A 60,948-nucleotide genomic window follows, 5' to 3' on the forward strand; every position below is an offset into this window, starting at 1 on the left:
TGCCTTATCCCCTTTTATCGTAAATGTGCACGTCCTTCCTTTCAGTTTACTAGGTCTTCATGGTAAGGAATGTTGTTTTCATCCTGGCTCATTAAAAGTTAAAAAAAATCTTATTTTTCCTTGGATATAGAAGTAATTAATAATATATATTTGAACCATAATTGAAGACCAAAATACTTACTTTAAAATGATGTGCAATTAATGGCTTGTTTGGTTTACCGAAAAATATGTCTTATCATTTTCATGGATGAAATGAGGGTATCAATTAGAAGACCAATAATCTTTTCAGCTACGCCAAACATAGTTATGAAATGCCTGTCGGCTACCATCATCAGCAACAACTTTCAATATGTACCTAAATATTTGTTATAGTAACATAAGGCAATTGATCCACATGTGTTGGTGTAAAATAAAAATGCATTCATCGAACTTTCTTACCTAGAAAAGTATTTTACATCGTCATTTTCATAATTTGAACATTCTGCGGCAGATTGTTGAGTGGTGACTTTTCTTTAAAACTTCGCACATGCATTATACCATGGCTAACTTCCATTATCAATGTCAATCATCGTCGTTGTAATGGAGTAGTAAAATTCTACATACAAATTTAACTATTTAGAATATTAGTTGGACAATAATATATGTGTAAATAAGATAAAAACATAATTATGCAATAAATATGAAATTTCATGAAGTGTAATATTGACGGTAATGCATTAATATTGTGCATTTTATACCTGAAAATCAGAGAAGTCATCATCCATCAGACCATATATTTTTATCTTCTCGTAATTGACATTCCTTAGGTCTTTGACCAAACCACCACTATTTTCGAATATCCTATAATTCAATTGATTTTATTATTTGAATAATGTAAAACAATTCCTCCAATTGGTTCTATTTCCTGTCGCTATTTCGTAGCAATTAAATTAACTGAAAGGAAAAATGTAAATCGTAAATGTGCGGACCCGAATTTTGTCTCTTCGGGGCCCGCATACGTGCGATTGATCGCACAGCTTGGAAGTGTCCACCTTGCCGTGAGGAAGCATGACAAACATGAATGAGAAGAATTCGCCACTATCTGTTTACGACTTAGAAGTCGAGGATCGATGAGTTGCCCAGACCTAGGGATAATGGATACACCTAGTTGCTAAGGCATATGACTTTGCGGAACTAGGAGTTCCGAGTTCGGAGGTTCTGTTACGTGCGAGCCTATATTCCACAAGCCCTATTGGTACTCCGGTTTGTCTAAAGTTTGCCCTTTTTTAATTTACTTACCGCTTGATTAGGCTTTGCTCATCTCGCTTATTTTGACATCGTAAATTTGTGGAAATAATCGATTCGGCTTAAGGGACCGAAAAATGAACGGATCCTCAAGTTAGGGGATCGGTTCACCGTCCTTGCATCTCGGCTAACTATGCCATGATGGTTGATTCACCGCGTGGGCCGGGCCCGCGACTCGTGTGGCCAGCTCATCTAGGGGACCCGTAAACTGACTCGACCGGTTTCGACTCTCAGACTCTACGCTTGCCGATTGGGTTTGTTGAAGTGATTAATTCACTTATCCTTAATGTTTGGCAAAGAGGAAGAAGAATCAATTGAAGCGAAAGTTGACGATCCACATTTAGGGTTGGTGCTGGTCTTTCTATTACCGATATCTTCAGACTCTAGAGAGCACATCACTTTTCTATTCCTCTTGGTCGAAGGGTTGAGGACAATACCTCCAACATTCATTGTGGGGTTATCAGCACCTTGTGATGCAACTGAGCCTGTCAGCACCTCGTTTCGGTTCACTGGCTCCAGAAGGTGGCTCCGGAAGGGGTAAAATCGTCATTCTATCGCCCATATGAGGGAAGTATTTCCGATTAATTGATCGAGCATTCGCGACTTCTGGAAATAGGACATTTTCTTAATTTAACGTCACGTGCGTGAACGTCAAATTTCAAAATTCAGGACGAAAACTTCGGAAAATATTTTATTGCACGATATTGACCCATAAATTTTTCTGGACGCAATGCCAGTCACGGATCATTTTTTGGACATTCAATTGCAAAGACGAGAATTTTAATCTCCACGCGCGTTAAATTTGAATTTTCGAATTTCTAAAAAAAAAAGTCAGAAAAGTCAGAGTCGGTTAGAACCGATCAGAGCAGTTCTGACCGACTAATTTAAAAATTAATTTTAAAAAAAAAGGTGGCAACGGTCAGTTGACCGTTGCCTCTCCATCCTCCCCCTATTTTGTCCTCTTTTTCCTTCTTCTTCTCCCTTCCTTTTGCCCCCGACTCTTCCTCCTTCTTCTCTTCTCTCCTTCTTCTTTCCAAAAAAAAAACGAAAACCCTAATGAAAAGAAAAAGAAAACGAAACCCTAGCCGCCACATTCTTCACCTCTTTTTCCTTCTTCTTCTTCTTTTCTTTCAATCGGATATAAAAGGAAACTCGTATCTCGTTTTGGAAGGAAACTCGCAGCTCATTATGGAAAAAAAAAGGCAGCACATTCGGCAAGAAAACCCTAAGCTCGCCCGGATGAATAAATAAGAGGAAAAGAAAAAAAAAAGGGGCTCTCAGCTGGCGGGGATCCGAAACTCCGAAAATAAAAAAGAGAAAAGAAAACCCTCAGTTCCCCGGTGCTATTCCCCCACAGCTCGACTCCTCACGCCTGCGGTTTCCCCGGAATTCCCTCAGCTCAGACATCGAAGTCCTCTGCCTCCTCCTGCTCGAACTCGGGATATAACTCCACGGGACTCGATCTCTTCGATTCCTTGTCGCGCGAGCCTTCCGCTAGGACCACCACTCTTCTCCTCCCTATTTTCATTTTTTTAAACCGGATCTGCCGTGCTTCCCGATTGCAGGGGCGACGCTCGTGAACGGCCAGGATCGTTCGCGCGCTTAGCAGCACCGTTCGTGCGCCCAGCAGCCCAGCCAGTGTCGGTCCAGCAATTCGGCCCGCGGCAAGCAGCCCAACTAGTCCAACAGCCCACGCTTTAGTTCGGCCCAATCCGTCTCCATCAGCCCAGTGCAGTAGAGGTCCAATTCGGCCCAATTCAGCCCAATCTGCCCCCCATCGGCCCAGTCCAGTCCATCGGCCCAGTTCGGCCCACTCCCCAGCAGCCCAACTCGTCTGGCAAAATTCTGCCCCTATTCTTCTCAAAAAAGGTAAATTCCCGACTTAGTGGCATGTTTAGGACTCCATTTTTTAATATTAATTTTGCTTGGATGGATATGACATGAAATGAGTGTTCTTGGGCTGCGTGGGTGATCAGATTTGTCCCGAACTCAATTTTACAAACTTTCCATTTTGTCTCATTTCAATCCTGAGGATGCATTTTATTTTTTTAGATCTGGCCCGAATTTAAAAATCATTTCAGTCGAGTCCCGACCATTTTTACCATTTTCCAATCAGTCCTAGAATGTTCTAGAATTTTTCAATCATCCCAAAGAACTTTTCAAGTTGTTTCAGTTTAGTTCTGAGACTATTTTTCGCCCTTTTCAGATCTGCCCCTAATTTTAAAATTCTTTTCAGTTACGTCCCAGCCATTTTTACCATTTTCCAATCAGACCTTGAATCTTTCAGAATTTCTAAACCAGTTCCGGGAATTTTTTACATTGTTTTAGTTCAATCCTTTGGGAATTTTTCACTTTTCAGATTGGTCCGAACTTTCAAATTCGTTTCAAAAAGTCTTGGGACATTTTCAGTAATTTTCATACAGTCCTGAATTTCCAAAATTTACAAATCGATCCCTGAAACTTTATTCGAATTTTTAAATCAGTCCTTGTTCTTTTAAAATTATTCAAGTCAGTTCCTGGACATTTTTTAAAGATACCCAATCCTTTCCTACTTGGATTCTCGACTGATAACGTATATGCCCTGCTCAAATATTTTTTGTTTCAGTAATTATATATATATAACATGACAATGTGTGTTCTTTTATGTTTTCCCGCTTCCATGATTCGGTGTCGTTTTATCGATTCAGTTAATATTATGTTTGTGTATATTTGTATGTGTTTATCGTGATCATGGCAGTATCGATTGTGTAAAAATATGTATGTTTATCGTACTTGACGTGATAATGTGCTCTTGATCCGTATTTTAAATGTTTTATTTTCTCGTTTTAATCGAAACATTTACATGAATCGGTTTAATTATGCAAACTCGGCCTAGAATCTAATTTTTTTTTAATTCCAAGACGTCGGAAATTAGAGTTTATTGGGTAGTCCACTAATGGCTATTCCGACGACTCGAAATTCGTAAATTAAAGCATTCGGCGAATTTATAATTAACCTAAAATTCTATATACGGGGTAATCGGGACGTTAAATTTGGCTAAATTAAATCACTTGGTTCCTTTAAATGAATTGCATGAATCGATTAACAATGTGTAATCACATCGACAATTCAAGAACTGTTAGTCATGCCCTTTAAAAAAAATTTCACAATTTCAAAAGCACCGAGATACGTGCAACGTAACATTGATTTTCCATATACACACATATTTCCCGATTCAAGGGCATGACTACCGGTTCTTGTCCTGCCGTCATCCTAGCATAGGTTTGTGCATAGAATGGGTCAAAACACGGAAAAACAAATTAATCATAAACTTGGCTTAATCAAGCATGGGCAAATAGTCAAGTAAAGGGTTAGGTTTTGGGTTTTCAAGGAAAAACACTCTTGTCATAACCTGTAAAAGCCACATCATCACGATACGGAATAATTTAAAAATAACCCACACATCATGTCTGTCGGGTCCGTTAAAATAACGCCGAATACTACATGTACTCCCCATCACCCCATTCGTTTGTTTTAGGGTAGGATTTGCATGCCAAGATACCCCGGTTAATAATAGGATAACCCATGTAAATTTGGCAAAAATAAAATCTCATTCTTTGTTTATCTGTGCTTATTTGTTATATTCTTGTACTTGTTTGTTATGCGGATCGGGTCTGAACTCTTAGGATACGATTTACACAGGTCCAACGCCCATAACCGTCGATCACGGGGTCCAATGCCCCATACACCGAGTGCGCACCTTAATTTAATTTTCAGTCTTTTCCAAAACCATACAGTGAGCATGAGTGAAATAATGGTCGAACGCAAACCGATCGGGATTCAGTTATTGTAATTTGTCTTTTATTTATTTGAGAGAACAATGTAAGGATTTATATTTTATATTTATTCATGTAATAATCCCGGTCGGAAAGTGGACGGTTCGAGTGTTTCTTCGAATTTACGGTATCAAAACGGGCGAGTCAAGTGCAACCCTAAATCATGCAGTAAATAAATAAAATGGCAAGCCTAGCAAGCTAGAATACCGAAAGGACGTGTGGGATATAGGCCCACACGTAATAGAACCCTCGAATTCGAAATTTCCGATTCCATACAGACCATTACCTTAATATATTAGGTGTATCCAATACCCCTAGACCCGGGCAACTCACCAGCTCTCGACCTTCGGGTCGTAAACAGGTAGTGGCGACTCCTTCACACGTGCGTCCATCGCGCGTCCCCGGGAAGGTGGACACTCCCAAGCCGCGTTGCACAGGCTCGCGCCTGCGTGCCCCGACGAGACGAAATTCGGGTGCGCACAGAGCCCGACACTTTTCTCTTCCCCTTGGTCAAACTACCATAAAAAGTCATATCCTCTTTCATAACAGTATTGGACTCCACAGAGTAAGCAACTTTTCTCTTCTTCTTCTTCGAACTATTGGGGATAGTCCTTTCCCCATTCTTGCGAGGATTGATTTTACTATTATGGGGCATTTTTTGACACGGAATAAGGAAAGTATGGATGACAATTGAAACATTTGATTAGTTTTATATTGTGTGAAGGGATGTCACTGAACCATTATGAGTTTTCATTTTTGAACGGTTGAGAATATTGGGATCGTCTTTTTATTTTTTCTTTCGGGAACTATTGAGGTCTCCAATAGTTTGGTGATTGTGGACGGTCACAAGCGAGGATAATCATCCAAAATTATTCTTTTTTTCTAAATTTTTTTTAATTTTTTTGCATCCTGTCTACTCATTATTGTTTATATCTTAAATTAAGCAAAAATCTCATAACTGATTTTATTTTATTATTCTCTAATTTATTGTCCTATTTTTAAGGAATTGAATTTAAAAATATATAAATTGGAAAATTTATCCTATAAATCCGGCAACAACTGCCACATTACTCTCTTTGTCTCTCTCCCCCTCAATTTGCAACCGAGAAAAAGATAAAAATCCAACCTAAAGACGTAAGTGTCCAGCCGAGAAAAATCACCCGTAAGTGATGATCTATTTTGAAATTCCGCTATTGTTCATCTTATTATAATAAAATTTGCTTGTATGATTATTTGAAGATTGAAGGCCATAGCAGGTGCCAAACTATAATAGTGTATAGGCTACAACGATCCTTTTTAAAGGTTTAATTAAACATTGTAAAGCAATTAATAATTAATAAAAGGAAGCAAATACCGGTCATTTTAATGCTAGTTGTGCGGACCCGAATTTCGTCTCGTCGGGGCCCACATGCTTGCACGCCGATCGCATGGCTTGGGAGTGTATACCTTCCCGGGAGGCGTGTGAATGACACATGTGAGGAGGAGTCGCCACTACCCATTTACGACCCCGAAGGTCGAGGACCAGCGAATTGCCCAAGTCTAGGGATAATGGACACACCTAGTTAGCTAAGGCATATGGTCGGCGAAACTGAGGGTTCCAAGTTCGGGGGTTCTATTACGTGTGAGCCTATATTCCGCACGCTCGATCGGTACTTTGGTTTGTCTAGAGTTTGAACTTTTTTTTAATTTATTTCAAGGATTAGGTTTCGCTCATCTCGCACAGTTTGACACCGTAAATTCATGGAAGCAATTGGTTTGAGTTAAGAGACTGAAAGAGGAGCGGGTCTTCAGGTTAAGGGATTGGTACATTGTCCTCGCGTCTCGGCTAACCGAGCCGAGATGGCCGGTTCACCATGTGGATCAGGCCCGTGACTTGTGTGGTCCCATTGGTCTTAAGGACCCGTAAATCGACTCAACGATTCCGACCCTCAGACCTCACGCTTGCCGACTGGGATCGTTACATAAATGATTATACAAATAAATACCTGTCATTGTACTCTCACTAATAATTACAAATACAACAAATGGATTTCGGTCGACTCACGTTCGACCAATATTCTACTCTTGCTCACGGTGAGGTTGGAAAGACTGAAACTGAAGTTAATGCGACACAAACTCATGAGAGCCAAAGGTCGGGCGATTGAACCGACGGGTCCTTGGAGGACTGAATGGTCCTCGAAATAGCTGTGGGAACGGTCGAGCTCCCGGGTAGTTGTCTAACTTTGTTTTGTGCATCCTGACCCAAGTCATCCTCGCTTGGATACTACAAGGGTCGAAACAGTGACTGGAGACTAGACTCCATGCGACGCTCAAGTTGCGCGCGCTCAGTGTGTGTGGGGGCGTTGGACCTTATGATCGATGATTGGGGGGGCGTTGGACCACGTGTGAATCATGTCCTATAGAGTCAGGCTCGACCCGCAAGAAAACATAGAAAAACATATGGAAACGGATGAAAACGGATAAAAACAAATAAAAACAAATAAAATTAGACGAAATAGACAAGTTGTGCGTTAATTGTCGTGTTTAAGTGATTATCAAATTATGAGCCGGGGTTGCTTAACAATCACGTTTCCTATGTTTTGATTGTATCGAGTTTGAAGTTAATCTGATTTTTATTTTATTTTTATTTTTTTGTGTTTTAACTCGTTCTAAGCACCCAACTTAGAAAAGTGGGGGGTGCGAAGCACTATAGGGGTGCTAAGGTCTCTACTCATGTCCAATGAAGAACCAGACGACCTTTCACAAGACGTCTCAGCTCGCGTCTCTAGTCTATTTTCCTAAGCGCCCGAATTTACGTCAGAACGACAGAAACATTTTGGTCGGGTAAAGAGGGTTATGCAAATGAAACATGCGCCTGCACGGCCTGCCCATCTTTACCCGTGGTTCGAAGTGTTAGCGGATCATGAATCGATAATCGTGCCATTGATCCGAAAAAATGTGTGTGTGTGTGTGTATAAAAGGTCGAGACCACGCAACACGGATCGTAGAAAGTCTGTAGCTGGTGTCAACCAATCCCTTGGACCTGTCGGGGTCATGTAGACCTTGAAAGAATAAAAAAACTGGTCGTTCTGCCCGGAAGTGGTGTATAAAAACTTGAGCATTCCAACGCAAGCTGCCTCAAATCGGGCCCAAACTCGAGTCAAGATATGCGAGTACTCCCTAAATATCCATGCTATGCGTGCTACATGTCTCGGTATTTTTGTTGGAAATTGCAGATTTTGAAAAGGGCGTGACCATCAGTTCATGAATTGTAGACACAATTACAGATTATTGGCCGATTTGTGTGATTCATGAGCAAAGTCAAGTGGAATTTATTAGCCAAGTTGAACATCCCGATTGCTATGCACGTGAAATCAATTAAATCGAGTGAGTTTGCTGAATGCCGTGGTGAGCATGATCAGGTGGGAATAATGGAGAAACTAAAAGAGAGAGAGACAATGAGGAAGAGAGGACTGAGGTGTGATGGAGATGCTAGACGTTGATTGCTAGATCTAGACTTGCAGAGAGGAAGAAGAAGAAGAAGAGAGTGTTCTAGGAGCCCCGAGAGGTGCAGGTGAGCGGAAGAGGGTGATCGAGTCCTGGTGAAGGGAATGAGGCAATGTGGCTTTGTTGCTTGAGTAGGAGTCGAGAAAGAGGGACTGAGAGAGTTGAAGATGAAGATAGGAGGAAGGTGGTCCCGAAGAAATGATTAGAAGGGAGCTGATGGTGATGAAGGAGCAGTGAGGAGAACGAGGTCGCTGGGGCAACATAAGACAACTCATAGTGATAGGAAAGTCATAAAGATGTGATAGAGATGGTGAGAAGGAAGAAGAAGAGGTTGGTTAGTTCAGAGTAGCCAGAAGAAGCAGAAGGTGGTGAGTGTTGCAGGAAGGAGAAGAAGAAGTTGATGATGGAGATGGTCTGAAGATGACGATGATGGGGAATGTAGAGTTGCAGGATATGGAGAAGGTGTAGAAAAAGAGCAGAAGGAGCAGGGATGGGCTGCAAAAGGAAGCAGCCATTTGCAGAGCAGGAGGCCATCCTGTTACAGAGAAGATAAAGAAAGAAAAATAAAAGAAAAGAAAGAAAATGAAGCCAACAAATCTGTCATGGGGTCAGCCAAGTGGGCCATTTGGCCGACCCCTCTGCCTGCTATTCCTTCTTGTTTTTTTTTTAATTACTCGTTTGGGCGCCCTTCGAGCGAAATTCAATTTCTCAAGATCCATCGATATTTTCAGAATGAATACTTTGAATTCGAGAAATTCAAAAACTAATCGACTTTATGAGAATTTCTATTTGCATCGATGGTGATCGAATCTCGATAAAAATCGACATCGAACCTCCGACACGCGTAGATCATAATTGCTCTATTATTTTCGAAATTCAATCTCTTCAATCGGATAACCAAAAAATATTTCGGAACCTCCATTTTGTTAAAAAAAATTCGAAGATCGACATTATCCAAAAAAATATTTTTCATTCCCGAGTATCGTCTCCAATTTTGAAAAAAATCGAAATCAATGCATATAAAGCATGAAATTCTCGTCTTTTCAACCGGATATCCGAAAAATAATCCGAGACCATTGTCGTGTTCAGAGAAATTTGAGGATCGACATTATGTAGAAAAATATTTTTTAGTACTGAATAGCATCCCAAATTTTGAAGATCAAAATTAACGTACGTGAGACCTGAAATTCTCGACTTTTTCATTCGGACATCTGAATAATGATTCGGGACCACGGTTGTGCTCAAAAAAAAATTCAAGGACTAATATTATGCAGAAAAGTATTTTTGGCCCCAAATTTTGTTTCAGATTTTGAAAATCCAACTCGATGTACGCGTAAAGCCCGAAAAGATCCCGTAGAAAATTTTTTTCTTGAAATATAAAATTAGAGTTAAAAAAATGCCCCAAGTTTAAAAGCAGTGAATGTATCGAGCGATACTCAATCATGACTTCCTCGATAAATAAAAAATATGATCAGTTCAAAAACTCCTCATACTTTTATGTTATAAAATATATATATTTATATAACGAAACACTTCTGTGGTTTCCCCTTATTTGGATTAGAAGGCAAATATGTATACACACTCATAATACCATATCTATGACGAGGTTTATTTGCAATGAGAAGGCATGCCATGTTTGTTTATATCTTTATACTATATATACTTATATTAAAAGAACTTATTTATTCTATCAGCATCACGTTGCACCAAAATAATTAAGCGTAGTCCTCTCTCATGACAAGGACATTGTGCTAAATTGAACTGGACATTTTTGAAACTCAAGTAAAGCATACATAGAATAGATATAGATGAAAAGGCAGAGCATGCTTCTTTTTTTGGGCATGACAAGGCACGTGTTTTATATGCCATGAGACAAAGGCAATTATATTGATTCCATTATCCTTTCAATGATGTGATTTAATACAAAGTGTCACCCCATTCAGAAAGGAGGATCATTAGAGTAATATCGCTATTAATCCAGGACGAAACGATTTTGAATTCGATTCTTGTATGTAAGAGTCCATATATTGCTATATTTCTCCTCTACTATAGATGCCCTTCTAAGGCCCCGGACCCTCGTTTGCAATCGAAAAAGAAAATCTCCCATGTTCATATCTTTTGCATGTATTATAATATATTTTATAGCACCAAAGATAAAGAAAATAAAAAAAATAAAATTAAGGGGCGTGTTGATCAGAATCGTTGTCTCACATCAGAAAAATATAAAGAAAATATTGATTAAATAAAATGATTGGATCTATCATTCTATTAATTCAAGATTTTTATATAGATATTCGATGGGAAATTTTACAGGGTCCTTATGATGATGGAAGGTATAAACTTCACTGAATCTAATTGGGCCAAAGTGTGGGCCTCTTTTATATTTTCCCTTGCCATTAATGCACTAACATGTGGATTTATAAGTTTTTAATGCTTTGATTGAGATCTTGCAGATCGCCTGATTATTATGATCTCTCAGTCCAATAAGCGGTAATGGACGCACGTGTATGATGCATATTTCATGGCATTATTTATTAGTTTAAAATTAAACATGATAAGAGCTTATCAAATTAACAAAAAAAAATGATAAGAAAGAACTATGGATACGGAAAAAAATATATTTGTATCACTTACATTATGTTCCGTTCGAACAACGTAAGTGCATATAATTGACAAGTATAAGCTAAGTCAATTGTTAATATCGACTTTTCTAGGTTCAATAGGGTGAATATGATATGGATAAGCTGTAAGGGCCGATTTAAAGTTATATAAGTAAATACCAATTTCTTGATACATAAATGTAATGTTGCAAAAACAAATTACTTTGTATCCGAATATATCGTGCAATAATGGAAAATGAAGTTATGTTTGGTGCCGACAATAGCTGAAGATGCCTGAAATGAATTTATTTAATAGATCTTGTCGCAGTGTAGACATAAGTCCTTTATTTATTTATTTTTTCTTTAACCATAAGCTAGCTGAGCATAAACGACGCACAAGTCCTTATTCGAACCTCTAGCTATATTTTATCTTTTGTGAGAGTACGATGCTATGCAGTACTCCAATTCTTTTTTGTTTTACTTTGGTTCATGTTTTGAAAGACAAACTCTACAGAGTATAGACAGTCACCTGCATAGTGACTTGATCGTCGAAGCTCCGTAAACTGAGAGCAGCATGTCCCTATGTTCTTTTTCGTCTTTTTTCCCTAAATTAGAAGGGTCAATTCAGTATATTAACGACCAGCCAAAGATGTTCCTTGTTTGGGATACTTCACAGTTGTCCCTATGTTGTAGGACTCCCACAAGCTCCACAACAGCTCTGTTCGGAGAGGGAGAAGGCACAACCCCGTAGAGAAGCGGGAGACTGCTCCATCAAGCACCACTACGCACCACCGAAAACAAACATACATCCCCGTAGGGGAGCGGGAGACTGCTCCATCAAGCACCACTACGCACCACCGGAAATGAACATATATATGAGCAGTGCATGATGACATGACCCGAAAACAGTACAGTTTGATACTAATTAAGGTGCCGGGCAATGAACGAAATGAACGTATCAATTGTCTCGAACATACATATGGGTGGTGCATTCCTATATTGCTAAGCATACGACATAGTTTGATACATGGAGATTCCATGTAAAATTTGAACCTATCAGCTCTTGCGCAAGGCAAAGAGCACAAGATGGTCCTGCGCTAAGGACTTCAAGTCCAGGCCCAACATATCGAGTTACGACAACGACATTGTTGACTGGCTGAAGAGGAGAAAAACTTTGCCGACGTAACTTTGACGAGTAAGTTGGTGACCCCTACACCTTTTGCAATGATGAGGCCCGTGATAAGTGCCTCGTACTCCGCCTCATTGTTGGTGGTAGGGAAGGTCAAGACTAGAGCGTACTTCAGCGGATTCCCTTCCGGTGGGATTAAGACACATGATGCCCGCACAGTGGAGGATCCATCAATCATTAAGATCGATGGCTTGTCTGTAGGTTGCCTTGCCTATAAAGGCTCCGCATCCCCACCGTTGACTTCACTAATAAAATTTGCCAAGGCCTGAGCCTTGATTGCTGTCCTCGCCTCTCGGTTTATCCATCTACCTCCGCCTAAGCTTCCGAGCGAGGATTGAGTTCCATCTACGGCTCAGCTTCCAGGCCTTGAAGTATGTTTCTCTCGGCTTTGCAAGGCCGTGATCCATACCATTTGAGTCTTTCGGGATTCGCAATGGCCGGACCTATTAAATTGGCTTTAGGGCCAATTTCATGGTTTTGGACTTAAACTACACGCACGTGTTGGGAGAATCAAAATGGCCTTACCCTTGTGGCCATGACAACGTTTTATCAACTAATAGCTACACGTATGTCTCTATGCATATTGTCAAGGAAACCCAGCTACCGGTTAGACTTGTGGATGTCCTAAATGTGGCACTCAATGTTCCTTTTCTGGTGAGGACCGTTGGTAATTCCACTACTCATATAGCTCTTGGGACAATGTTCTGGCATGCTTGGTGACCGACTTCCTGCCACGTGTAAGCCAGAGAGGAGTTGCGTTGTTTTAGGAGGAACACAATGTTAAAAATGCTTGTGAATTGTGACGACTTTTTTCTATTTCCGATTTCATTCATCAGTTAAAATCTCTGTCAATTGCAGGTACCTAAACTGGAAAGGACAAGACGAAAGCTCCCCCGTGAACAAAGATAGGCTCATAATTAAGCAAGATGTTCCGACAAGGAGAGTCTATTATCATCGTACTTAGGAACCAAAAGTAACTTGCGAGCGATCTCCCTTATCTTTTCATTTGATGAGTAGATGTTTAGATACTAAGACTTGTTGCTCGAGGATCTGTAGTATGCTTTTACGTTGTTGTTTGTGAGTGAACCCTGTACCTTCTTATATTATTAGTGCAATGCACGGATATAAAATTTTAGAACTATAACTTCTCCATCATGTAAATTTTTCATTCTTTTATGATGATGATGATGATGCCACTTATTGTAAAAGGATGACATGAAACTATTACAGAAGAATATGTAGATTAAATGAAGGTGAAAATTTGAATTGTTATTCGTTAAAAGAATCATTACAATATATACTAATGCTAAAATTCATTATTAGTTAAATATAAAATGATTTAACATTTTTCATTATATGAAATGCTTCTTTATATACATACATACATATATATATATATATATGAATTGATAAGCATAATTTTAAGAACTAAATGAGCATACATAATACATATGGTGCTACAAAAATATTAAAAATGAAATAATTATGAACAAATTCCATATTTTTCAACTATAAAAATTTGCAAAAATAATTTTATTTTTTAAAGAGTGACAAACTATAATAAATTTTTTAAAATTGTATTTATATTCTCCTTGAAATTTATGTTGGTCATGTAAGCGTTATTTCTAGGACAAAGATTAATAATTTATTAATTGTACTTTGCTGCATTGTATGTATTCATCAGATGTAAATTGATATTATAAAAAGTTTTCATATTAACATATCATAGAACTTATTTTGAACTTTATATATTGCCTAAGAATTACTTTATAAATTGAAAGTACAAAAAAAAATTGCACTACCTTTCTATTCATGAATTTATTGTTTAAAGGTACAAAAAAGTTAAATTTTCGCATAATAAATTTTATATATTGCGAAAATAAAATATATTTTCTTTTGGAATTCCACATGGTGACATGTGGCGAGCTAAAGAGAGTCCTTTGGCGCTATGCTTTAACTTAATATGTAGATGCTCGGATCATACTATCCAGTAAAGATTTGGTAGTGACTTATGTCTCTATGACTTCAATATTAATATCTTTGGTCTAGTTATGATTGTGTTTTGGATAGTTACTTTTAGATGGCATTACAAATTACCCTGTCATGATGCAGTAATTAACCTCTTGGATCTACTGTTCTGCATAGACCAGGACATAGTCTTAGCTCCAATTAAAGTTATATCTTTTTTTTTTCCTGGGAAATTGTTTGAAGATTTAAAAGCATGGCTGGCTACTTATTACTATGAAGGTCAAAGTGGGAGAGATTAGGATCTTTTATCGGTTGTTAGGCTTATGAGGAGAGAGGGGGAGAGAGAGAGAGAGAGAAGGTTGCAAACAGTGCTTCATCTTTGGGTTGCATTTTGGCATATTTCATTAATTATATTTGCCATATTTCATCTGCAGTGATGGTAGTTTTGTTGTAGCTACAAATGGAAATCCTCCGATCACACCAGCCGTGATGACTCCAGGAGGACCGTTGGACCTGTTGTCGGTGTTATTCCGGAATAGCATCATTTTTGTTGGGCAGCCCATCAACTCGCAGGTGGTTCAGCTGGTTATATCACAGCTTGTAAATCTCACAGGTCACAACCATAGAGGAGTATCCTCGAAACAGAGAATTGAAGCGCCATAGTCACCCCGGACAATTGTTTCAAGCTTCAACGATGCGATGTAGGTGTTGTACTAAGAAAAAGAGGAAAAAGTTGTAAATTAGGCTATAAATTTGAGCCAAAAAGCATGTAATTAGGTGATGCCAGTTTAATCCCGAACTTCTTTCCATTTGTCCCTCATTATTCAGTTGTGATGAGAAAGGCTTAAAACAGCCTATATATATATATTATCTCACTTACTTTCTTGTTAATATTTGGACTCCAAGGAGAGCTGTATTCCTATATTTACAATGAAGATTTTCGCAAATTCAGATCCCAAAAACCATTTTGTATTCTTTTGGCGAAGAATCACTTTCTTCACATAAGAAAGATATAAAGACTATCCATATGGTCTAATTTTGAATAGGAAATTAAGAGTAAAACTGTAAGATACAAAATATGTCTTTCAGATCTACCTAATATATATATATATATATATATGTCTTTCGCAGCCAGAAGAGTTCAGGTGGCAACGCGTTTCTTTCAATCTTGTCTTTTGCTTCAATAATGGAAAGCAAGATGACACCCCATTCTTATCTTCTGCATAATAAAATATATTTTTTATTACACGAGAAATATCGCGATTGAAATGCAAAATGCACGGTTCATTTGTGAAAAAAAACTGGTCGGGTTCTCTTGTGGCCCTTCCTTTCTTTGGATCATGGTGACAATAAAAGAAAAATCTCGATAGTCTAATTATATCATTTTGAATGAATTTTATTGGCCAAATTCAAAGTGTCTGTCCCCCTCCCAATTAATTGAAGGGAACTTTAATTATTAATTAAAGAACAAAAAGTTAATTATTACTTTGATACTCGAAAGAATAATTTGCCATTGCCTTGAGTCCCACGAAGATATTTGTAATTAAAATAATTCTTCAATATTCATTCTTATCAGACAAATTAGTCCTTCATTAAAATGACAGTAAAAAGTTGCTCTCCTCACTTTTATTTTGGCTATAATAAGAATGAAAGTGAAGTTCATATTATTTATTTTTTAAAATTTAAACCAATATATTATAAATTTAAGAAAATTATTCAAACTTTTCTTGTAACTTAAAATCTAATTAATCATGTCCACACGCCCAACTCCGACTAAAATTAGAAGTTGTCCCGGTGGCAAGCCATTAGACACTCCAACTAGCGGTAGGTTACCGGTAGATATACTTACACAACGTTAGCCCCAGTTTGAGAGTTTCAAAATGCCCCTCGTCTAAGTTCATATGGGGTTGATAATCGCGAGAGGTTTGGGGTGATGGTGCAAAACCTTACATCACCACATAGTGTTGGAAGTTGAGAATTAATTATATGCATATATATATATATATATATGTATGTAAATTACGAGAATATAATTTAACGACAAATAGAACCGCTAGTGGACGGACTTTAGTCACTTATAGAGCTGGAGTTCGAAGCTCACCAAAAATACTTCGCTACCACAGCAAGCCAAGCTGATGCCTGAAAATGAGTATTAATTTTAGAGAACACCTCATAACTTGAAAAAATAGAAATAAATATTGATGTTAGAGAAAGTGCTTATGTAATTGATGGACCTTAATTAGCTTTTGGTTTCTCCCAGTTAATAAGACAGACATTTGTGGAGCAACCGATGCAAACTAATTTCTCAGCACAAAAAAGAAAAAATAAAAATAAGTTAGTTGAGAGGATCATAACCTTGGGAAGTTGAGAATGGTAACGTTGTCATGCGTCTGTCTGTTCGTCCGTTGATGTTATGTTTGTGGATCATATGGGTAATAAAGCCACATACGGTATAAGTGATTCAATAAGGAGTATTTTTCTATTTGTATTTCGACTTTCAATTTGTCTTATTATCAACGATGATGACTCATTTTGTATGATCATGAAAAATTGACTTGTACTTGGTGCCAAATGCAAGTAGATCAAGCACAACATGCAGAACCAATATCGTGTAGCTGGAATTTCCTGAATTTCGACAAGAATCACACGACACGTTATTCAATACCCATGGAAATATAAGATTCTATAGCCCGAGGGGAAAGCAATGTCGAATGACTCTTCCTGACACTTAATATTACAGAGTTTTCGGATATGTTTTGATGGAATAGAGAATTGTATTGAACAATCTGTACATTAACGTTGAAAGAATAGCAAGATATACAAGTCCTCTGTAAAGTATAAGAGGAAACAAAAAAACAATTCTAGACAAATATCAAAGGATGCCTAATCTAGGTGATCACAGTAACAAAATATATTACAAAGCATATCTTGAGATACTATCGACTTATTTAAAAGAGATAGCATATCTTGAAGTATCTCATAATACTTACCCTCAAGTTGGAGCATGAGATTGTCGAATGCCCAACTTGCTAAGGAGAAATGTAAAGCGATCTCGACCCAACGCCTTCGTGAATATATCTGCAAGTTGCAGTTTAGTAGAAACATGTCAATGGCAATGAGTCGAGACTGGATGTGCTCACGAATAAAGTGATAGTCTATCTCTATATGCTTAGTCCTTTCGTGAAACACCGGATTAGCTGCAATGTGTAAAGCAGCTTGGTTGTCACAAAATAGTCGCGTCGGATGATCAATCTTGACTCCAAGTGAACTTAGTAAACTCCGCAGCCAAAGTATTTCACTCACAGTGACAGCCATAGCTCTATACTCAGTCTCTGTAGACAAACGGGATACTGTAGTCTGCTTCTTGGTCTTCCATGAAACCAGTGATCCTCCAAGAGTGATTAAGTATCCTATAACCGATCTTCTAGTCATAGGACAACTAGCCCAATTCGAATCACAGTAAGCTATAAGATCCAGAGAATCGGGCTGTATAAAAATTCCCTGTCCAGAAGACTGCTTCAGATAACGTACAACTCTCATGGCGGCATCCCAATGAGATTGACGTGGATCCTGCATAAATTGTGCCAACACATGAACTGAATAGCTCAAATCAAGCCTGGTAATACTCAAATAAATTAATCGACCAATGAGACGTCTGTATCTGCTAGCATCCTCAAATCGCAGGCTTGAGGTAATAGAAAGTCCATGATTCTGTTCCATATGAATATAAGAGGGTCGAGACCCTAGTATACCACACTCGGTGAGAATATCAAGGACATACTTCCTTCAACATAAAAAGAGCCCTGAATTAGTATGAGTCACCTCAATTCTCAAAAAATATTTCAATGGACCAAGGTCTTTAATTCGGAAGCACTGATCCACATGGACAAGAACCCCTATAAATATATCTCCTCTCGAATAAACGAATAAAGAATGATCAGCACCTAATTGTTGGAATCCATATCCTCGCAAGGCATCAGCAAACTTGGAGTACCAGTTGCGAGAAGCCCGTCGAAGACCATAAAGGGACTTTTGAAGACGACAAACCACCCCCTCTTTACGTGAAGAGAAACCCAGTAGCAGTTTCATATATACTTCCTCATCCAGTTTTCCATGTAGGAAAGCATTATGCACATCCATCTGATGCATTTCCCATCCTCTTGCCACTGTTACAGTTAGTAGACATCTCACAGTGACTAATTTCGCTACGGGAGTAAAAGTTTCGTGAAAATCAATACCTTCTATCTAAGTGAATCCCTTGGCAACTAATCATGCCTTATAAGTTATAACGTTCAACACTCCCATCCGCTCGTCTTTTTATTTTAAACACCCATTTACAGTATATGGGTCGCTTACCAAGAGGCAAAGTCTCCAATGTCCAAGTCTGGTTCATCTCCATGGCTTGTATTTCTTTCGCCATTGCCAGTCTCCATCTAGAATCACGAATTGCCTCTTGATATGTCTTAGGCTCAACATCCGAATCGATAGTAGCCATATATGATAAATCAAAATTGAGAGAATCATTGTGAGCTAGATAAGTTTCAATAGGATACGGCGTACCTGATGATTCCGGTGGAACGAGTGAGCTAGGGGGTTAATGAGTGGCAACATAAGTAACAAATTCTTTATTTTTATGATCAACAAAATCCCTGAGATGCCTTGGAGCTAAAATTTCTCTACCCCATCGTCGTGAAACCACTGCTCCCCCGTCTCTGTCAACCTGTTCAATCAATACACCCTGCTGAGGCTCAATCTGTCTGGCCTGCTGAATTTCTGTCTGTCGAGCCTGATTGATTTCCATTCGGCCTGGGCTGGACGGACTCATGGTGCCCAAATTCTCCCGGAGCCCATTGGAATTGTTTGGATGCAAACTGGGCCGAGCATCTCAGGCCCTAACATCCTCCGTTCTACTGGGCTCTCTTGATCGCGGACTGAGTAATTTGTCTAGGGCCCTTCCTGCGACTGATCTAATGGGTCTACTTCGTTGTGGACTTTCTTCTATTTCATCCCCCAATCCTCCCGGACTGTTTGCTCGTAAGTTGGGCATTGTTCCAAATTGATAGAATAGAGAATTGTATTGAACAATCTGTACATTAACGTTGAAAGAATAGCAAGATATACAAGTCCTCTGTAAAGTATAAGAGGAAACAAAAAAACAATTCTAGACAAATATCAAAGGATGCCTAATCAAGGTGATCACAGTAACAAAATATATTATAAAGCATATATTGAGATACTATCGACTTATTTGGAAAAGATAGCATATTTTGAAGTATCTCATAATATATTTTATAATATGCATGGAATATAAAAGTATCATTCAGTGTAATCTTTGCGTGTGGACAGGGCAGCAACCCTCATCCTTACGAGCTGAATGGCACGATTAAAAATAGTCGGAATTGTATTTTTCTTCTTATGGAGGACTCATTTATTCCTGATTTTGCATCCGCATTAGTATACCCATGTACTGGGTCCGTATATACTAGGTTATCAAGACGATGATGTACAACCTTCTATGCCCATTAAAAAGCAGGACCAATCCAACTCAAATTTCCATACCATCATCGCAGCCTTTCGATGACGCATCCCGGCAAGAATATGTTTCTCCATATTGACATACGAAAAATATTTGATCCGCTGTCTCTCCACTTCGCAGCAAGCATTAGCTGTGAACAAAGGCATATGTAGTTCAACCTCGCGACGTCCGTCTCTTTCCCTGCAGTTTACTGTTTTGAAGGTTGTCTGCATTTCTCAGCCTTCCAATTCACCCAAAGAAAAGGCAAATTCTATCTGCAATATTTTTCTGTTAATGGTTTAGAGGAAATGTGCTACTTGGTTTGCTTACTTAAATCCAAAAACTGAGAGCTTCCTCCGCGCCATTTATTCTGACTTTCATCTTAACTGCAATTTCTCTTAATCATGAAAACGATTCTTAATCATCCGGCTCGAAGATTAGGACATTACTATAGCATATATTTTGGTGAGATCAACACAGCAATCAACAGAGTGAGTGAACATAAAGGATCAAAGAGAATGGGTAATCCCAATAGCTAAACTGAAGAATATGTTATCATAATTATAAAAATAAAAATTGAAAAAAGTTATAATTGAATTCAAAATGACTTTACTACACTATTAACTTTGAGCCTATCCATCAAAGGAAAAAGAAACTTTGAGCCTTTTACATTGATTGGCACGTGGATATCATTGTTGTGCAAGAATTGTTTCATTATTATTCAAGAACAACAAACCATAACACTTAACAATTCATAACGTTACATAAGGTTATTTTAAATGTGAGTAATAGGAAGAGTAATTTATGTTATGTTTGGTAATGAAGTTATCAGCACTCCATTTTGGTCCAACGGTTCAAGAAGGGGCAAAATCATCATTTTGTCACCCCGTATGAAGGAAGTATTTTCAACTAATTACTCGAGTATTCACGACCTTTGAAAATATGACATTTTCTTAATTTAACATCAATTTTATATTTTTTTTAGAAAAATACTTTACAGGATGTCTTTAGAATATACGTGTATCGACGTCAATTTTTAAAATCCGAAACGAAAATTCGAGACCAGAAAATATTTCATCACACAATATTATTGCATAAATTTTTCTGAATACAATACCAATCCCGGATCGTTTTTCTAACATTCAATTGAAAATACGATAATTTTACGGTTTACGCGCGTAAATTTCAATTTTTTTTAAAAAAAAAGAAAGAGGCCATAACTTTCTTACCGTTGCCTTTTTTTCTTTTCTTTCATTTTTTTACCGTTGTTTTACTTTTCCCTTCTTGCCTTTTTTTCCTTATGTCTCCTCCTCCTTTCTTTTCTCTTTTTCTCTTTTTCTCTTTCTTCTTTCTTCTTCTTCCTCAGAAGCTTTTCCTTTTTTTTTTCCTTTCTTTTTTCCCTTTGCATTTCAGACTGCAACGTTCTTTCTTCTTTCGTGCAAGTGGCCAGACCATGCCAGCTACTATCCCGACTCTTTTTTCTTGGTCCCCTCTATTCTTCTTCGTCATTTTCCTCCCTGCAATAGCTGTCCCTCACGCCAGCTCATTCCTTTCCTCACACACGACCCCCCTCTCTCCCTTTGGCTCAAACAAACAAAATAAAAATAAAAAATAAAAAATAATATAAAAAGAAGAAGAAGAAGAAGAAGAAGAAGAAGCAAACGGAAAAACGGAAAAAAGAACGAGAGAAAAACAAGAAGACCGGATTCTCCCTCGGCTCATTAGTTGACCTTCATCTCATTCCTACCCGTTTCCCTTCCGGTCAAGCCTCGAGCTTCATGCAGCCGCTCTCGTGCCCGTTTCCAAGTTGAGCAGCTGAATCCCTTCCTCCCGAGCTAAGCCCCAGCTCCTCGCTCCTTTCTTGTTCTCTCTTTCATATCTTTCTTTTCCTAACATGTTTGCTCGTGTTTTTTTTTCTTCTTGTTGCTGGTGTGCTCATCCGGAGTTGCTGCCCACGTCTTCATTGATGTGGTTGTTGTGGAGCTACAACTTCTTGAAGCCCTCTACCCTTCCTTTTCTTCTTTTTTTTCCCGATCCGGATACCCTACGGCATCCTCACCTTAGAAAAACCCTTGCTGCCTCCTCTCCTCTCCTTCCCAGCTGGCTCACACTCCTGAAAAAAAAAAAAAAAAAAAAAAGAAGAAGAAGAAGAAAACCCTCAGCTCCCCCTTTCCTTTCGGGCTCAGCTGAAGAAACCCTAACAAAAAAACCCTAAAAAAAAGATCAGGACTCTCTCTCTCAGCTAGACCCTCTCTCTCTCTCTCTAACTCCCCGGCTCAAACCCACCCCCTTTCCTGCTCCTCCCTCGAACCCTCAGCTCGCCTCTTTCCCCTCGAACCCTCAACTCGCCTCTCTCCTGTCAAGCCCTCAGCTCGCGGATGCACCCGGCTCGGAGAATAAAAATCTCGTAGCTTACCCCAAAACTCATCTCAGGATTCCGCTACATCCGAACCCCGAAAGCTCAAAAAAAAAAAAACCTTAGCTTGTTCCGGTCATCTCCTCAACCCGACTCTTACAGTTCGCACATTTCCACATCCAACCGCTGCCGCCCCGGTTTCTCGGGGCCTTTCGTGCCCGTTTAGAGCTTCCCCGGGCCCTGGTCGTGTGTCATTGCCGCCCCCCGACCCCCATTTGGAGTCCCAGAGCCAAGTTGGCGTCGGTGACCTGCTGTGGTGGCCTCAGATAGTCCATTCCAGCAACTATCCATGAAGTTCTTGAAGTCTTTGGGGCACCTATCGTTACCGGTTTAAGAAAGGTATAATATCCCGACTTAGTGGCATGTCTACGGCTCCATTTTCAAACATTAATGCTTGCTTGGATGATGATCACGCGGAATGAACGTTCGTGGATCGTGTTGATGAGCGGAATAATTTTTAAACTCAATTTTGTAAACTTTTCTAGCTGTCTCAGTTCAGTCCCTGCTGCTATTTTCATCCTTTTCGATAGGCCCTAAACTTTCAAATCTGTTCCAATCAAGCCCTGAGCTATTTTTTTGACATTCTTTGTTCAGTCACTGAATTTTCGGATGATTCAAATCAGTCCAGGAAATTTTTTAATTTGTTTTAGATTAGTATCTACGACATTTTTCGCTTTCTTCAAATCAGCTCCAAAGTTCCAGGCCCATTTCAGTCAAGCCCTGAGTCATTTTTAACATTTTCTGTTCAGTCACAGAATTTTCGGATGATTCAAATCAGTCTAGGGAACTTTTTAATTTGTTTCAGTTAAGTCCCTGTGCCATTTTTCGCTTTCTTCAAATAAGCCCTAAACTTCTAGACCCGTTTCAGTCAAGCCCTATGCCATTTTTAACATTCTCTGTTCAGTCACAGAATTTCCAGATGTTTCAAATCAGTCCGGGGAACTTTTTAATTTGTTTCAGTTTAGTCCCTATTACATTTTTTTCACTTTTCCAGATTAGCCCCCGGATTTTCAGACATGTTTCAGTCAAGCCCTGAGCCATTTTAATAGTTTCTGCTCAGTCATATAATTTTCAAAAGATTCAAATCAGTCCTTATGACTTTAACTGAATTTCTAAATCAGTCCCTATTCTTTTGAATTTGTTCAATTCAGCCCTTGGACACTTTTTAAAGGATATCCAATCCTTTCTACTTGGATTCCCAACAGACTTCGTGCATGTTCTCATTTAATATGTTTTTGTCTCATTTATTATCCGTATATAACATGACAATACGTCTTTTTCTTATGTTTATTCGCTTTCATGAGTCGGTACCGTTTTATCGATTCCGTTAATATTATGCTTGTGTATGCTTGTATGCGTTTCTCGTGATCATGGCGGCACCGGTTACGTAAAGGATGTATGTTTATCGTGTTTGATGTGATCATGTGTTCTTGATCCGTATTTAGACGCTTTCTGTATCGCTCTAATCGAAACCTCACACGAATCGGTTTGATCATGTAAATTTGGCCTAAATCAATTTTAAATTTCAAGACGGTTGGAAATTAGAGTTTTATCGGGTGATCCATCGATGACCGTTCCAGTGGCTCGAAACCTGTAAACTAAGGCAATCAGTAAATTTTTAATTAACTTAAAATTCCACACACGGGATAATCGGAACGTTGAACTTGGCTAAAATAAACAACTCGACTCTTGTAAATGAATTACACGAACCGATCAATAATCTGTAATCACGACGACAATTCAAGAATTGTTGGTCATACACTTTTAAAAATTCACAATTTCAAAAGCACCGAGATACGTGCCACGTGTAGCATGGATATCTAGGGAGTACTCGTATATCTTGACTTAAGTCTAGGCCCAATTTAAGGCGGCTCAAGTCGGGGTATACGAGTCCTCCTTGGACCACTTCCGGGCGACACCGTCTACCGACTATTGATAGTTCGTGTTACGTAGTCTTGATTTTCCATGCACACACATATTTTTCGGTTCAAGGGCATGACTACTGGTTCTTGTCCCGCCTATACCCTAGTGTAGATTTGGGCACCTAGGGAATTGGATTAGAGGCATGAGCGGGGATGGCTCGTGAAAGGTTATTCGGTCCCACATGGGTCATGTGCAGAGATCTTGGCACCTTAGCGGTGTTTCGTGCTCTCATTTCCCTAAGTTTGTATTTAGAACGGGTTATTAATACGAAAAATAGATTAATTTCAAAATCGACTTAACCAAACATAGGCAAATAGTCAAGAAAAGAGCTAGGTTTCGGGTCTTAGGTGAAAACAATATTGTCTAAATCTATAAAAGCCACACTGTCACGATACAGAACAATTTAAAAACAACCCACACAGTTGAGACTTGATTACAGACATTGTGTTTGTTAGGTCCACAAAAATAACGCCGAATGTTATATGCGATCTCTATCATCGCGTTTGTCTATTTTAGGGTAGGATTTGCATGCCAAGATATCCCGGTTAATAATCGGTTAACTTGCGTAAATTCGACAATAACAAAACCCCCTTATTTGTTTATCTGTGCTTGTTACATTTTTGCACTTATTTTGTTATGAGGGTCGAGCCCAATCCTTTAAGATACGATTCACATGGGGTCCAACGCCCCTAACCGTTGATCACGAGGTCTAATGCCCCCATACACCGAGTGTGCATCTTAATTTAATTTTCAGTCTTTTCCAAACTACATGGTGAGCGCCAGTAGAATAATGACCGAACGTGAACCGACCAGGATTCAGTCGTTGTAATTTGTATTTTTATTCATTTGAGATAACAGTGTAAGGATTTATTACATACATTTATTCATGTAAGAATCCCGGTCGGATAATGAATGGTCCGAGTGCTGAATTGGTCGAGTCGATTTACCTACCTAGGGACGAGTAAACCTAATGCTTCGCGGTTTCGGTTCGCGAGGAACATCAACCATCATGGTTCGATGTACTGTTGCGTGAGGATAGTGAACCGATTTCTCGATGTACGGGCATCCTCCTTTCTCGGGCCCTTAATCAGAATCGACCGTTTTCTTCGAATTTACAGTGTCAAAGCGGGCGAGTCAAATGCAACCCTAAATCATGCGGTAAATAAATAAAATGGCAAGCCTAGCAATTAAGAGTACCGAAAGGGCATGTGAGATATTGGCTCACACGTAATAGAACCCTCGAATTCGAAATTTTCGGTTCCGTATAGACCATTGCCTTAGCATACTAGGTGTATCCCATACCCGTAGATCCGAGCAACTCAACGGCCTTCGACTTTAAGGTCGTAAACAGGTAGTGGCGATTCCTTCTCACTTGCATCTGTCGCGTGTCCCCGGGAAGGTAGATACTCTCAAGCCGCATTGCACAGGAACGCGCATACGTACCTCGACGAGACGAAATTCAGGTGTGCATAGCTTGACGACTCCACTAGAGATACTTAGAGGGTTCAGGCTCGTTCATGCTTGCTTGTTTATTTACCGCTTTCTGTAGTTTCATACTTATCTACTTCACGCACTTCTATTTATGCACTCGCATTGCATATCATTCTAGCTCTAAGAACCTATGGGTCGTGTCCCACGACCGATGATAAAAACACAGCTTAGATAAGGGTTCCGAATAGGGGTACGACACGCAGTTCGACTGTCGCTTAGGCCTTGAAAGACCCCGTCCGATTTCAAGGAATTCATGCCTTTGAGTCGGGAGCCCCATCCCTAAATAGTACGGTCCATGTAGTACCGAAACCATGTATCGTGCTCAACCTCTATGCTATCCTCCAATCCGGCTTCGACGAACAGTCCATCGAGTCGGCCTCCATGCCACTTGAGTCTTTTCTGTTTTAAGAGCGATCTACCTTGTAATTTGTATTAAGCCGTGGGCATTTACTTTCTACGCACACATGCATCGTATGTTTTACAAAATTAGAGTGTCATTCATATTGACGAGTCCTGAGTCGGTCTTACTTTCGTCTTGGTAAGAGACGCCTCACTCGGCATCTTGCTCATGCCTCGATAGAGTTCGCCAACCCACGAGGACCTCACCGACTCGCCAAAGGATGTAGGTCGCACGTCTTCCAGGACACCCTTCCCTTCGAGCGCAGCCACCATGATCGACCTCACCAATACTAGGATTGATCGCCGAGAGGTTGCTAAGAGATGAGGAATTTGTCAGCCAACTACAACTTCAGAGGAAGCTTGCTCAGACCCGCGCCAAACTACAGAGATGCGATCAGGAGCTTGCTTGAGCGAATGCCACCCTGGAGAGGTCTAGGAAGAGGGCTCGTGGAGGCCCACACATGCACTCTATGATAGATGTTTCCGCAAGGTCCTCGCTTAGAACCGGTGCTTTCCAAGGCTGAGCTCGATCAAACTCCGAGTGTGGTGGAATATCAACTTAGGACTTCATTTCGCAAAATTTGCATTGTACTTTGAATTTCTTGAGTCAATGTGAATGACAACATTAGCTCTTGGGAATTCATGCATCACATGCATCCTATCTATTTATTGTTTCGCACGAAAGCTAAAGCCTCGAATTAGGTTAGTCGAGACAACCATTACAGATAGACCACTTGCGATCTTCAACCTTCCTCCACGGTAAGGCGAGCCATGGCCCGGGGCCGACCCACCTTCTCCGGCGAAGCTAACTCCCCACTAATCCCGCGCAATCGAGCACGTCATCGCATGACCGAGCATACGTCCTTTCGCACTACCAAGTGCTTCCATCAGCATGACTGAGCGCGCCCTTTCACGTGTTGCGAGCCCGCCCCAACCGTGCCCGTGCATAAACCCTCGACGCAACATGTGCATGTCCCTTTGTGCGCTCACACTACGCCTGCCAGGCCAATTCGCTCCCCTACGCACTTACCTTCAAATTACGATCAGTTCTTATTTCTTCATTACTTTTCCTCTTTCCATTGCAAGAAATAACCAACAAGAAAGCAACTCGAACCTTGAACAACCACACTCAAAACAATGAATACTCTCTGTCCAGCTCCTTAGAATTTCGACACCGAGTCCTAACCCTCCCTCCACAAAGATCACAACTAATTGCCCCAATAGACAAAGCATGGCCCAGCCTACCAGCCGCGAAAGTCATTTGCAGGGTCGCACCTCCTACCAAAGAATGGTCACAACCCGCCCTCCACTATGTCCACCAACCAGCCACCGGGACAACGTGCACAATCTTCCTTAAACTCACTTTTACTTTCATTTAAATGCAATTCCCAAACGGGCTCCCGACTATAACGAACCCTTCAAAGGACACTAAGACAGTCCTGAAGATGCCATATCGGTTCTGTCGAACCTATTCAACCTGCCTGTCCTCATAGGACCCAGCTCCTCGAGCCTTCCCTAGGATGGCTGCGCATGCCTACCCGCACCTAGGGAAAGTACTCATATACGGTCCCAAGTCACGGTCTAACCACTCCAGGGTGGTAATAACTGGATTCCTGGAAAATCACTGTCCCTCACGCGCGGCACCCCATGGGTCACACGTTGAACAAGGGGGTTTCCCATGGGTCCACTCTACATTTCTTACCTATACTCCACCACACAATCACCTAATACATCATTTTCTTTGTCGTCTTTGACAGGGACATGCCGGTCATAAGCGAAGAACGATGCACGGGTTCATACCTCCCCGATAACTCTTATCGTTTCTTTCCCACTAAACTTCGATTTGAGAAGGGCTCGACGAGAATGTACCCCCCACAAAGCTGAAGACGGAGACGATCAAGCAAACCATTAGATATTGACGCAAACGTCTCCATCGAGATTGAACGACACCTCAGGGCAAATCGGGCCTTCACCACCACATGACACATTCGACTTCAAGAGCGCCTAGCTTCCAAGGGGCACCCTCCACGGGAGCAAGAAGACACGGTCGGGAATGGCGATCGCGCAAGGCGTCCGCCACGAACCACGTTAACAATGAAAACTGGGGCATCCCCATCCAACATTTATTCCAGAGTCACCTCGGTCACCCCTTCCTTGGGGCATAACTTTGTACTTTTCTTTTACATAAACAATAGGGGAAAAACATACGTAAAGTTTGCAAGAGATAAGGGACGCTTGATTCGACTTCCGAATGCACAAGACATGTTCTAAAACTCGGACCCTACTGACGAGACCGAGGCAAGACACATCAAGTCTTACGAGGCGACATGAATCAAAGCACTTGCAGCAACGTAAAAGTAGGAAAAAGCAAATCCAAGGGGCACGAGCAGACCCCGGTTTCGAGGAAAAAAAGAGGGGCGAGCAAAGCCCATCAAAAAAAAAAGGAGCCAAAGAAATCAAGAAACCGAACGCAAAGAGGCAACAATCGCGACTCCTCAATGGAGACACAATGCAAAATAAAGCAAACTCGGAAGTTGAATTCTCTAGGCTCTTCTTCCTTACAAACCTGAGACACAAAAGAATTGAGTCCGCTAGGTTGAAAACCCCTATGGGGGTGGCCTAGGCAAAAGTTAGGGCAAATGAGAGACACGATCGAAAATCCCGAAGTGGGCAGTCATGGCAAAAGAAGAGCTCATCCCCTATAGGCTGAGAGGTGCAGCCGAATCCTGAGGCGGACGACCGTAGCAAAAGGAGAGAAAAATGAGAAAGAAATAAACCGAATTATCACCCTAAAGCCCTCGCACACCGCGTGGACTAAGGATCCCTAGGGAAAGTGACCAAGTTGTTTACTCTAATAGATCCCCGATCGGCTCTCCAACACAACTTAACCGTCCAAGGCGAACTCTTCCTCAAGTACAATGGGCAACCGAACACGCCGTCCGAACAGTTTTGTGCAACCCGCATAACAAAATGACGAAAATGGGGATACACCTCATTGCAGGCGTGAAATCGTGCATCTTTTTAGCTTCGGGCAACATGCTCTCCATGCTTCCCCTTTTCTGTAGGTCTATTCATAATTCCAAACGGGTCACAGCCACCCTACAATCGGCTACCACAAAGCCAAAATCCCAGACATTCCTTTCCGAGAGTCTAGTCGTAACACTATGGAAATGACTAGATCAAGGTCTTACCAAATTTGCACAAAAATACCCCATACATGTTACAAATGCGGCCGCCCTATGGCACCCTGACGAGAAGGGTCCCAAGCCGACGGGTTCGTCGAACAATCAATTGTGTCGCTGGGGCATCATTGAAAATGTCTCGATATGCCCATGCATGGCCAACAAAAGCCCTAGAGGCCTCGTATTAAGGCTTTCAAAAACAAGAAACCCGTTCGTATTGCCAAAACAAAACATGCGTCGCAATTACTTCTTTTTACCTGTGCTTACACATTGTTAGTAACTCACCACTGATTTACTGAAGTTATCTGGACCACAGGTATTACAAGCAATAAGAACTACAGCGGACTCTGATTCCTAATCCCTCGGGATTCCTAAGCTCCAACTAGAGCTCGAGTCCCTCATCGCAAGACCGGGGCATTTCCAGCGAACCACAATCGCCCCTACGGCAGAGCCAACATCCGGCAGAGCAACGAGCAACCACCCTAGCGGTGAGGCCGACTTCCGGCAGATCAAATACACCACTGCCCCAGGGGAAAAACAAGTCTCTAGTAAAGCACAACCATCCCAGCAGCAAAGCCGGCATCTGGCAAAGCAAAGCCGGCCTCCGGCAAAGGATAACTGCCCCAGCAGCAAGGCCGGTCTCCAGCAAAGCACGACGCCTCAGCGGCGAGCCCAGTTTCTAGTAGTCCAACAGGCAATCGCTCCAATAATAAGACCGACTTCTGATAGATCAAGCACAACTGCCCCAGCAGCAAGGCCGACCTCCGACAAAAGCACAATTGCCCCAGCGGCGAGGCCGGTTTCCGACAGTCCGACAGGCAACAGCCCCAGCAATAAGTCCGACCTCCGACAGATCAACACACGATCGCCCGAGCAGCGAGGCCGGCTTCTGTCAGATCAAACACATCGCCGCCCCAAGGCAAGGCACTAAAGAAGCAACTTCATCCCGGCAACAACGCCGGCCTCCGACAGATCAGCACCTTTGGGATAACATCAGCCCTGCACATTCAGCGCACACTACCATTCACATGACTAACGGAAAGTTCTACCCATCTCTACGGGTGAGTCACGTACGGTTCCCACTCTCCTCCGAGACAAGATGCTACTTGGTCTCGAGAGTCAGTCAAACCCACAACACCGCCTCCCTACGGCAACACTCAAAAGCAACAACATCCCTAATGAACAATAACCATCCAGCGACGAGGCCGGTCTTTGACAGACCAAGACACGATTGCCCCAGCGGCAGGACCAACCTTCAGCATAACGACCAGCAGCCATCCCTCAGGGGAGTCAAGCCCCTATCATCACCCGTACTCCCTAAGCCATCCTTTTGAACAAACACTTTCACTCACCCGCTTTCACTGCATTAAGGGTTTTACACCCGCATCGCTGCATTTAGGGTTTCACACCCGCTTTTATTGCATTCAGGATTTCACCCCGCATCGCTGTATTCAGGGTTTCACACATGCTTTTATTGCATTCAGGGTTTCACACCCCGCTTTCGCGGCATTCGAGGTTTTACACCCGCTTTTACTGTAGTAAGGGTTTCACACCTGCTTTTACACCCGTTGTTCTGCGTTAAGGGTTTCACACCGGCAGCACTGCGTTCAGGGTTTCACATCCGCATCGCTGCATCTAGGGTTTCATGCCCGCTTTCACTGCATTAAGGGTTTCACACTCACATCATTGCATTAAGGGTTTCACACCCGCTTTCACTACATTAAGGGTTTCATACTCGAGGTTTCACACCCACATCACTGCATTCAAGGTTTCATAATTGCTTTTACTATATTTAGGGTTTCACACTCACCTTTACTACTTTGGGTTTGGACACCAACTATTTACCACTTTGGATTTGGACACCAACCATTTACTGTTTTGGGTTTGGACACCCACCATTTACTGTTTTAGGTTTGGACACCCGTCTTTTACTGCTTTGGGTTTGGACACCCACCTTTACTGCTTTGGGGACTTCGCGTCCACATTTACTGCTTTCCGGACTTTACGTCCATGTCTACTGCTTTCCGGACTTCGCGTCCATATTTACGGCTTTCCGGACTTCGCGTCTCCATTTACTGTTTTTTGGACTTCACATCCTCATTTACTGCTTTATGGGCGTCATCCCCACATTTGCTGCTTTGAGTTACAAATTCACACTTTCTCATTTTCATGTTATGACTCCTTTGTCTTTTTTCCTCCCACAGACCGATCCGTTGCACTTGCAGAGTTTACTCTCATACATCCAAAACAAGAGAGCAAGCGGCTACTGGGAGAATGTCTAGGTGGTCGTCGGGACTAAACGGGGTGCTTCTCATGATTTTTGGTTGCATCCTCTATCCGAGCGCACAACTAAAGAGGGGTAAACTGTCAGCACCCCATTTTGGTCCTACGGCTTTAAAAGAGGGCAAAATCGTCATTTTGTCACCCTTATGAGGGAAGTATTTTCAGCTAGTTACTCGAGCATTCACGACCTTTGAAAATATGGCATTCTTCTATTTTAACATCATTTTTTTTAGAAACATACTTTATGGGACATCTTTGGATTTCACGTGTATCAATGTAAATTTTCAAAATCCGGGACGAAAATTCAAGATCGGAAAATGTTTTATCGCAGAACATTGTTCCATAAATTGTTCTGAACACAATGCTGGTCCCGAATTATTTTTTGGACATTCAATTGAAAAGATGAGAATTTTACGATTTACGCGCGTCAATTTCAAATCTTATAAAAAAAAAAGAGGCCAGAGCTTTCTGATCATCGCCTTTTTTTCTTTTCTTTCTTTCTTTTGACTATTGTTTTACTTTTCCCCTCTTGCCTTTTTTCCTTCTATCTCCTCCTCCTTTCTTTCCTCTTTTTCTCTTTTCTTCTTCTACCCCAGTATGCTCCCCCTGTCCGAAACGGAAGCTTTTCTTTTTCATTCTTTCTTTTTCCCCTTTGCATTTCAGACTGCAACGTTCTTTCTTCTTTCATGCAAGTGGCCAGACCATGCCTGCTACTATCCCGACTCTCTTTTCTTGGTCCCCTCAATTCTTCTTTGTCATTTTCCTCCCTGCAATAGATGTCCCTCACGCCAGCTCATTCCTTTCCTCACACACGACCCTCCTCTCTCCCTTTGGCTCAAACAAACAAAAGAAGAAGAAGAAGAAGAAGAAGAAGAAGCAAACAAAAAAATAAAAGAAAGAACGAGAGAAAAACAAGAAGAACCGGACTCTCCCTCGGCTTATTAATTGACCTTCAGCTCACTCCTGCCCGTTTCCCTTCCGGTCGAGCCTCGAGCTTCATGCAGCCGCTCTTGTACCCGTTTCCAAGCTGAGCAGCTGAATCACTTCCTCCTGAGCTAAGCACCAGCTCCTCGCTCCTTTCTTGTTCTCTCTTTCGTTTATTTCTTTTCCTAACATATTTGCTCGTGTTTTTTTTTCTTCTTGTTATTGGTGTGCTCATCCGGAGTTGCTGCCCACATCTTCATTGATGTGGTTGTTGTGGAGCTGCAACTTCTTGGATGCCCTCTACCCTTCCTTTTCCTGTCCCCGATCCGAAAACCCTAGGGCACCCTCACCTCAGAAAAACCCTAGCTGCCTCTTCTCATCTCCTCTCCTTCTCAGCTGGCTCACACTCCCAAAAAAACAAAAAAACGAAAAAAAAACCCTCAGCTCCCTCTTTCCTTTGGGGCTCAGCTGAAGAAACCCTAACAAGAAAACCCAAAAAAAAAATATAGATTTAGACTCTCTCTCTCGGCTGGACCCTCTCTCTCTTTCTCTCTCTGACTCCCCCAGCTCGAATCCCCTTTCCTTCTCCTCTCTCGAACCCTTAACTTGCCTCTCCCCCCCTCAAGCCCTCGGCTCGCAAACGCCTCCAGCTCGGAGGACAAAAACCTCGTAGCTCACCCCAGAACTTCTCTCAGCATTCCCTTCCATCTGAAACCCGAAAGCTCAACAAAAAAAAAACCGCATTTTGTTACGGTCATCTCCTCAACCCGACTCTTCCAATTCGCACGTTTGCACATCCAACCATTGCTGCCCCGGTTTCTCGGGGCCTTTCATCCCCGTTTAGAGCTTCCCCGGGCCCTGGTCGCGTGTCATTGCTGCCCCCAACCGCTATTTAGAGTCCCAGAGCCGAGTTGGCGTCGGTGACCTGCTGTGGTAGCCTTAGACAGTCCATTCCAGCCATTGTCCAGGAGGTTCTTGAAGTCTTTCAAGCACCTATCGTTACCGGTTCGAGAAAGGTATAATATCCCGACTTAGTGTCATGTTTAGGGCTCCATTTTAGAACATTAATGCTTGCTTGGATGATGATAATGCAGAATGAAAGTTCGTGGATCGTGTTGACGAGTGAAATAATTTTTAAACTCGGTTTTGTAAACTTTTCTAACTGTCTCAGTTCAATCCCTGCCACTATTTTCATCCTTTTCGATCAGCCCTAAACTTTCAAATCTATTCTAATCAAGCCCTGAGCTATTTTTTTTAACATTCTCTGTTCAGTCACAGAATTTTTTGATGATTCAAATCAGTACAGGAAACTTTTAATTTGTTTCAGTTTAGTCCTTGTGACATTTTACACTTTCTTCAAATCAGCTCCAAACTTCCAAGCCCGTTTCAGTCAAACCTTAAGCCAATTTTAACATTTTCTGTTCAGTCACAGAATTTTCGAATGATTCAAATCAGTCCATGGAACTTTTTAATTTATTTCAGTTTAGTCCCTGTAACATTTTTAGCTTTTTTCAAATCATCCCTAAACTTCCAGAGCCATTTCAGTCAAGCCCTGAGCCATTTTTAACATTCTCTGTTCAGTCACAGAATTTTCATAAGTTTCAAATCAGTCCATCTTTTCATTTTTCCAAATCAGCCCTCGAATTTTCATACCCGTTTCAGTCAAGCCTTGAGCCATTTTAATATTTTCTACTCAGTCATATAATTTTCAGAGATTCTAAATCAGTCCCTATTCTTTTGAAATTGTTCAATTCAGCCCTTGGACACCTTTTAAAGGATATCCAATCCTTTCTACTTGGATTCCCGATCGACTACGTGCGTGTTGTCGTTTAATATGTTTTTGTCTCGTTTATTATGCGTATATAACCTGACAATACGTGTTTTTCTTATGTTTATCTACTTCCATGAGTCGGTGTCGTTTTATCGATTCTATTAATATTATGTTTGTGTATGCTTGTATGCGTTTCCCGTGATCATGGCGGCATCAGTTACATAAAACATGTATGTTTATCGTGTTTGATGTGGTCATGTGTTCTTGATCAATGTTTAGACGCTTTCTTTATCATTCTAATCGAAACCTCACACGAATCGGTTTGATCGTGTAAATTTGGCCTAAATCAATTTTTAATTTCAAGACGGTCGGAAATTAGAGTTTTATCGGGCGGTCCACCAATGACCGTTCTAGCGACTCAAAACCCGTAAACTAAGGCATTCGGTAAATATTTAATAAACTTAAAATTCCACATACTGGACAATCGGGACGTTGAACTTGGCTAAAATAAACCACTCGACTCTTATAAATGAATTACACGAACCGGTCAATAATTTGTAATCTCGTCGACAGTTAAGAACTATAAGTCATACCCTTTTAAAAATTCACAATTTCAAAAGTACCGAGATACGTGTCACATGTAGCATGGATATCTAGGGAGTACTCGAATATCTTGACTTAAGTCTAGGCCCAATTTGAGGCGGCTCAAGTCGGGGTATACGAGTCCTCCTTGGACCACTTCCAAGCGGAGCAATCGGTCTCTCGGCTCTTTCAAGGTCCTCATGACACCGATGGATCCAAGGGATCAGTCAACACCGGCTACCGACTTTCGATAGTCTGTGTCACGTAGTCTTGATTTTCCATGCACACACATATTTTTCAGTTCAAGGGCATGACTATCAGTTCTTGTCCCGTCTATGCCCTAGTATAGATTTGGGCGCCTAGGGAATTGAATTAGAGCCATGAGTGGGGACGGCCCGTGAAAGGTTGTCCGGTCCCACATGGGTCATGTGTAGAGATCTTGGCACCCTAGCAGAGTTTCGTGCTCCTATTTCCCTAAGTTTGTGTTTAGAACGGGTTAAAATACGAAAAATAGATTAACCTCAAACTCGGCTTAACCAAACATGGGCAAATAGTCAAGAAAAGGGCTAGGTTTCGGGTTTTAGGTGAAAACACTATTGTCTTAATCTATAAAAGCAACACAGTCACGATACAGAATAATTTAAAAACAATTCACACATTTGAGACTTGATTACAAACATTGTGTTTGTCACATCCATAAAAATAATGTCGAATGCTATATGCCCCCTCCATCATCGCATTTGTCTGTTTTAGGGTAGGATTTGCATGCCGAGATATTACAGTTAATAATCGGTTAACTCACGTAAATTCGGTAATAACAAAACCCCCTTGTTTGTTTATTGTACTTATTTATTACATTTTTGCACTTATTTTATTATGCGGGTCGAGCCCGATCCTTCAGGATACGATTCACACGGGTCCAACGCCCCTAATCGTCGATCACGAGGTTCAATGCCCCCCCCATACACTGAGTGTGCATCTTAATTTAATTTTCAACCTTTTTCAAACTACATGGTGAGCGCGAGTGGAATAATGACCGAACGTGAACCGACCGGGATTCAGTCGTTGTAATTTGTATTTTTATTTATTTGAGAGAACAGTGTAATGATTTATTACGTACATTTATTCATGTAAGAATCCCGGTCGGATCGTGAATGGTCCGAGTGTTGAATCAGTCGAGTCGATTTACCTACTTAGGGACGTCGACCATCATGTAAGAAACCCAATGCTTCGTGGTTTCGGTTCGCGAGGAACGTCGACCATCATGGTCCAATGTACCGTTGCGTGAGGATAGCGGGCCGATTCCTCGATGTATAGGCCTACTCCTTTCTCATATTCTTAATCCGAATCGACAATTTTCTTCGAATTTATGGTGTCAAAATGGGCAAGTCAAGTGTAACCCTATATCATGCGGTGAATAAATAAAATGGCAAGCCTAGCAATCTAGAGTACCGAAATGGCGTATGAGATATAGGCCCACACGTAATAGAACCCCCCAATTCGAAATTTTCAATTCCGTATAGACCATTGCCTTAGCATACTAGGTGTCTCCCATACCCCTAGACCCGGGCAACTCACCGGCCCTCGACTTTCGGGTCGTAAAAAGGTAGTGGCGACTCCTTCTCACGTGCGTCCGTTGCGCATTCCCGGAAAAGTGGACTCTCCCAAGCCGCATTGCACATGAGACAAAATTCGGGTGAGCACATAATTCAAATTTGATTTAGTTTGATTTGAAGAGATAAAGACAAAAGTAGTAGGGAAAAATATGCAAGAGAATTTGAAGAAGAATATAAAAAAAGTAACGATTGTGTTGTTGAATTGAGAAAAAAAAATGTTGAATAGTTAAGATAATCTCGTATTAAAAATTAATTATAATAATAGATAATAAAAGTATAATAGAGAATTTGAAAAAAAAAAGATAAAAAGTAATTATTATGTTATTGAATTGAGAGAAAAGTAAAGTGAAGCTAAATTAATTTGATTTCATTCCCAAACAAACCTTTAGTAACTTCACATTTAACGAGTTTAAGACGGATTTTGAGGTAAATTTTTGAACCATTCTCAAACTCTATAAGATTTTGACCTCAAATCTCCAAACTCTTTTCACGACTCAACAAGTAGAACTCGTTAATTACCTATCAGGGTTTCAAAGGGGTAAAATATCCATTTACAAATGCTCATTGTTGTTTACAACTATTTTTTGTAATTCGTGAAGTTCGTCGAGCCGTGATGTGTGATCAGTAATTTTGACAATTCTCCCGAGCTTTTGGGACATGCTAGTCTAAGTTTGAAGGAGCGAGTGGTGTTTATTTTTGCATGGGCCGAATCAATCTAGAGCCCAAGTAGAAGAGAAGCCCAACATAAGGAGCCCATTATGGAAGTCTATTATTGAGATATATGTATACATGGGCGTGCATATTCAACAGAGGCGGTGGATTTTATTTTCCTTGGCAGCCGATAATTCTTGATGAGCAAGCATGTGAAAATCTCGTGTTATCTTTCATTTTTGGAAGTCGGGTAAATCAGATATTTATTCGATTTTATTTGATATCTTATTTTTAGGCGATCTAAATAGTCCTAGTAGTCAATTTTCTATTTGATATTATCTCAATATCTCGTAATTATAAGCATATCCATTTAGAGAGATATTTTAGAGTTTCATTGTAATGTCTCCAAATACGTGTCTTCTAGTTCGTTGTTGGTTTTCCCGACCAACACATCAATCGTATCAATTACTTATCTTTTCATTTCCCACACTTCATTTTTACCTATCCTTGATTTTTCTTGCACTTTTACCTTTCAAGCACCCTACTTTTATCGCACTTTACTTATCTCACACTTTCAATTCCTTACAGCTTAGTTTATTGCACCTTTCTATTCTCGTTCGTCTTTTCCCTCCAAATAATTCCGCCGTAGGTCGAAGTACTTTCGTTCTTGGAGCTCCCGGGCATCAAGGTGAGGATTTTCAACTTCTTCGGCAACGTATACCGAGGCTACTCTTAAGAATTATGGTTCACTTATATAGGTGGACTTTCTCAGTTAAGACTCAGCATCTTGAGTTGAGTTTTTAGCCGATATATTAATAAGCAGGCTCTATAGCCGCTTATTTTGTTTCGGAGTCAGATTCGTGTTCCTGCATGGATATAATGTGGAGAACTCAAAATGGCTAAATCTCTGAGCCCTGAATCATCTGAGGCGCACTATTCTTCCGGATGTGAAAACCTAACCATCGTTCAATCCAACAGACCGTCAAGGACTGTGGTATACGCTTTGTATTAGTGGGGCCGGCTAGTGACACGTCAATTCTTAGAATCTCTTTCTGGTGCACCTGCAATCACCGCGCACGTGATTGAATTGATATCTTGACGTTTTTCGACGTGATCAACAACTGTCATCCCTATTTATTGGCACATAGATCCAGGACGTGGTTCATATCATTATTGTACAAGAATTCTTCATTATATCATCAGAATTATTCTTGTATAATTGAAAAAAATTATTTAAATTTTATTAGCGCGGATCATACTTATCTAAAATAATTAGCACATATAAATTGTGCCAAAAACATTGAAAGAAAAGTGAAACAATCACGTATACCATACCAGAAGTATATATTACTAAAAAAATGAAATTTACTTTTGGAATTGACCTAATATTCAGAGAGATGAAAGGACAAGACATGTCTTTTATGTGTTACAAGACAAAAGCAATTATGAATTCCATTGTCCCCATGGATAATTTGATCTCAATTATCAAAGGAATGGTTAGTAAGCTTTCCATACTTAAACTTTTAAATAAGATCTCATATTTAAATTTTTTAAATAATAATAAAATTCACGATTGAAGAGTTTTATTTTTTAATATATCAATTTAACTCGAATATAAATTAACTGAAACTTATTAAAATTTCAAATATTAAGTGATCCACTTAAAAAAAACCTCAATCACGTATGCCAACCCGATTCATATCTTTTCCATGTATCTTTATATATTTTATTTTATTACAAAAGAGAAAAGGACTATCAATTAAAATAATTTCAATGATTATGGAAATGCGGGCCCTCTGAATCATGGCATTCCGCTATCAAGTATATGATTTTGAGTGAATCTCAAGAGTCACTAGCATTCAATAAAAAGGTGTGACGCGGCATATATGCTTTCGTTTGTCAATTAAAAAATTATAGATGTAATTTTTATGATCGGATTAATCATATTTTTATATTAATATTTAGTATTTATATTTCATTTATTAACTTCGTGACCCTCTCGTAATATCGTAAAAGTTAGTTGCATTTAAAAGGCTCAATTTATCAAGTCAATTTTAAATTTATTCCTAACATGCCAATGATTATAGCTAGAGAAGACCTATCTTTTAGTGTGCATTTTGATATCCTAGAATTTAATATAACTTACTGATTCAATTCTAGCTGAATTAGTCCACTAAATATAAAACTCTTCCCACATTGATTATCTCCATTTATAACACCTACTAATTCAAATGTTTGCTAAAATATGTGACATTTTAGCAATTTTATATTCATTTAATTTTTCTTGATTCTTATCTTTTTAGTTCGACTTTTGCTAGAATTATAGTGGTTTACACCAGTCAATCTCGGTGGCTTTTTCATAATCATTGTTGAGGTTAGAAGCATCTTTATATATAGACTAAATAGGTAATTTCGTGTCCGACTTTCGACTGTTACGTCAATTTAGTCCTTCACTTATTTTTTGCATCAATTTGATTCTTTAGTTTGTCAATTTGCATCAATTTGGTCATTATTACATCATTTAGGTCCCTCACTTAACAAAGTTGCATCAATTTTGTCCTTGTTACATCAGTTGGGTCCCTCACTTAAGAAAATTGCACCTATTTGGTCCTCTAATTACACCAATTTGGTCCTTTGTTGCATCATTTAGATCCTCCATGGCACTCCGTTAATTTTATGTGCTGATGCCATTAAATAATGTGTCATTGTTACATCACTTTGGTCCAACATTACATCAAATAAGTTTTTTTTCATTTTCTTTTTCATTTTTCCTTTTTTCCACCGAAGAAGAGGAGGAGTGAGGGAGCCCCACCCAAGCTCCCCTTGATTTAGGGGAATTAGGGGAGTGAGGGAGCCCCGAGCTCCCACCAGACCTCCCTCACTGTTCTTCTTCTTTCTTTTTTTCTCTTTTGTGTGGAAACTGGAAAAAAACGAAAAAGAAAAGGAAACATGAAGAATATACTGATTTGAGGGATCTATTTGATGTACACATTTTCGAATGCAGAACAACGTTATATCATATCCCACCAAAATGGTCCTTCAAAACTTAACGGCAGTTATACACCATTAAGCCAAAAAACGCCAATCCAAAATGGAGGGACCCACTTGATGTTATCATGACCCATTTGATGTACAACCTTATCTTTATGGACTGGATTGATGCAAAATGGGAAAGTGATGGGCCTAACTAATGTTACAAAGACCTAATTGATGCAAATTCAAAAAGTGAAGGACCAAATTGATACAAAAAATAAGTCGGTGACTAAATTGATGTAACCGTCGAAAGTCAGGTATTAAATTCCCTATTTACTGTTATATATAGGTAAACATAAAGATCAAAAGTCTCTGGAGACCTTAGTATAAATTCAATTAGACAATGTTGATCGATTTAATAGCTCTTTCCATTGGATAGATAGTAGATTATCTTTCCAAATTTTTTTAAAAAATATTAATATACTTTCCTCAGATTTATGCAGTTCTAAATTATTAAAATGAAAAAAAAAGAAAGTAAAAGTTGAGTCAGTCAACAAAAATCACAAGCTTATTTTTGTGACAATCCAAATGCCGAACTGATTGCAAATATTTTTACGTAATTAATCCGTAAATTATATTGCCGAATGTAAAGAAAAATATGAGAATGGAAATAATCAATATATATAGGAGAGTTTTATTCTTTAATAAATTGATCCAGGTTGAACTGAATTAATCATAGTGTTTTGAGTTTTCAATACCAGGGTACACAAAAGAAATGGTAACGTTATATTTGTACTTGTTTTTGTGGTTGAAATACAAGCTTGCCAATGTCCGATCATATCTTTACTATATCCATGCAGTGTAATTAAGCTTAACATGTTACAGTCGGTACATAATCTCATGTTTAATTGCTTCTGACATCGACTTGATCATCATGCTGCATGAACCACAGTTGCTTGACATGCCAAAGAAGTACGATGTGTCGATGCCATTGATATTGCAGATCTCGTAGTCACCGTCTATATTTCTCAATTTTGACATACATTGGGTCCAAATTATAAATTATTATGAGAGACGCATGATTCAATAATTCACTTGCAGATGGCAGGCAGAGAGGTGATTTGGTTGAATTACGAGGGGCATTTCGGGAACTTCGGCTGATTATTATGTCGGCAGCCACCAAATCTATGTCCCACCTCTGCGTGTCCCTTGGCTTGGCTTGGGATATTTCTCCCTATAAATGGGACATGCCTCCGAAGAACAATCATCCCATACCAAAAAACTAAATTCAGTTGACGAAAAAAGAACTGAGTTGAGTTTCTTAGAGGAGGAGATATCATAAGTTTGGGAAGCACCATGACTTCTCTCGCATTTGTAGCTTTCATCAGTCTTTTCTCAGTAAGCAGCCATATCTTACACAGTTATATATATAGACATATGTTTGTGCATAGATGCATGTATATTCATTGTTACATGCATGTATATTATTCATTCGTATATCCACCTACCTGGCTTAGGTCACAGGTTCGATATTTAGTGAGGACTATTCATATCCCTTTATTGATTATTTAAGATCTACATTTCATTGTACTAGATCTTGAGCTTTTTTTATAACCAAAAAATATTATTGTTTTTAAATTTTACATATCAAACCGTTCCGTATTAATTCCTTCTTGTCAATTGCATGCATTAAGATCCATTAGTAGTATGAAGAGGGAGTACCAATTATATCATAACATATTCATGCATAACATACATACATATATATATATATGCACACAAATGCTTCAAGCCTATATATTTGAAAAGAAATAGATATCGCACATGGGGATTTCGCATTTGTTTTCCATGTAAAATTAGAGCCTATCAATCGGGCTATCTGGGCAAACCGATAGGCACACCCTAGCTAGCGGATCTATAATCGTCCTTCTCCTAATATTAAGGAAGAAAATATCACTGAACGAACAACTCAAGAACCAGCTTTATTATGTTGCCGGGACCATGATTTGATATAAACCCTAACTCTTGCCATTGCAATATACAAGAAATAGTTAATAAGCTTAATCACATCATCAAATTCTTTTGTCCGATTTGCAGATAGCAACAACCATTGGAGAAGCTGCAAGGAAAGACCCGGGAGAGTACTGGGTGTCAGTGATGGAGGAGGAGCCGATGCCTGAAGTCATCAAAGGACTCATCGGTGCTCTTGACTCGCGAGTCGAAGAAGATCTTCCTCATGATCATTCCCATACGCGTCATAGCCACAAGATGACCAAAAACTGTGAGACTGAAACCTCTGGTGATCGCAAGGAGAAGAAGCCCTATGCCAAGGAAATCGAGCCCAGGCCCAACCTATCAGCTTATGGGGACGACAAAGTTAAACTAGCTGGACACGATGAGGAGGAGAAAAAGAAGTTCACTGATGAGTTTGAGCCAAGGCCCAACCTATCAGCATATGGCGACGATAGCACCGAGGCCGAAGAGAAGGAGAAGAAGAAGTTCACCGATGACTTTGAGCCTAGGCCCAACTTATCAGCATATGGGGACGATAGCACCAAGGTTGAAGAGAAGGAGAAGAAGAGGTTCACAGATGACTTTGAGCCTAGGCCCAACTTATCAGCATACGGGGACGATAGCACCAAGGCTGAGCTGAAGAAGAAGAAGAAGAAGTTCACAGATGACTTCGAGCCTAGGCCTAACCTATCGGCATATGGTGACGATAGCACCAAGGGTGAAGAGAAGCAAAAGAAGAAGTTCACAGATGACTTTGAGCCTAGGCGCAACATATCGGCACACAACGACAATAGCAATAAGACTGAAGAGAAGGAGAAGAAGAAGCTAACCAATGACTTCGAGGCCAGGGCAACTGTTTCGGCTTATGGTGACGACCACGTCAAGCTGAGCAAAGAGGCAAAGAAGAAGCTAACTGATGACTTCAAGCCGAGGCCCAGCACCACTGATTATAGAGGTAAAGAAAAAGAGGAGAAACCATTCGCAGGAGATTTCGAGCTGAGGCCTAATGTGTCGGTCTACCAAAGCTAAATTAATCAGCGACTAGACTACAGATGTACGCAAGTCTAGAATGATCGAGTCCGATAATATAGTATTGTACGAGAAGCAAGAATAAGCGTTGAGAGTGTGCTCTCTTGTGAATAGCAGTGTTATCATCTCATGTGTATGTCTACTTGCGAACGTACCCATCTCAACGTCATAGTAATGGTATGTGTTTTACCTGGTATTTTGAATTTAGCTTTTTCTCTTTTTTACTTAAGAGTATTTTGGTCGTCAGTCGTCTGTCTTATTAGAAAATCTTAAATCATTTTTCTCTTATGGTATCAACACAAAGAGCTTATTAATTCTTGCGACCGTCGATTGAGGTGCTGAGATATGATTCATTCTAGCACAGTAGAAACTCTCCTTTATACTTAGTTTAAATACGGAAAAAAAAAGGGAAAGGAGGGAGTATAAATACAAAAAAAAATGGAGAGAAAGGAAGGGAAGAGGAGAAAAAGTTAATTGTAAGGGAAAAAGAAATCATACAAATTTCCCTCTCCCCTCCCCTTCTGTTTTCTCCAATTTTCTTGATCCAAACGTAACGTTAGTTTAATATTGTGCAGCCCGGACATTAAGTGCGTATACTTTTATGATATGTTTATCCATATGGAAACTCTTCTTTAGCAATATGCAACTCGTGATACAGTGCCACGTGGTATACCCATTATACTCAGTAAAGCATTGCTAACAACAACAAAAAATTTAAAGTTTTCTCTATTCTTTCTTCATAATAAAGAAAAAAAATAAAACTCTTTTAAAAGAAAATTTTTGGAGGTTGGAGCTATCTTTTTAACTTGACACTCAAGTTTTAACTTACATTTTTAAGGAATTAACCTTTGTTTTTTCTTTTACCTTTTTCAATCAAATAATTAATCTTAAGCACATGCTATCTCATTTTCTTGCCTTGATCAAATTATTTCTTATCTAACTTTGATTTAATAATCATGAAGAGAATTCAAAAAGAAAATATGAATTTACTAAAGTTTTAAAAAAAGAGAGTAGCTTTTCCTTCAATAAATTAAATTAGGTTACTTAAATTTTCAAAATTTGTCATGACCAAAGGCTATAACATTTTATGTAGAAATTCTCAATTTTTTTCGGCTTACGGGTTTTTTAATAGTATATCATATATACGTGTGTGTGTATATATATATATATACACACACATACACTGATGAAGAAACCACATGTGTTGCACGTGGAGTATATGTTGAATTTTTTTGGGCCTTACGTTAATACATCATATATCACATTATGTTTGTTTTAAATCCTTTAAGATAAATAAACATAGTTGAATGTGTTTTGAAAATTTGTATTGAAAAGTGAAACTACAGTACTTGAAATATTGCTAGCTAGATGAGGCTGAAAGGTGGAAAATATATATTACCAATGTACATATCCATCAATGCCATTGTTATTTTTCTCAAAGATACGCTTTAGATATCTTTGGAGACATCGTACGCGATAATCCTACCAAATGCACAATTCTTGTTGATTGCCTTATCCACTTTTATCATAAATGTGCACGTCTGATGCGATTCCCGCCAAGAATAACGAGATCCGACAACTAAAGGAACTCAAGATCGTTTCACGATCAGATTTGATTGACAAACCCTCGACCCGTTGTTTACAACATAAACAAGAACCTTGGTATAACTGACCTCAACCCGTTGTTTATTGCGAAACAATAACCTCGGTATAGGAAGACGCCACAAATGGTGGTGGAAAACAGTTTGATAAGTCGATGATGAACACCACGGAAATTTTCGATAAGTTCGAATTAGTTTTTCAAGAACCAAAGAGAATACTCTCACAATTTTCTGAATGTTCATCTATTTTTAAATATTCACTATGATGAATATATATAGACATAAACTAATCCTAATATGGCAATATCTCCTCTTAAAAATAAGGAAAATAAAACCTAAAATATCAATAGAAATATGACATAATCTATAAAGATATAAAATCTAAATATCTCGAGAATATCTCTATGAGATTTAAACTTTAAACAAATTTGATGATATATTCTCTTGATCTTCAAATATTCTAGAAACTTTATCAAATACTTGCTGAATTTAGCCTTGTCCAGAATCTTCTATAACTTGAATCATATTAATGGATCTTTGTTGATTGGTTCATGTCCAATGGGCCTCCACGAATTTGCTTGAGTCCAAACCTCTTAAACAGGCCGTTGAGTTCATCTTTAAACTTCTTTGCTCGTGCCCGCGTAATTGGTCCAATTGGAACTTGAACTGGATCCCTTGAAGTCGTGCTACGATTTGCATCAACGTCCTTCCTTTCAGTTTACTACGTCTTCATGGTAAAGAATGTTGTTTTCATCCTGGTTCATTAAAAAAAAATTTAAAAAAGAAAATTATTTTTCCATGGATATAAAAGTAATTAATAATATATATTTGAACCATAATTGAAGACCAAAATACTTACTTTAAAATGATGTGCAGTTAATTAATCTGCTACTACTACTACTATCATCTTTACCGAAAAATATGTCTTACCATTTTCATGGATGAAATGAGGGTATCAATTAGAAGACTAATAATCTTTTCAGTTACGCTAAACATAGTTATGAAATGCTTGTCGGCTACCATCATCAGCAACAACTTTCAATATGTACCTAAATATTTGTTATAGTAACATAAGGCAATTGATCCACATGTGTTGGTGTAAAATAAAAATGCATTCATCGAACTTTCTTACCTAGAAAAGTATTTTACATCGTCATTTCCATAATTTGAACATTCTGCAGCAGATTGTTGAGTGGTGACTTTTCTTTTAAACTTTGCACATGCATTATATCATGGCTGACTTCCATTATCAATGCCAATAATCGTCGTTGTAATGGAATAGTAAAATTCCACATACAAATTTAACTATTTAGAATATTAGTTGGACAATAATATATGTGTAAATAAGATAAAAACATAATTACGCAATAAATATTAAATTTCATGAAATGTAATATTGACGGTAATGCGTTAATATTGTGCATTTTATACCTGAAAATCAGAGAAGTCATCATCCATCAGACCATATATTTTTATCTTCTCGTAATTGACATTCCTCGGAGGCCTTAGGTCTTTGACCAAACCACCACCATTTTCGAATATCCTATAATTCAATTGATTTTATTATTTGAATAATGTAAAACAATCCTCCAATTGGTTCTATTTCCCGTCGCTATTTCGTAGCAATTAAATTAATTGAAAGGAAAAAAGTAAATCGTAAATGTGCGGATCCGAATTCCATCTCGTCGGGGCACGTATGCGTGCGATCGATTGCACAGATTGAAAGTTTTCACCTTACCGTGAGGACGCGTGACAAACACGAGTGTGAAGAATTTGCCACTATCTGTTTACGACTTAGAAGTCGAGGACCGGTGAATTACCCGAGTCTAGGGGTAATGGATACACCTAGTTTGCTAAGGCATATGACCTTGCGGAACTAGGAGTTTCGAGTTCGGATGTTCTGTTACGTACGGACCTATATCCCGCAAGCCCTATTGGTACTCTGGTTTGTCTAAAGTTTGTCGTTTTTTAATTTACTTACTACTTGATTAGGCTTTGCTCATCTTGCTTATTTTGACATCGTAAATTCGTGAAAATAAGTGACTCGGCTTAAGGGACTGAAAAAGGAACGGATCCTCAAGTTAGGGGATCGGTTCACCGTCCTTGCATCTCGGCTAACTATGCCACCGCAACTAGTGTGGCACGCTCATCTAGGGGACCCGTAAACTACTCGACCGGTTTCGACTCTTAGACTCCACGCTTGCCGACCGGGATCGTTACATGAATAAAAGTACAAATAAATACATCACAATGTACTCTCGAATAATAAATACAAATTGTAACAACTGGATCTCGGTTAACTCACGTTTGGCCAATATTTCGCTCATGCTCACTGTATGATTTGAACGACCGAAAACGAAATTAAAGCTATGAAGGCTCGTGCGAGTCGGAGATCAGGTCCGACCAAACAGACGAATTTCAAGAGGAAAGAATGGTCCTCGAGATAGTCGTGGAGCCGGTCAAGTTCCCTAGTAATTGTTTAATCTCGTTTCACATGTCCTAACTCGAGTCATCCTCCTTATGAATACTAAACGGGTCAAGATAGTGATCCAAGGTGAGACCCCATATCGCACTCGGATCGTGTGTGCTCGTTGTGTGGGGTCGTTGAACCCCGTGATTGACGGTAAAAGGGCGTTGGACCCCATGTGCGTCGTACCCTATGGGTTCAGGCTTGAACCGCGTGAAAACAGACAAAACAAATAAAAGCAGATCAAGACAGAAGAAAACAAACAAATTTTGTGTTACTGTCAAATTTACGTGATTAACAAATTATGAACCAAGGTTGCTTCGCAGACAAGTTCCTACCCTAAACAGACAAAGCAAGGGTGATGTATCAATGTAAATCGGTCATGGACCGCCCTGGGAAGGTATGTTGCATTCGGCAGTATTTAAAGGGACCCGACAGACAATGATGTCCGTAGTCAAGTCTCGAATGGATAAGTTGATTTTAAATTGTTCTATTGGGTGACTTTGAGGGCTTAACAGGTTATGAGAAGAGTATTTTGTGTTACTGTCGAATTTACATGATTACCAAATTATGAACCGAGGTTACTTCACAGACAAGTTCCTACCCTGAATAGATAAAGCAAGAGTGATGTCTCAATGTAAATCGGTCATGGACCGCCCTGGGAAGGTATGTTGCATTCGGCAATATTTAAAGGGACCCGACAGACAATGATGTCCGTAGTCAAGTCTCGAATGGGTAAGTTGATTTTAAATTGTTCTATTGGGTGACTTTGAGGGCTTAACAGGTTATGAGAAGAGTATTTTCGCCTAAAATCCGAAACATGAACCTCTGCTTGACTATTTGCCCATGTTTGATTAAGCCGGGTTTGAAATTAATCTGTTTTTCATACTTTGACACGTTCTAAGCACAAATTTAGAGAAATTTGGGCATGAAACACCATGAGGGTACCAAGATCTCTACACATGACCCACGAGAAACTGGACAACCTTTCACGGGCCATCCCCGCTCGTGCCTCTAATCTAATTCCCCAAGCGCCCGAATCTATACCGGGGTGACAAAAATATACAAACAGAAAAGGGAGGGTGTACGAGTGACAATCGCACCTTCACAGACGCCTACCCCCTTCCTTATTCGGTATGTTTCGATCATCCTAATGCCTAGGGTGCCGACAGATCAAAAGCCGATGGTCATGCCCTTGAACCGAAAAATGTATGTGTGTATGAAAAATCGAGACCAAGTGACACTGACTATCGAAAGTGAGTAGCTAGTGTCGACCGATCCCTTGGATCCACCGAAGTCGTGAGGACTCCGAAAGAACCGAAAACTGGTCGCTCCGCCCAAAAGTGATCTAAAAAGGACACATGCACTCCGACTTGAGCCGCTTCAAATTGGACCCAAACTCAAGTCCCTAGATATCTATGCTACGCGTGTCTCGCGTCTTGGTGCTTTTGAAATTTAAGTTTTAAAAGGACATGGCCAACAGTTCTTGAACCGTCGACACGATTACAGATTATTAACCGGTTCGTGTAATTTATTTAAAGCTTTAAATTTATGGGTTTCAGACCGTCGAATTGGTCATTGGTAAATCGTTCGATAAAAGCTTTAATTCCCGACCATGTTAAACTTAAAACCGGTTTTAAGTCGACTTCATATAATTAATCCAAATTCGTGCGAGGTTTTAATTAAAACAATAAGGAACACATCCAAAGACGCGAATCATAGGAACACAAAATCACGTGAACATTTAATTTGCCGATTTTTAAGCTCGAGTGATCAATTAAGTCAAATTAATGTTTTTAGTCGGTTTTACTCCTTTAGGCCGAGTGAGCAAGAAATTCAATTCGTGTGGGTTCATTCCCGTTTCATACAATCAATCTTAAAGTCGATACTTTAAATATTCAAGTTCGTACTCATATCGGTTTTCTTTTATTATTACACATCCTGGTTTTTAAATGTCGAGTTTGTATTAATACCGGTTCGTGCTCATTATCTATCAAACAACATTTCACAATATCATCATAATCATCGAATCATTCATGAGAGAGGGGACCTAAACGTGCCGCTAAGGTCTAAAGAATTATACCACCCTCGACCTGGTGTCTAGAGGACCCACGTGTGCCTCAAAAATTCCTTAACCAGGGCTGGAACGATCGTCCACACCCTCCACAGCAGCAAGGGAGGGGCAGCAAAGCAACAGAGCAAGTAGCAACTCCGGGGGGCGGCTACAACAAACTCGAGCTGATCTACAAGAAAGAGAAAAGGAAGTGAGCAACAGACATGAATAGAGGAACTTATAGAGAGGAAAAGCGAGAGGAGCTTAGCTCGGGCAGGAGGGAGCCGAGTACTGGCTAGGCATCAGCAGCCTTGGGGAGCTGCGAGTTGTCCAGGGCAGGAAGGAGTTGTCGGGCAACTTCATGGACCAGTGGGAGCAAGGAGACAGCAGGTGACGGAGGCTAGCTGGAGAGCTCCCGGGGCTGGTCCCGCTAGTGTGTCGATGAAGAGTGAGTTGGAGAAGTCAAGCCAAAGGAAGCAGGAGAAGATGGGGGTTCGTCCTGGTTCAGTCATCATGGATCAACTAAAAGGAAGAGGATGAAGATAGTAATGTTGCTGGTCTGTAGTGGTGAGCAGTCAAGAATCCCGAGAAGACGACGGTGATGAACTGGTGATGGTCCAAGACAAGATGGCTGAGCTAGTGATGGTGATCTGCTGTCCAACGATGAGGAAAATCAGCCGAGAGAGGCCAGGAATGAGGAGGTTGCTGCTGTCATTGCTGCTGTGTACTGAAAGATAAGGAAGGAAAAATTGATATATGTTTACGTTGTTGCGTCTCGAGAAGGGGAGGAAAGAAGAGCGGGTGAAAGTTGGAAGCTGTCAGAGGGACAGAGCGAGGGAACGTGAGAGAGAGGGCCCCAGAGGGAATGGTCACTGGACAGAGGTGATGATGATCCATGCAGGAGCCAAGCAACTGGGTGTCAACCGTCAAGGAAAAAAAAAGCCGGAAAGTAAAAAAGGAGGAGAAAAAGAATGGGAATGTCATGACGTCTGATGGAGGCATGCATGGATTGATTGGAGCTGGACAGAGAAGGAGAAGATCAGGCTTGCAGAGTATTGGGCCTGCTGCAGCTAGTTGCACCAGAAGGTGAAGATTGCAGGTTATGGGCGTGAGCTTTGACTGCAGGGTGACTGCAGAGTAAGAGTGGATGGGATGTACGGCAGTTGAGAGGTGAAGAGAAAGAAGCGGTGCATTGGGTCTGACCAGTTCTAGGCCGACCTACGGATCAATTTAAAATGAAAAAAGGATTAAGTCAAAAAGGAAGTCTTTTGATTTGTCCGCCGGGGGGGGGGGGGGGGGGGGGGGGGTGAGGGGTGGAGGGTGGAGGGTGGGAGGCGACCCCACCTGACCCACATTTCCTTTTCTTTTTTCTTTTTTTCCTTGTAAGCGCATCATCGACTGAAATTTGATTTTTCAAGATCCATTGACATTTTCGGAATGAAAACTTCGAAATTGAGAAATTTGAAAAGTAATCGGCTCTATGAGATTTCAATTTGCATCGACGGGAATCGAATCTCGATAAAAATCAATATCGAACCTCTGACACACGTCAATCGTAATCGCTTGGTTATTTTCAAAATTCAATCTTTTCGATCGGATATTTGAAAAATATTCTGAAAACAACATTGTATTCAGAAAAATTCAAGAATCGACAATATGCTGAAAAATATTTTCCAAGCCCAAGTATTGTCTCGAATTTTAAGAATTGAAATTAATACACGTGACTTGAAATTCTCATCTTTCCAACCGGACATCCGAAAAATAGTCTGCAACCACCATTGTGTTCAAAAAAATTCAATGATCGATATTAACCAAAAAAATATTTTTGGTCCTAAGTATTGTTCTGAATTTTGAAAAATCGAAATTAATGCGCGTAAGGCCTGAAATTCCTGCCTTTTCAATCAGACATCAGAAAAATGATCCAGGGTCGCCACTGCGCTTATAAAAATCCAAAAATTAATATTACGCAAAAAGATATTTTTCGATCTTTAGTTTTGTCCTGGATTATGAAAATTGAACTTGACGCACATAAAACTCGAAAAACGCCCGTTAAAGTTTTTAAAAAAATATATAAAATTAAGGTTAAAATAAAAAATGCCCCGAGTTTAAAAATCGTGAATGCTTGGGCACTTAATAAAAAATACTCCCCTCCAATTGATGACAGAAATGACAATTTTGCCCCTCCTCCCCGTGAACATGCTGGCTTGTCGGTTTCGAATTCTCCTCATCCTCTGATCTTCTGCATATTGCTCCCGTAGCCGTCAAGTTGACATAGTCAATCCGGCTGTGACTAGTAACATGATGATTGCCCTATGATTTTATGTTGCGGTTCAAGGATTGTTATTAGAAGTGTTGTCAATATCCAATCCGGAATCTATGGATCAAACTGGGTGCTGACAATAAAAGTTACCACAATCCCGAATCTTTGGTGTCAGCATTAGATGGATTAATGCGAACTGTTGTTATGGATAATATAGAGAGAGAGAAAGATAACCTGATAATGCATATAGAACAACTTTTAATTCACTGTTAATAATTAGCGGAATGCAATCAATAGATATAATATAAAATTGAAATGCAAGAAATTAACGTCCGAACCATAACATGTTGACACTTGTCGTTTTGAAGTTGCTATGATTGGTTGTGAGGAAGCTAGATGTGATAACTGTTGTCCTTCTTCACGTTCGGTCATATCACTCCAGAGGTAAATATGAGGGAGTTGCACCAGCAAACAATGTTAATATATTATTAAATAAGATGTATGTATATTTCTAATTATATTTTATATCAATATTCTATACCCATATTAATATATAACGTTATATATATTTCTTTTAAGTAAATAAATCACTATAATTGCAAAAAGTGTAATAGTAAAAGTAAGTTGAATAAGAATTCTATTTACATACACTTCTTACATATATATATATATATATGTAATATATATAAACAATCATATATAACATAACGTAATATAATACAGTATAATGAAAAAATAATTGAAAAGAAGAGAAGGTATACGTATATTTACTCTGAATCTATTAAGGAGACATTCCGCCTGTATAATACTTCGGCCAGGCCTCCTCTTGTACACTGAGAGAGCTCCTCAACTTTGACAACCAATCCAATTGCATCTAAATGCCACAACCAATGTGTACATAAATATATTTAAGTGACTACTCTTATGGCATGGAATATGAGGACATTAACACTAAATGAAGCACATAGATGTTACCTACAACATTGCTTTTCGCAGTGTGTTAGTGCAAATCTGAGAATGAAACAAAATGATACTTGATAGTATCACGCAGTATAGGATTGTTGGCCTTTTACAATTTGAGAGCTTGTGATCAAGACAAGTTCAATGTCATGATGCGCGTTAGCATATTCACTATTTACTCTCTTGAGCATTCCATTAGATACATAATAGGTCTCATCCCTGCATAGATCGTGCTTGAATAATTCTACCGCCTCGTTGAATAATATGGCTTGCACTATCACACCCTTCATTCACAAAAGGAATTCAGTGAATATATTCTTTTTCCCATGTTTTATTGTTCAAGATATATAAAAACAACGACGACGATAACTATAATAATAATAATAATAATTAATAATAACATGTTAATAATAATAAAAGAATAAAGGTACCTCGGAATCCATGGATAGGATTTTTTGAATGGTTCCCGAACCTTTTGAATTTTGTTATCCCTCTACAGTCTCTACATAATACTCTCACTTTTATAGTCCAACTTCTATCAAATGCCTTCAATGAATTTATTGGGATAATCCCTTTTCATCCAAATTTTTTTCTTGTTTCACTATAAAGAAAGAACAAAAAACGAAAAGATCGCAGTGAAATGTTAGAAGGAAAGGTATAAGAACAAGTTTAATAATAGGTGGAAAACATCAAAGAGGAACAAATATAACTAACACATAATTTGATCAGGTTTATATAATAAGTTTTTGTTGAAGTGATGAATTCACTTATCCTTAATGTTTGGCAGAGAGGAAGAAGAATCAATTGAAGCGAAAGTCGACAATCCACATTCAGGGCTGGTGCCGCTCTTTCCATTACCGACATCTTCTGACTCTACAGAGCACATCACTTTTCTATTCCTCTTGGTCAAATGGTTGAGGACAATATCTCCAATATTCGTTGCGGGGTTATCAGCACCTTGTAATGCTACTGAGTCCGACACTTTTCTCTTCCTCTTGGTCGAACTACCATAAACAGTCATATCCTCTTTCATAACAGTATTGAACTCCAGAGAGCAAGCGACTTTTCTCTTCTTCTTTTTCGAACTATTGGGTATAGTCCCTTCCCCTTTCTTGCGAGGATTGATTTTACTATACGGGCATTTTTTGACACAAAATAACTGGACCTGTATGTCTGGAAAAGTATAGATGACAATTGACAAGGCATGTGCTTTATATGCTATGTGACAAAGGCAATTATATTGATTCCATTATCCTTTCAATGATTCGATTTAACACAAAGCGCCACCCCATTCAAAAAGGAGGTTCATTAGAGTAATATCGCTACTGATCCAGGATGAAAAGATTTTGAATTCGATTATTGTATATGAGACTCCATATATTCCTTTGTTTATCTTCTCCTATATATGCCCTTCTAAAGCCCCGAACGCTCATTCCATACATTCTTATGTTTCTCCTCTCCTATATATGCCTTCTAAGGCCCCAAACCCTCGTTTGCAATCGAAAAAGAAAATCTCCCATGTTGATATCTTTTGCATGTATTATAATATATTTTATGGCGCTAAAGATCAGGAAACAAAAATTAAGGGGCATGTTGATCAGAATCGTTGTCTCACATCAAAAAAATATAAAGAAAATACTGATTAAATAAAATGATTGGCTCCATCATTCTATTAATTCAAGATTTTGATATAGATATTCGATGGAAATTTCACAGGGCCCTTATGATGATGATGGAAGGTATAATCTTTTACTGAATCTAATTAGGTCAAAGTGTGGGCCTCTTTTATATTTCCCTTTGCCATTAATACACTCACATGTGGATTTATAAAGTGCGTTTGTATTCAGAGTTAAAGTAATTTTAATTTTGATTATAAAAAATGATAAATGAGATGTGATTATAAATTTGACTTAGGAAACGTGTGTTTTTATTCTGTAGTGTGTTGAGTTAAACTTAAAGTTAAAATTTTTTACTTGGAAAATATGTATTTTTATTATGTAATATGTTGAGTTAAAGTTAAAGTTAAAGTTAAAATTTGATATTTGGAAATTCAAACAGGCCTATAAGGTTTTTAATTCTTCAATTGAGATCCTCCAGATCACCTGATTATTATGATCCATCGGTCCAATAAGCGGTAATGTACGCACGTGTATGATGCATGACATTATTTATTAGTTTAAAATTAACCATGATAAGAGCTTATCAAATTTATTAAAAAAACTGATAAGAAGAATTATGCATACGGAAAAAAATATATTTGTATCGCTTACGTTATGTTCCATTCGAACAACATAAGTGCATATAATTGACAAGTATAAGCTACATCAGTTGTTAACATTGACTTTTCTAGGTTCAATAGAGAGCGCATATGATATGGACAGGCTGTAAGGGCTGATTTAAAGTTATAATAGTCAATATCGATTTCTTGATACATAAATGTAATGTTGCAAAAACAAATTACTTTGTATCCGACTATATGGTGCAATAATCGAAAATGAAGTTACGTTTGGTGCCGATAATAGCTGAAGATGCCTGAAATGAATTAATTTAATATATCTTATCGCAGTGTAGCAAAAGTCCTTTTTTTTTTCTTTTTCTTTTTTTAATCATAAGCTAGCTGAGCATAAGCTAAGCATAAGTCCTTATTTGAACCATAAGCTGAGCAGAAATTCTTCAATCAATAGCTATATTTTGTATTCTGTGAGAGTACGACGTTGTGCTGTACTCTGATTCTTTTTTGTTGTACTTTAGTTCATGTTTTGAAAGACTCTACAGAGTATAGACAATCAACTGCATAGTGACTTGATCGTAGAAGCTCCGTAAACTTAGAGCAGCAAGTCCCTACGTTCTGTTCTCGCCCCCCCCCCCCCCCCCCCCCCCCCCCCCCCCGGGCAAATTAGAAGGGTCAACTCAGTAAATTACGGCCAGCCAAAGATGTCCGTTTTTTGGGATACTTCGCAGTTGGCCCCCCATCGTAAAGGTTGGTACAGGCCAAAAGAATTTACTTTTTTTTTTCCTTGGCAATCAATGAATATCCATTAATAATAAAAATGGGTACAAGAGAAAATGTTCAATAGGACAAATTTTAGAAACGATCCATCGAGATCACTGCAAAGAAAAATACATGTGATTGAAGCACATTAAATAGATATAAATGCAATTGCAGAAATCATTCTAGTTGTAATCCATCATCAACCTCCTGCACTTAATTCTATATGGACCCCGGTAAAAATCACGAAGTAGAGCATAGCGCAATAACGCAATTCATATGAACGCAAATCTATAGATTAATTAATAATTGCAATTAGATTCCTAGGGATAGTTCAAGAAGCTACATATAGATGTGGTGTCTTACAATTAATCTTAACGAGTGCTCATTATCTCAAGACCCGAAAAGTGAGAGAGAGGGAGGAGGTGCACGGCCGAGTAACCTTAAGTTCGAACGCGCCCATTGGTTGCCAATCGGAGGCCATCTCAGTCTTCCTAGGCCGCATGGAGTTGTCCAAGACCACCTAGATGCGTTCTGATCCTTTCGTGGTGATTCCGTTCGAACATGGATGACTTAGAACATAGTAGATGATTCGAGAGGAGGCAATTCTTGGTGAAGAACACGTTCATGTGGACGAGCTAGAGACCGAACGCTTGGACAGTTACTTGGATCGATTGATCAAATTGATTTCTACGAGGGTAAGTCAAAGGTAAAAACTTCCTTGTAGATCGAAAGGCTTTGTTGTCTAATTTGTTAGAATGAGATACCTTGATTCGGGATAAGATCTTGGATGGTTTTGATTTGATCAAGTATGTGATAAAAATTTGATTTATACAAATTTTAAAGTTTCGCTGTGCACATACGACTTTTTCTAACAGATCTACTGTGAAAACAAAGAAGCAGAGCCAAGAGGAGTATTGCCCTGGTCTCCAGCGCAAGAACCCTTCACAAATCACACATCTAGCCCAATTCAATCAACTAGATCCTAAACGGCCCAAAACCTAGATAGTCAAACCAATTCAGCTTGGTTTCCTTGATCGGTTCAAACCAGTAATAGTCCAACCCAACAATAGAAGCTAAACTGTCAAATCAAATTCACCCAAACTTCCTTAATCGGTTTAAACCAGCAAGTGTCATCGAGGCATCGAGACCTGTAAAAACCAACAAAAAAAAAGGGGGGGAGAACCACAAAAGATAGGTTTTTGTAGGCGGTTGGTATGATCGGTGGGCCGGGTGGAGGGCGGGGATTCTGTTGCAGGAGCGAAGGTGAGTGTCCGTACAATAGAAACCGCCAATGAGGAGGGGGAGAGTCAATCGGACAAGCTGGGAGAGGGAGGACGCTGCCGTTGCACCACAACTGCCACTGGTCAAGGGGCGATCAGCCAGTTGGGCGGCGAGCACAAAACGGTCGGGTTCGAGTCAGTCAGGAAGCTGCGAGACAGGACAAGAGGTGGGTCAACCTCGTTAGGTGGCGAAGAGGCCTCTGCCGTCATTGTCACCAGCGTCTGAGGAGTTGTAAGACTCCCACACGCCCCGCAATAGCTGAGTTTGGGGAGGGAGAAGGCGCAACCCCATAGTGGAGCTGGAAAAAACTCCATCAAGCACAGCTACCGTCCACCGAAAATGAACATACATATGAGTGGTGGATGATTACATGAACCCGAAAACAGTACAGTTTCATAGTAATTAAGGTGCCGAGCAATGAGCGAAATGAACATGTCAATTGTCTCGGACATACAAATGAGTGGTGCTTGTCCATATTGCTAAGCATAAGACGTAGTCCAACTAATAATAGTTTGATACATGTAGGTTCCATGTAAAATTTGAACCTATCAGCTCTGGCGCAAACCAAGAGGCACAAGATGATCTACGCTAAGGCCTTCAAGCCCAGGCCCAACATATCGGACTTACAGCAACGGCACTGTTAACTGGCTAGAGAGGAGAAGAACTTCGCCGGGCTCATCATACCGGCTTATAGTGCCAATAAGATCAAGGCTACAGAGAAGGAGAAGTTCATGAGTATCGTTGAGCCCAGGCCTAACAGATCAGCTGATAGCAACGACCACGTCAAAAGCTAACTGAAGCTGCGAAGAAGCAGCTCAACTAATTTCCTCAAGCCTACTCCCGATGGCATTGACTCCAGAAGTAAAGAAAAGGGGAAGCGCTGTTCCCTGGAGATTTCGAGGGGGGAAGCAACCGCTCTACAGAGAATTCAAGGCCAGGCCAGCCATGTCTTTCCACCAAGGTCATATCATTAAATAATTACGGACGCAAGCATAGCACAAAATGGTACATGGTCTATCAGTTTAATATTGTTCTAGGTCATTTGGACATTGTGTTCGGAGATCCACTGGCTAGAAAATTTCACCCTTCTCCTGAGGTTATTGTCACATAGTAGGCTTTCAATGGGTGCCATCAAATCTTAAGGATGAAAGACAAAAGCTTGATGAAAGTATAAAGCAAGCACAATAAGAATGATCAATGACATTCACTTGCGGAGTACACACACACTTATGCTAGCAACCAGATTATTCCTAAATCTCAACGAGAATCTAAAACTGGTGGGTGAAACAATTTTAAATGACCCCCCCATTTCATCACGAAGAAATTAGCAATAGAAATCCACGACACCTAAGGTAGTTCTACCACTCTAAAGACTTCCGATCAGTATAGACTAGAGGTTACCTTCCTGTCGGAGAATGGATAATTATGAGGAAACTCACACGACTCGGCTGTTTATATGCAGAATTCATACAACTCGGCTGTAATTATTCGAAGTGGTTCAATCACCAGACACAACACGCCAACAAATTCAATTCAATCACTAACAGGAGACCAATCTGTTTGCTCATCTGGACATTGAATGTACAGTGTCCTATAGTAAATACAAATAGAGCCTCCTAGGGAAAGGATATAGACTTTATTGATTGAGAGCTTAAAAATCGAGCAATGCATTAGCAGCATCCAGTTGACCTCGGCTGGCTGGTGGTTCCGACATCAATGGTGTCTGGCAAGTATCTGATGCAAAAGAAATCCCAATGACAACCATGATAAGGAATTAGACAGAATACAATTGGGATCAAACATGAATAGAATACTTTTCAAAGAACTTGCAATTAAATGATGAAGGCACATATATCATACAACTTCAAGTCAGGTACGCCAGTAATCGCCAGTGATTAATATTGCCCTTCAGTAATGCAAGATGTCACAGGTAATATGCACGGATTGATATAGAACAATGAGACATAAGCACATGCATCTTGCTGTATTTAGTTAAACGTCCATGAAAACACGCATTACTCATTAAGAACCCACAGCTGTCAATTATCCTAGAATTAGATGATGGTTTGTGAAACTAGTAACAAGATTTAAAAATTGATCAGTTTGGAACTTACATCTCCTCCTCCTCGCCACTTTTTAGGGCATTCTTTGCTATGCAAAGGAAAGCTTCCTCCACATTGACACCTTCCTTAGCAGATGTCTCAAAATAAGGGATATTACCTTTTGAGGCACACCAGGCTCGAGCCTTCTTCTCTGAAACCTACAGTTTCCAAAAGAGAAGTGAGCAGCATTGGTCAGTCAAGGATCAGCACATGTTAGAAACAGCAAAGGAAGAATGACACAGAGCAAAGCAGCATGTACCACTCTGCTGTTTCCACCATCCACATCGATCTTATTTCCTATAACAACAAAGGGGAAGTTCTCTGGATCTGAAGGACTAGCCTGCACATATTACTGAAATGATCACCTTATACGACTAAGATATCTTTGTGGAAAATTTTTGCCTGGAAAATGTCTAAAGATGATTAGCACATCAGATGTAAGTTGAATGTACAACATAAGAAACACAAACCTGAATAAGGAACTCTTCTCTCCAGTTGTTAAGGTTGTCAAAAGACTTCATCACGTTGACATCATATACAATAACACAGCAATCAGCACCTCTGTAGAAAGCAACACCCAGACTTTGAAATCTCTCTTGGCCAGCTGTGTCCCAGATCTGCCATAACGAATGATCATGAACTCAAATTTACCACACAGCATGAAGTTTCTCAAAAGCATGTTAGTAAGTCTCGACATACTTAAAGCATAATTTCAACACTGACAAACAGTCGGATCAGTAAATAATCATTCTCAGATTATAGGCCATTATGGAAATTTTAAATTACACCATAGCATGACCGTACGGACAACTCTAAACCCAGAGGCACTCTGCTCCTCTACACACCTGTAATGTGAAGAGCCTATCTTCAAGCTGCACTTCCTTGGTCAGAAAATCAGCTCCTATTGTTGCTTTGTATTGATTGCTGAACTTCTTATTCACATATCTAAGAAGGAATTAGTCAAGGCATTCAACCACAACACCAGTAGAGCTATCAGGATCAATAACGATATTTGAGAGTGTAAATCATGCGGGAACTCTACCACAGAGATACAAACATGTAAGGAGAACGTTTAATCAGTAATTTCTGAAGGATACTGATTCATCAAAGAGGTCTTTCCCACCCTGTAGATCACAGACGAAGGAAAGCAAATTTCAGTAGAAAGATTCATGATAAACGGATCTAAATAAGCTCCTTCAACACAGACGAAGCAAAGGTCATCGACAGCATGAAATTGTAATTGCTTGAATAGATAAAACTGCAGAGCATCGACCTATTACAAATTCAATAAACATGATCCGAAAAGATATAGTTCATGACAATTGATTGAGAATTTGCTCCCGGTCAGTTCGTTTCACTCCAACAAGCAGGAGGTGGAACTCAAAGCCACCATACTATACACAAAACAAATCTAGACCTGATCTCCAGCAAGCAGAACCGCCTAAGTCGGGAAACCGTATGGTGACAATCCTAGGGTTTCAGATCAAAGTCCCAATGCTGAAATTCCGAGAGATCAGACTAATCACGGGGATAGCTTCGCAATAGAGCGGTGCTTCGACGTCAAATACTCTAAGCAGATGCATGTGCGCAAGTGACATACGAAACTGTATACGCCGAAACAATGTAAGCCAGCAGACAGAGGTAGAGAGCGTACCCGCTGTCGCCGAGGATGATGACCTTGAGGAGCGTTCTGCGACGGGAAGGCATCGTCGGAGCTCTGGAGCTCAACAGATCGCAGAGAGAGAGAGAGAGAGAGAGAGATTCTGAGGTCGGAATGAAGTGAGGAGTTCGGCTTGACAGTCTCCGCCCTCTCTTGCTCTTTTCGTTGCGCGAGTCAAAGAGAGAGAGAGAGAGAGATCGGCCTCCAACCTTTTTCTAGACGATTTGATGAAAAGCCTTTCAGCCTGTCGGCACTTTCTAGTATTTATCATTTATTTTCCCCCTTTCATTCTAGAATAGAAGCAGAACGCTGAACTAGTGTTTTTTGTGATAAAATATTAATTTCAGTCATCAAATTTTGTTAACTTTTAAGATTAATTGCACAAGTGATTTAAAAAATTTCATAAATATTTCAGGTTGATTCAAAATATCTTTTTAGCAACTTGTTGGTACAAAAAATTTC

General features: G+C 39.7%; 2 protein-coding genes across 2 annotated transcripts; one reads left to right on the top strand and one right to left on the bottom strand.

The window, feature by feature from the left end:
* The first annotated feature begins 41,332 nt into the window (after positions 1–41,332).
* LOC116202382 (organ-specific protein S2-like) lies at positions 41,333–43,377 on the top strand. Its single transcript, XM_031533925.1, has 2 exons — positions 41,333–41,466; positions 42,166–43,377. Exons 1-2 carry the CDS (start codon positions 41,425–41,427, stop codon positions 43,108–43,110), a joined length of 987 nt encoding a protein of 328 aa, XP_031389785.1. The 5' UTR covers positions 41,333–41,424; the 3' UTR covers positions 43,111–43,377.
* Positions 43,378–58,147: 14,770 nt separating this feature from the next.
* On the bottom strand, positions 58,148–60,721 carry LOC116206108 (ras-related protein Rab7). Its single transcript, XM_031538878.1, has 7 exons — positions 60,481–60,721; positions 59,924–59,950; positions 59,672–59,771; positions 59,297–59,443; positions 59,086–59,166; positions 58,839–58,984; positions 58,148–58,458 (listed from the first exon to the last, which is right to left on the bottom strand). Exons 1-7 carry the CDS (start codon positions 60,531–60,533, stop codon positions 58,395–58,397), a joined length of 618 nt encoding a protein of 205 aa, XP_031394738.1. The 5' UTR covers positions 60,534–60,721; the 3' UTR covers positions 58,148–58,394.
* Between the last annotated feature and the right edge of the window lie 227 nt (positions 60,722–60,948).

The sequence above is a fragment of the Punica granatum genome, chromosome 4, assembly GCF_007655135.1.
Source record: "Punica granatum isolate Tunisia-2019 chromosome 4, ASM765513v2, whole genome shotgun sequence".
Lineage (NCBI taxonomy): Eukaryota > Viridiplantae > Streptophyta > Magnoliopsida > Myrtales > Lythraceae > Punica > Punica granatum.

What these genes read in the sequence shown, in the direction of transcription:
- LOC116202382 (XM_031533925.1), top strand. Translation starts at nt 41,425, where the DNA reads ATGACTTCTCTCGCATTTGTAGCTTTCATCAGTCTTTTCTCA. An exon ending in CTTTCATCAGTCTTTTCTCA is followed by an intron (nt 41,467 to 42,165) that starts GTAAGCAGCCAT and finishes TCCGATTTGCAG; the next exon opens with ATAGCAACAACCATTGGAGA.
- LOC116206108 (XM_031538878.1), bottom strand. Translation starts at nt 60,533, where the DNA reads ATGCCTTCCCGTCGCAGAACGCTCCTCAAGGTCATCATCCTCGGCGAC. An exon ending in ATCATCCTCGGCGACAGCGG is followed by an intron (nt 59,951 to 60,480) that starts GTACGCTCTCTA and finishes TGTGATCTACAG; the next exon opens with GGTGGGAAAGACCTCTTTGA. An exon ending in AAGACCTCTTTGATGAATCA is followed by an intron (nt 59,772 to 59,923) that starts GTATCCTTCAGA and finishes ATTCCTTCTTAG; the next exon opens with ATATGTGAATAAGAAGTTCA.